Here is a 72,089-nt window from a genome sequence, read left to right on the forward strand (position 1 = left end):
CAGACATATAGCCTAAGGAAGCCACAGCTTCCAGTTGATGCCTCACCTAAGAAGAGTGGGTAATGCTTTTGGTTTAATATCCTGATAAAGCTCTTGTTTCTATCCCAACACCATGACATGGTTAGCTCATCTTACAGACACTTTCATACTTTGTCTAGCATTTTCTTGTCCTTGGTACCCATTATTTCTGCTTATGGATAATTCTTAGTACTTTTTCTTTCAGATTCATACCCTATTCTCTGACTTCTCAAGATCATTTCACATTCAATATGATCCTGCCCTTCAGAGTACTTGCAGCTCCCCTCCACCAAGATGTTGTGTCCAAATTGGGAAAGAATCGTGCAGTAAGTGCTTGCAATCAGCATTATTTCATTGTTCTTCAGTGCCATGCATGGCATGGCTTCGCTGGTTCTGTGTTCTTTCAAAGAAAAAAAGGAAAAAAGGAGAAAAGAACATTTTAAAATGCTGATCCATGTCTATTTGATTTCTCATTTTAAGCTGTATGTATTTTATTACTTCATGTTTCAGAGGGGCTTGAAGTTAAATAGTAATTTTAGCCATTATGTATATTATATAAATAGTTCACTTGCAAAGATTAGAGAAACAAAATGAGTTGAAAATTTGGCAGGATCATGCAATCTATTTAAAATAAGAAAAGGGAACACAACACACCATCAAATAACATGAAATTGCATCTGTGTGCTATCTAGCTTGAGAAGATCTTGCCAAATTCCAAAACGAGTGCTCAGTAACTATGAACATATTCTTGTTCAGTTGGAGTAAGATGTATTTTGTGGCACTGCTCACATCTTAGCAGCTAGTTAAGTCTTGAGGTTATATAGAAAAATTGTTTAAAAAGAAACTTAATAGAAAAATATTCTTAAATTATACAATCTCAAACTCTGTTTTGATAAGGATTCAACATTAAAGACTAACTTACATTGAGAGTATATATTTGTACCTACTATGATCACAACCATAAAAAATTACTGCTCTGAGACAAAGCTGTGCATCACACAAAAATTTAAAAAGAAAAAAAAATCCATAGGAACAGACTGGCATAATCCTTAGTGTCTTTGCTTTTCTTGATGGGAGTGAAGCCAGTGAAAAGCCCTTTTAGATGCATACAGATAGCCTTCAATTTGACATCACCCTTCACAGGGGGATGCCTTCCCTCATTCTGTCTTCATATCAACAGTTTCAGACCTACCTGTCCTATTATGCAAAATATTAAACCTGAAATAGTCACCTAGAGTGCAGTTACTGCTACCATGTCCTCAATTCATTTAGCTCCAACTGAAAGTTCTTTACAAAAAGGCATATATATATATGATGCTGACTATCATATCTACATTTTAATACCACACCTTAAAGTCAGAGGCTGTATTATCTGTATAATCTGAAAAGTATAATCTTGGTGAAGACAAGATGCAGTATTTCTAAAGTCATCACATAAAAGCAATGAGTTTTAAAGTCTCCAGTTTATTAAATCTCTCTCTCTTTATATATATATCATATGAAGACTAACTATATCTGCATTCTGTTGTCTTGGCAACATCTGGGTGACTGCTGAAATATCAGACACAAATGGTTCACAAATATCAAGGAATATTGTCCAGTTTCTGTGTACTGCTACTACGATGTCCATTTACATATCAAAAGGAAGAAAAAATTGTAGATATGTTATTGTAATTAAAAATATTTTTAGTAAACATATCCATCATGGCACAAATCAAATCTAGCAGCTATTGAGACAGCTGTTACAACATCATCTGGAAAGAATGGCAGTATAAGCTACACATCTTCCTTCATCCTTCTGATAGGCTCCATCAGGGGCATGGGCCAGTGCCACCATTAATCCCTTGTACTATGCTCTAGGTTCAACATTTGCAGCAAGTGTCACTGAACAAAGGAGCCTGTAAAACAGACACTGACTTCAGAGCCAGTTCTAACAATGGTGTCTTCAATGCCAGCTCCTCCTGGTAAATAGAGAAGCAACTTGAAAAGCAGTCAAAACTACACTTACCTCTCCAATAATGTTGCATTGTGGTAAATATCTCAAAATAAAAAAACCTTTTATAAAGAACAAAATTACAATCGTCAGTACTCAAGAAAACTGTGGGACAGAAGTTACCAGGAGAATGAATACTATATTCTGATATTTTATAGGCTTTGACATCACAATTTTAACCTTTGCCAAGAATGAAGAAAGGAGATAGGTAAAGGTGATTTTTAAAAACTGCATTTTTACTTTTCCAGGCTAAATTTGAGGCTTCAGATCTCCAAGCTGTTGCACATATTTCTCATATTTTGATTAATCACTTCTTATTTTGCAATACAGGTTTTGCTTTCTTCTGTGCTTTTCCAAGGGAAAAAAGTAACGACTCTTAAAGCAACAAAAGTCACTCTTTTGAGTCACAAATATATAAATACTTTCATCATTACTGTGTTTGATCTAGTGCAGTAGTTATTCGTCTTGGTAACCACTGTGAAACAAAGAGCGTGTTGTCTAATCTTCTGATCACTATAAAATAGTACTGTGGTCATCCTTAGTTTTAGATTTCTCAAACAAATTAAGAAGAAAAGTCATTTAGATAGCTGCCAGCTGATATTTTTGAAATTTTAGATGGTGTTAGTAAAAACTGGATTTATCCAGAATCTGAGTGTCTTTGTAGTTAGCTGCATAATTTATTAATAAATGGGAATACAGCTTCAAGAGTGTATTAATATATTCATTAATCTCATAAAAAGCATTATCTGATGCCTTTGTTTTCTTAGAATAGCATTAAGATTATTCTTGCAGTTAAACACTACAAGTTATGTTTTAAAAGTTCGTGAAAAGAAGCAGGACTGAACATAAAATATTTTAATCACGTACAGGTGTATTAAGGAACATTTTAAAATTTTGCAATTGTGGATTTATAAGCATATAAAAGAGTAAAAAAGAACACATGTAGATCCTCAGTTCCTAGTTAGCACATTATCAGCTAAGTATTTCCACTGAATGTCTCTTCAGACCTTTCTTATAACCTTTCACCCTCATTAAGGACTAAGACTTTTACAGAACTAAGAAAATCCTGAACATCTACTATATGTTGCTGTTCTGAGAAGTTTTGCAGATTTACCTTGTAGTCCAGAGAATGTAAAATGACACAATAGAGAATATTACAAAAGTACACCATATGCTAAAATATAGATTATTTTACTCCTCTGTAGGATTCTTCTGAACCTGTTTTTTCCCCCTTTGTTATTGACAGGAAAATACATGCTAGATCCGTCCATAAAGGAAGTGCAGATGGTCTGTACCGTGTGTGCTGCAGAATAGGAAAATCTGAAAATATGGGGCCAATTGTGCCTTTTTCCCAGCCTGCACAAAAAGCATACACTGCAAACAGAAAGCTCCAAGGAGCTGAGCTCGTAGCATTGAATGCTGAATTGTGATATTACAATTCAGGGTCTGCTTCTTTAATCTTCCTTTCTGCAACACAGGTGAAAAATTGGTATATGAATGACTAAAAAAAATTACAAAAACAAACATTCCATTATGTATCTTCTCGAATAATAAAGGAGAGGAAAGGCCAAATATTGGAGGGATGTTAAGCCACATCAGAAGCAGCTCCAGGCCAGGAACCATGGCAATATTTCTACACCTAGCTGCTAACTAGGAACTTAACTCAATGCTTTCACTTAGATTGAGGTACCTAAAATCATCTACAACTCAAAATTTCAGAACCTGAGTTTACACTTCTCCTGTGCCACCTCTCTGGTCTGGATCCCACAAAATGAAATAGAGCTGCCCAGTCTCAAGTAGCCTTGAACCAGAGTGTTGCTAAAATAATGCAGCTTTTATTCCCTTCCTTTTCATATTTCAGCACAAATAAATTATGACATGTCTAATAATAAATTATTAAATTATTAGATGTCTAATAATGTCTGATAGATTAAATTACATATATGGGAGTGTAACTGACTTAACACAAATTTTGCATAGCTGAAAACAATAAATAACACAAATTCTGGTAGTGTCTAAACTGCAAGAAATTCCTACTAACCCTGCAATGCTAGGTTTAACATATAAAGTTGACACCCTGACTCAATTGCTTATTAAATGTACTACAAAAGTTTCAGCAGATTCAAGGAGAAAATTTATTTGTTTAGCAGTGCACAATTTTCATTAAGTACATTTTCAGAACAAAACCATATCCCGAGGTTTCCTTTTAGAGAGTTTTTATATTTTCAGTCTTTATGCAGCATTTTGATAATCCAGTATTGTCTTGGAAAATAGAATGTGTGTCCTAGATTCACTTCATAATTTCTGCTTACTACATATCAAGTAGTGCAAAATTAATTGTATTTAGCATAATGATTTTCCCCTTCTGCAACTTTGAGAAATGCCTAGTTTGATGGAGGAAAGTTTCAGTTCTTCCTGTATCACTTTCAAAGCTCATCATGTAATATATAGGGTGGGAGAAAATTAAATGTACTGCAGGGTGTACTACTGCTGCCTCATCCCCAGTCTTTGCAATTACATTTCAGGGCAAAATGTGAATAGCCCTCCAAAGAAGCTGCATTATTGGAGAGAAAACTAAGCAACAAGACTGTTTTATAAAAGTTCATGGAAAAGCATGAGACAGAGATTTTGTTGGAGGATTTTTTTATTGCATCTTATAGAGTATTCAATGAAATGTATTTGCAAATTTTATAATGGTGTGATACAATTATTCAGATTGCATTCATAACTCAAAAAACCCAGTCAGATGCAGTCAAAATGAGCCACTTCAGATCAGTACTCTCGCAATGGATAAGAGCTTCATATGAAAACTGGAGGGAGAACATTTTCTGGCAAGTTATAGAACTCACTTCTTTATTATGGTGTCAACAATGCTGTGTTTGGCCTTGTTTAAACGGGGGGTAGGACCAGATGACCTTCAGAGATCTCTTTCAGCCTCAACTATTCTTTGATTCTGTGTGAAATGCTGAAGTATTTGAGTTAAATTTCGTGAGGCATAGCTTTAATCCCTCAAGGAATTGCACACATAAGTCAGAGAAGCAGTAGGTATTGGTTTCTTGCAACTGGGTTGGCTGCTTCATTACTGCATTTCTGAATGGGGGCGGTCAGAATGTGGATGTCTATAAGCTTTTCTTTTCTTTCAACTGCCAGAAAAAAAAATGTTACAGCACAAACAATATGTTTAATTTAGCATAATTCTTTCTCCTAGTGTAAAAAGCCACAAATTTGGTTCTTTATGACTCATTCCCACCACATACATTTTTCACTTTGGCTGAGAAGGCAAATACTCAATTATTCATGCAACTCTCTTTAGAACACGCTGCAGCTATGACAATGCTGGAAAGCCAAATATTATGCTTAAAAATGGTGTCTTGTCTGCCTAAACTAATATCCCTGTATATGATTTCTATCATGACCAGTCACAAAACTGCAACGTGTCATGTGTTAAAAGGCAAGTTCTGTGACCATCGGGTACTTCTTCCCAGGGTTTGCTTTTCTATGTATATAAACGCTGTCTCTGTTCCATTCTCTAACTGTAGCAGGGACTCTGGGTGATACTTATATAGCTCCTTTTAGGTAACCAATTTCTTTTTGATTCCTGTAAGTCTAAAAGAAACCACCACTAAAGCAATAGTTTCTCACTTGAGTCAAGTAGATTTGCACTGAACAGCTGATAAAGATCATATCTGGTATCAAAATACATGGTACAGGGAGACAGACATTGTCTTCCCACCATTACGAGGTGAGAGATGCAAATTTTTGTGACAGAGCTGTTGATAACCTAGAAGCTGTTGCCATGAATTTATAAAGAAAATTTCCCCACACACATCTGAGCAGGAAAACGAGGTGAAGCATATGAAGATAATGCACACAAAACACAGGCTACAGGCATAATACACACAAAGTAATTTAAAGTAGAGGGTAGCAACCAAGGCATTAATAATAGATATGGAATGTATCACTGTGTGGAAGGATATAATACTGTTATATTATTTACTGTTAGTAAAACTATGTTTGACTTTATATTCATTTAAAAGTAAGTTATAGATTGGAAAATTCTGAATCAAAGACTTAAGAATGACATAAGAATCAATCTTTGAAAACAAGCAAAAACAAAACATTGATTGAAACCAACTGAGCATTTCTTCCCATGAAATACATCTGTGTATATGAAATCATAAAATATGGATCTGTGTTTCTACATAATCCAGAACATGTACATTAATACATGAATGTCAGCACTCCTAACTAGAAATTGCCCATTAGGGAAACCACTACCTATTGCATTGATTCAGTGTCATTACTTCCCTTTTTAAAATTCTGACTTTGCAACAGTGTAGATCATTAATCTTTACCTGAAATAAATACAAAGTCCACCCTGGACAAAGACAAACCTTCCACAGGTTTTAGCTGAGAGTAATGTGTGAATTAACATATACACACCTCCAAACACAAAAGAATGCATATCCTGTAAACGAATTTTTAACCTAGAGGACCTCATCACAATTAATGCAGAAAAACATATGTATTGTTTAGCTTTTTCCCCCCCCTCCAGGATCCCTTCCTTAACTAAGCAATCCTATAAGATGATACTGAGCCAGGAAAGGCTCCTGAATATATCTTAGATTACCATAATTATACACAGCAAGTGGCTGTGTGGTACTTAGTTCCCAGCAGGGGTTAAACCACGACAATATTTATACACAATATAATAATAACAGCAGCAGAAGGCAGTGGTGCAAATTTGAGATGCTTTTCTATTTTTTTTTACATGAAATTTACAATACACTTAACAATGAGATAAACAGCAAATATAAATACCTCCCAAAGTGTGCTCCTGGCAACAAAAAGTGTTTATTCACTTGGAAGCTGCCTAGAAGCTGAAGTATTGCCAATAATTTTAATCTTATCTCTCACATATGGCAAATTATAATATTTTTCATTATTTATAATATAGCTTAAATGAAGCTTAAGGAAAATACTTTAAGATAGACAAAAAGAATAATTGTTGTCATAAAATTCTTCATTTTTTCAGACTGCAGCTGATACACTCAAATATGCACCTCCCCTGTCAGAACTGTCATTCAAAAGTTGTGTCACAGAAGCTCTTAGGTCTCAAAATTTCATAGTTTTGATTAGTTTTCAAGAAGAAAGCAGATTAAACAGCTTACACTTTGGTGAATTTTGAGAAAGCAATTGTCTTTTCTAACTATCAGCATGCTGCCTAGACAATGCAAATAATTAAATTACATGTACTGACAATAGTCCAGATATTCACAGCAGTGATGCTGTTAGACCTGTAATTACATTTTTTAGTTTGAATTCTTATTAAAATCTCCCTCATAGGAAAAGTCTTAAGGAGTCCAGTAATGAAAGAGACTGTTTTCTGAATTTTCAAAATCTACAGTGAATATAATGAATTTTTAATCCACTGAACATTTCAGATAAGTCTAAAATTCATGCTATCTGTTAATGTTTATTTTACTTGGAGAAAGTGGCATTCTTATTTCATATCGTTATCTTCACAGATATTACTGAATAATAAAATCATGTTTTGCTATTCATTTCTATTTTCATGGTGCATTATCTAGTGGGAGCACAAAACTAAATAATATATATGCATTGGATTTTGAGAAAGTATTCTAAAAGGTTTTGTTACATTGTGAACAAACAGCAGAAGAATTTTTTTTTTTTACTTTTATGGTCATGCATGCTCACAATCTAAATTGTCTAGAAGTATATGTAATAAAAGACCAAAAGAGAAAGTAAAAAATGGATCCCTTACTCACATTGGTTTGTCCAAATATGCAAACTATTAACCAGCTATCTTACTTTTAATACTTGTAAAATATGTTAGATTAATTCAGAAGTAAGAACGTATGTTTATTTCAAAAGCGAAAAGGACTCCATGCACACCTGCCAAGTAAAAGCTCATTACATGTTAAAGAAATGTTTAATTTCTTTATAGTAATTTAAATGTCCTCAGTAGTTCGAAAATACCATTGTTGTAGTTTCCCCATATTTCAAATAGAATTCCTTTTCTGGATTCTATTGCAAGATCCTCCAAGGACCTTTCATTTAAAAATACTGCAGCAGATACAGATTAATTAAAAGGTATCATAGAGTGAGTAAAATAGAATTATCTAACAAAAACTAGGAGTTTTCAGAAAGTGCTAATGTTACTTGGACTTTGACAGTGGAAATATGTTTCTAGAAGTTCTCTCGTGGTCTACCTAGAATTTTAATTCCATTAAGGAACATTCTTTTATTATCTGTAATTTTAACTACTTCGTTGAAGCACCAGTGAGAACTCAAAAGCCTCCTGAAGGGTCAGTCTACAGGAAGCATAGCAGAGTCTTGGGAAGAGGTGTTTGGCTATTGAAGGAGTTACCTGAAATAAAAAGGGAAACTAAATGCAGCTGGAATCTCAAATTTTCATTTCAAATAAAATGTAAATTGGGGAAGGTAAAGGAGGGAGAGAGAATGTCACTTTAAATCAGAATCTACAAATGTAGTGTTCATATTTCCAGCAAAATGTCATTTAAAAATACAAGTCAAATTGAAACATTTTCCTTTGATATAGTCAATTATATTCTGTTGATGATATAGACGTCCTTTGCTTCAACGCTAAAATGAAATTAAGTCCTCAAAATATTCAATTTCAAATTTATCTTTTCATTTCTCTGAACAGCTCTTCTGTAATGTTGTCACAGTCTACAAAAACAATATCTACACAAAGTAATGCTCTACTGGTTACATGAACATTCAGAAAGAAATGCATTACCTATCACATCTTCATTTATAGGTCTCACAACTTACTAGAAATATTTGTTCTGCAATTTGTTTCTAAAAAAGGCTGCTGTTAATAACACTGCCTGCTAATTTTTAGAGCTGTTATATACATGGAAGTAATCTAAAACATTCACTGGTACAGGAAATTTATGTATTTCCATATTTGATGCATGAAGTGCAGATATATTTCTGTACTGTCTATATTTCTGTTACGTTTAAATAATGATCATTGTCCCCTGTTGGAGAATCTCTTCTATGGTTTTCCTCAAGAAAAAGTTCTAGCCAGGAACAAAAAGAAATAGAAACAATTTCTAACACATAATTATGTTAAATACTCATAGTAAAATTAGTCAATATTCCCTATCCTGCCAGATTTAGTAAGACTTCTATTTATCAAATGGTATCTAGCTATGACAATAGTCTCTCATTCTTTAATATATGTCTTATCTGAGCTGAGGCTTTAATTAACAATCAGACACTGATTATTCTCTTAAATCTGTAAATAATCAGGTAACTGTAACAAGATACATTTTAATAATAGTCAAGGTTTTAAAATATTCTAATATTATTGGAATATTCTTGTTAATAACTGAAGGTAAGCCACTATTCACTTATGATGAAAGAAAATGAGTAGTACACAAAAACAAAAATGCCAGTCTTTATCTGCAAATGACCTGCACTTTAATGGTACCATTATGAAACAGTAATTTAATAATTAATACTTAATTTTCATAAGGAATTAGTTTAAATAAATTATTGATGGTCTCCTAAAGAAAATAGTCAATTTAAACAAAAGAGAGTCTGTTGATTACTCTCAATAAAACCAGCAGTGATATTTTAATTATATTTTCAGTTACTCTGTTCAGACAACATGACAAATCTGTTAGTTTCTAATGAAACTTTTAGGACTAGTTGTTTTCATTATGTGAATAGCCATGTCCCTGCTGATAGAACTCTGCTTTTAGATCATAATGAAACACAACACAAATGTAGGTTTATAGAATGTTACATGGGCTGACAAGTATTAGTTGTGCTTTTTACTTGTTAATATTGCTACCCTTGGAAATTCTAAGGCTTATGGAATGATGCCCATGAGCTATGCATTATGGAAACGTGAATTTCAATAAAATTTGTAAAATCGACATTCACAGGTTATATTGTGGGGCTGGAAAAAATCCTAATCTCATGAAGTCAATGGTAACATTCCTACCAGTTCTCTTCACCTGAGTGCAATGCCCCATTTTAAAATTTCCACTAACATCAGGTGAAAGTTGTCTGCGTTGTTATTTGAAATATTTTGTCTCTTTCAACATGACTGACACTTTTTAAAGATTAAAACACTTGCAAAATACAATCATATAGAGAATTATCACCACAAAAGGGGAAATAAATTTATATCTTTGTGTAGGTCTTTTAATTGAGAAAATTAAAATCTGAGAAAATTATAATAGGTAAGGCTAGATGTTTGTATAAAATTTGGCTAAGCTATTGAAGATTTAATTCCATATATGTACAAAGTTGCCTATCATTCACTTCCTAAAATAAAGCACTTCATGCATTTAACATGTGAATTCTTCAGAGGCTTAAACAGATTTAAATAATGATTCAGTACAAATTATCATTTGTGGTCTCATACGATAAGAACAAAGGGTAGAAATGCAGAGTTCCTTTATTACTAACTAAATGTCTACTGTAAAGGTCTCATGGAGAAAGTGAGCTCCAAACAGCTGTTTTACATTTTTAATGTATTTGTCTGGAACGAATTGCCTGTCTTTATTCAGTCTGTACAATACACATGAATTACAACAACATTGTCAAGATGTATTGGAGGAGGACAAATCAAAATGTAGGGAACAAATATTTCCCAAATATGGTCATAATTATTCCATAAATTACTAGAAGGCATGTCAACAGCACTATGAATAGTATTGACTTTCATTCCTGAGTGACAAAATGTAGTACATATTCTGAATTATTTATTTGGAAGAACAAAGTATCAGTTTCTAAACAAAATGTAAGGAAACTGTTTGAAGCATTGTATTGAGTTTGTGTGGCCAGATTTTGGTAGCAGGAGGCTGCAGGGATGGTTTCTGTGAGATGCTGCTAAAAGCTTTCCCCATGTCCCAGAGAGCCAATGCCACCTAGCTCCTGGACAGACCCACTGCTGGCCAAGGCCAAATCCATCAGTGATGGTGACAGCACCTCAGGGGTAGCGGAGTTAAGAATGGGGCAAAAAGCTGCTCATTTGCAGTCAGAGAGAGAGATATGAGATGAGAATATGTGAGAGCAACAACTCTGCAGACACCAAGGTCAGTGCTGAAGAAGGGACAGGAGGTGCTCCAGGCACTGGAGCTGAGATTCCCCTGCAGCCCATGGTGAGGCAGCTGTGTCCCTGCAGCTCATGGAGGATCTCAGACATGCAGAGATCCACCTGCAGCCCACAAAGGATCCTGTGCTTGGGCAAGTGGATGACGAAAGGAGGCTATGATCCCATGGGAAATCCATGCTGGAGCAAGTTCACTGGCAGGACTTGATTCCCTGTGGAGAAGGACTGTCCCCCATAGGAGGGATGCACATTAGAACAGGGGAAGAGTGTGAGGAGGGAAGGAGTGGCAGAGACAGTGTGTGCTGCACTGACTGTAGCCCCCATTCCCTGCTCCCCCTGTGCCCCTGCAGGGAAGGAGGTAAAGAAAATAATGAATGAAATTGAGCCTGCAGATAAGGGAGTGACCTAGGTTACAATGCAAAGATGTGCCCAAAATATATATTCTATCACCATCTGTTGAAACCAGGTGGGGCAGAGTTCTTTATCTTTTCCAGCACCCATCCTTCCTCCAGGGAGATAATCTTCTGTTAATGGCCCATTGAGTCCCCCTGCATGACTGATAAAATTACATCATCCCATTGTGAGATGCTCCACCCAGGGAGAGGAACCAAACATTCCTACCTAGACAAAAAACTGAGATTTGGAACACCAAAGCTCCCCTTACCCACTGGTTTCCAGAGGACAAGAGCTACCAGACCCTTGTACAGGATCACTACTTCAACAAGATCACTTCATCTGAACTGCTACCATCACCCTAACTAGCTGGGTGTCAGGTTGTATTCTGATTCTATCAGTGGTTTTCTTTTGTACTATTGCACGTCTTTTATTTTTTTCTCTTTTTTTCCTATTAAATTGTATTTCTGACTTGGAGTGTCTCACTCTAAACCAGCACAGGGAGGGAGGGTGGGAAAGTGTTTTAAGATTTGGTTTATTTCTTGTTTTCCTACTCTGATTTGATAGCTAATAAATTAAACTAATTCCTTTAAGTTGAGTACTGCCTGTGACAGTAACTGATGAGTGATCTCTCCCTGTTCTTTTCACAACCCACAAGCCTTTTGTTATATTTTCTTTCTCTTGTCTGGCTGAGGAGGTGAGGGATAGAGCAGCTTTGGTAGGTACCTGACACCCAGCCAGGGCCAATGCATCACAAATATAAATATCATAAGTACATAAATCCAAACTAGCTGCATGTCAATCTTTTTACATTTTTAATCAACCAATTATGGGACACACTGAGACTGTTTGTATGGAGCAAATATACTTTGTGGATTACTGAACTCCATAAAGCTACAGAAATCTGTCATTTAGCAATAAAGGTCAAAACCTGTAAGTTCCAGATGGAATAATATTCTGTAACTTGAAATCCCCTACTGTAGAAGATATAACACTACTGCCAGTGTTCAAAGAACATTGAGATTTTGCATTTTAAAAGAATAACAATCTGGAAAAAAAGTGTAGTGGTAGCTAAAAGAGTCAACTACATTTTACATATAATTATTTTTATGCCTTTCTGTTTGGTCACAAAAATATATTTAATCTGGAAAGTGTTTCTTACTTTTTCACACTCTCTGCTGATGAAAAAAACCCCCATCTCTTTGCATAGTAAAAGTGCATATATTTACTTGAGGACAAAACAAACGGCAGGAAGAGTGTTGTTGGAATCACATAAAAATAATATAGACATAATCATTACCACAGATTGTGCAATCTTAATACTGGAAAGCAAAGGCATAAGAGTTACAAAAGTAAGGCAAATCATGTTGACTCCACAGTTTCTGGTAGTGAAAGTATGACAATCCATGGTTGAATTTTTCTTCAGTAGATCATATTTTAAGTAGTAAAGAGTAATTTTTGAAGAGTAATTTTCTTCAGGTTAAACCTGACCAACTTCAAGTGAATTTAAACCTTTTGACAATGTTTTACAATGTTTCATATAGTGGTTGTCAGTCATGAAATTGCAAAACCTGAGGAGATTTGAATTTAAGGAACCCTTTGAAAGTGAACACAGGTATGACAATTTATCTCACCATTCTCAGAGTCTCAAACGCTTCAGAAAATGGAATTACTAGAAAAGTCCAGGCACACAATTAATATTTTTCACTCAAAAATAAACAGAGGAAGAGAATTATCCTTAGATGTTATGAACAGCCACTATATAATAATTTATTCTTATGTTAGCATCTGTGCTAAAAATGCCTTCGTACAGAATGGCCAAATTCATTCAGTTTTGCAGTCTGATAAAATTATTGCTGGTTCATATCTTTGTGATGTTCCATTTGCACAAAGCATCCAGAAAGCTGCTCTTATTGGCCAGCTGACAATTTCTCCCCCTCAGTCCACAGACTGGACTGCTCCCATGCGATATTTCAACATTTGACATTCCCTAGAAATCTTCATGGAAAAAAATTGAGCCAATAATTTTTCATTGGAAAATTTTATTTTTAAATATCATACAACTTACCTTAATATATAAATAAATATACTTAAATTCCTTCATATAGTAACCTAAGAGACCTAACCAAGATCAGGTTTCTTCTTTATTCCATGATGTATACATACCAAGAGATTTTCAGTGCCTGTTCAGACAAGCTTTCAATTTGAATAAGCAAGGAAGACAAATGGAGGAAAAAATTAAATATTAATATCTCTAGTTCGAGCTGGAGAACTGTGCTAGAGAAAAAGCAACTGACTTCCAGGGATTCAAAGAAAGAGCAGAGTCAGGATCCGAGTGCAGAATTTCTGCAACAGTGCAGCATCTCAATTTGAACATTTTCTTTTTTCTGTGCCTTGTAGGATTTCACATTTGATACTTTTTAAACCAAATCTGGTTTTCAGTCCTGACTACAGCAACCACAGTTTTGCTTGTTCAGACCAGAATAACCATCCTCCATTTATTCTGGAACCTGAAACTCTTGTTCCAGCCTCTTCCCCACAGAAGAAATGCCAAAGGAAAAGAATGTTTTAATAACGTATGGATAACCACAAAAGTAAAGCTAGAGTAATTTTATGTGAAATTTGATCTTATGAAAGAAAATCTATATATTTTAGCTAGCTTATTCACTCTTTTAAAAAGTATAACTATAGCATTGAAGTAAGCAAATAAGAGAATACCTCCCTATTTTTCAGAATCAGAGATGGAGTATTAGGTGCCTTACTAAATACTTTGATTACAAGTAGACTGTTTTCTTTCAGTAAATCATTAAATGCAACCAGATGCCCCATCACACACTGCTTGCTACCTTTAAGGTAGAATTTCAGGTGCCTTGCCTGGCTGCTCGCAGAAGACATGCACAGAAGCAGTCTGGTATCAAGCATGCATGGAATGGGCAGCTCAACAGGGAGGCTCCATGGGATATTGAATATTTCCAGGCAAAGAAAATCTAGGGGAAAAGTGTTGGGGTTTGTGACTTTGGATTTAGGTATTGGTGTCTGAGCCTAATTCAGGCATCTCAGCCTTTTCTTGGCTTGTGAGCATGAGAAATATTTCTTAGGATCACCTCATGGATGCATGAAATGAATCCTCCACATAAATGTTTACAGAACTGGTCTTCAAAACAATTAATTAGAAGAATAGCATTATATACATCTTAGTAACCTTAGACTAATCCTGATGTGGAAAATTAAAAATGAACAATTTTTCCTTGAAATTGCTAGGACACATTTAGTTATAAGCTAAATGGACCTGGGATAGGATGTGTTTGCAGTTCATGTAGTTGGGCTGCTTAGTGAGCACCGATCAGCTGCATAACAGCAGTGATCTCTGTCACGTGGAAGATTAAAAACACATCTCGGTATTTTCACTGTAGTATGCTCCTACATAACAGGTAGTGTAGGCTGTCATGCATCATGTAAATGATGTACAGGCTGTGAGCTGGCCCCTTCCTCAATGGCAAATTTGCATCTAAGAATTTAGCATATGTTGTCTAAGGAAGTTTTACAGTAGGCTAAAACACCATTATAACTGGACTGGTGTAAATGATGCTTTATTCCCACAATGCTTATTAATATACAACATTGTCATATGCTCTGAAAAACTGCTTGTAATGCACTCCTTGTACCAGTTACCTTGCTCGTTTATAAATAACGAATTTAGATCTTTTAAATCAAATAAAGGCAACTTCTTTCTTATAAAAAGTCTTAATTTTGATGCATGCAAATGACTGGCCTTTATAAAGGCAGGGTAAATGCTATGCATGAAGAATATTATTCTTTTTCAAACACTTTCAGTAATTATGCATAACTATTTTATTTCCTTTTTCATAAGTTATAGCAGGATGAATGCAGCAAATTATAAGGTTATTTTAATATTCTCTTAAATGCAAATTATGGAAATTGAGTCAGCTATAAAGGCAGTTATCAGAAATTATACTGTCCTGTTAAAAATATGTGTTAGAGTCTTTCATTTCCCCAAATAACTTCCTTACAGGTTTCCCCCCTTATAATTGTTGAGTATAACCCAAAAGGCAGCTATTTGAAGTGATTGATCTAAAAAGCTCACAGTGCACAAGCCTTCATTATTAATTGCACACACACTTATAATCCACCTTGTAACCTTTACTTCCTGCCCTAGCCTCAGGCTCTAACAAGAGTCATTTGCCATGCAAATCCTTACATTTTCCAAATTAGCTTTCCAGTAACTTATCATAATTTGTTGATAGGGTTTCCTGTCCACAAACTTCACAAGGGCCATGTAAAACCCAGTGTAGTTATGCAGTCAATGTCTGGTAATGACAATGAACATCCATAGGTGTTAATTCTTCTAGAAGAACATCCAAAATAATTTGTGTCTCTGTTTAATTAATTTTAAATGGTTACTTAAAATTAACTTTCTTAACTTCATAAACTCACATTTTTAAAAGGATGCTTAAAAAAAAAAACCTGGAAAATGGAGAATTAAAACACTAATTTCTGTAAGTTATCTCTATATCTTAGTACAAGATCTACTAGGGATAGTAGAAAAGTGCTACACTCGCTTTTGATTTTTTTAGGAATTTACAAAGAAACAGAGGATCCAGATATCATAGGTGTGTGTGTCTCTTCCATGTGCCCTCTGCAATCCAGCCAGGTAGCTTCCAGTGTGTATATTACACTCTGCCATGCTGGGAACCTGGTTCTACTAATGTTTCAATATTTCTTTAGCACAGCTAGTTGCATGAAATTCAGTGGGCTATTCACATACTTTCAATTGTAAAAGGTATAGAACCGGGAATAGAAAGGGATTCAGACTTCACCTCATCCTCCTTTAAACTTTGAAATAGCACTGGGTGGGCAAATACATGCCAACTAAACTGTGATGTGTCATACCCTCAGTATTGATATTACATTTTAATTTAATTTTGTAGCCTATAATGAACATGATGAACTGTATATATGAATAGAAATGAAAGTTTTACTTCTTAACTATAGTGGGAAATTCTTTCATACAAAAGGAAAAAGGTGGTATCAAATACTAATTTTCTTTATTTCTTTAAAGTCTAAGTGATCTCTGGTTGAATGGCTGGAATATAGAAAATGGATGGCTCAAAGGAATAGAATTTTCTAAGGATGGTCATAAGTTTCTCTGATATAGCAGAGATTAGCTGAGAACAAAAACAGAAAGAAGATTGAAGAAATCAAGCACTAAAAAACGACATTAAAAATTTTAACCTCATAGTTCTAACTAGCACGTTTGTAAGTCTTGGTTTCTTGCGTGATATTCTTAGAATACTTAAACTTATTGTTTATTAACAGTTTTAAAAGAGTGTATAAGTAAAATGTGCATAAGTTCAACTTATAGATATAGATATATATCTATATACTTTTGCTGTTATGATGCCTACAAACTAATATCTGATGCTGTTACCACATTACTTTCACACTCCCAAGGACCAGTCTTTGCCACACATTACAACACATACCTTTTTATCTTTAATAAAGAAAATATTGTCATTTTAATAACTATGTTATTTGGTCATTATTTGGCTTCTGTCACATTACACTTAAATAGCTAACAAAAGACAATATGTAAAATGGCTCTAGCGCTGCAGGTATTGGTGTGAATGGGGTGTCTTGCAGAGCTGGTGCCTCAACCAGCAGAATTACAGAATCACAGAATCATTAAGGTAGGAAAAGACTTTAAAGACCATTGAGTATAACCTTTGACCAAACACAACCATGCCAACTAAACCACAGCACCGAGTGCTATGTCCAGTCATTTCTCAAACACTGCCAGGGATGGTGACTTCCCACTTCCCTAAGCAGTGCTTTCCAATGCTTAACAACCCTTTCCATGAAGAAATTCTTCCTAATGTCTGACCTGAGCCTTCCCTAGTGCAGCTTGAGGCTATGTCCTCTTGTCTTGTCACTAGGTGATTGGGAGAAGAGACCAACCCCCGTATTGCTACAACCTCCTTTCAGGTGGTTGTAGAGAGTGGTAAGGCCACCCCAAGCTTCCTCTCCTTTTCTCTAGGTTAAACATCCCCAGCTCTCTCAGCCACTATTCATAGAACTTATTGTCCAGATCCTTCACAAACTTGGTTGCCCTTCCCTGGACATGCTCCAGCATCTCAATGCCTTTCTTTGTTCCAAGCACTCACAGCTTTGTCTGCTAACTTCAGGAGAGAAGATGTTGTTCTTCTTGCAGAACTGGCACAGCTCAAATAGAGAAATACAATATAATACATCTAGACCAGATTTGGTTATGAATCTGTGCTGAAGCATCATATGATATGTGGTGCAGCTGATGGTTTTTTCACAGCCATAAAGGAGCAGCAAAAGAGAAAACCCACCATCACTTATGCAGCAAGAGCTTCGACTAAACACAAAAAAAGGATTCCCCGAGAATGAAGTTGCTTTTTCATGTTAGTATACCGGAGAAATACCCTCTGCCAGCACTGCATCAACCCCATTCTTCTTCTTAAGAAGTCTGTGGTGTTAATAAACTAATATTTTATTTCTCTTCTATTTTTGTTATTGTCTAAAAGTTGCAGATGCATGTAGGTAGATACCTGCAAGCAGCAGAAGGCTGAGCAGACTGTGTTGTTCATTTATCTTGCAATGTAAAGAAGGTAAGGGAAAGCAATCCATTATGCACAAACAATTCAAAATATTTCCAAGTTGCCCTTGGCAAGCAGGTGCAAGCAGGTGTGTACTTATCCCAAAGACAGCTTGTATGTATGTAGTCCTTTTCTCCCAACAAGCTAGAGACTTAAATTCTGAATTCCTTTTTCACAGGATTCCTTTCACAACCCTTTCACAGGCGTTTGAACTAACAAGGACAAATTTGAATTGCATTTCTGCAGAGCAACTATGATCTTTATTACTTTTCATTATGTTGGACTGTGTGTTTTGTATCTGAATGTCAACACAGCAACGTTTAGTTCAATGTATGTAGGTCTCTAGGCACTAGTTTAGGAAATTATTTATATGATTACATGCATGGCATGTTACTCCTTAAATTTTTGATTAGTCCATTAAGAAGCTCTTAAAAGTTGGTTTGAATTTTTTGTTTTGTTTTGGGGTTGTTGGTTTGGTTTTTTTTTGGTGTTGGGGTTTTTGTTTGTTTGGTTGTTACTTTTTTATTTTGGTTTGGTTTGGTTTGGTTTGGTTTTTTTTTTTAGGTCATCTGTGTGTTCTCTTTTAAAACTCTAGTTCCTCATCATAGTTCCTTTACCATAACATAATGATGACATTTTATATATATTCCCAGAAAAAGAAAATTATTCATTGTAAAAAGTTAAATGGTACTGATTCTTACAACTTTCAATTGTGGGTGAAAACAGATCAGAAAGCAAGTGTAGCAGGAGCTGTCACACAATGTAAATGCTTTCTTGGGTCATTTTATGGTTGTCTATTACAGAAAGACAGCTAGATAGCTGGAATAATTGCAAAAAAATTATGCGATTGCCAAAATTGACTATAGTATCAGTCATTCACAAAAAAAATTGCAAGGGATAGGCTGTAAGGGTACTGCATGAGTCACTTGTCTTAATTTTGGTAAGTTAAGCTTCAGTACTTCATATCAGGTTCTGGATACCAGTGCTTGTCCTGCAATCATTGGTTTGTTGTGACAACTTGAGACTTACCATGAGCATGTTGCATAAATTTTGCCTATAATTCTTTTGGGACACCTTCACAATTCCTTGAAATTCTACATAACTTGAGGTGATATTTCATCACATGTCTATCTTGCAGGTGAAGTTCATTCTGTGGTATCATTCATATGGTATTAGAATAGCATCCATGCATCTGAAATTCTGGAATCTCTTTCCAGATATGAAGATATGTAATTTCTGTTAAATCAGACACTACAAGTAAACAGTCTTAGTTTTTTTCTCTTGTAATTGCATATTTATAATCCATGCAGCAACTTCCATATAATCAACTAGATAAGCATCTAAAAAAGAGCAGATGAGATAAACTATCAGCTACTCTGGTTTTGATTTGACTAAACTGCGTCATGTAAAAATGAAAGTAATCTTGTGAGCCATCTGCAGACATTTCCTGCTCCTCTGAGGTTTACAGAACTGCCAGGAGGTGTGATCTATATGCAGTTGGAGTGCAATGCCTCAGAGGCAGGTTCTCTACTCTTCTGTTGTGTATGTACAAAGAAACGTTTTCTTTCCAACATTTTTATGGCAACTTGTAAACTGTTCATTGTTCAAAGAGAACGGTCTTCTCATAGAAACTGTCCCAGTGGATTTGGGAAAGGGTGGTTCCATATCTGTAGTACGAGAAATGATGGCCAGCATGGCCAAGGGAAATGCTGCCTGGAGGTAGTTTGGAAAGTGACTGCTTGGGAAGCTCTCTGTGCTGGGTGTATCACTTCTCACATGTTGGGAGGGCAAAGTGGACCACAGCTAAGCTGCAACCATGTTCATTAGATCAGTTGCAGTGCCATAAGAAAGACCTGAGTGTTTATCTGCCTGCTGGAGAGCTATAGAAGGGAGAAGAGGAAATAACCTTACATTTATAGTATTTGCTTGTTCCTGGTCTGGGACTAAAATAATGACAATTGTGGTGAACTCTAAAGCCAACAGAATAAATCCTTGGTATTTACAGTCAAAGCTTTTATTATTTGAAAATTTGCTATGGTTGGATAGGTCTCAGGTAAACTTTAGATTTTACAGTGCACTGTTATTAATAGTTCCACACAGTTAGGAATAAATGTACATAATTTATATTACATAAATTACATAAATGCACATTCATAATATGAAAAATATGGCTGTGATTTTTTTTTCTTGGGGGGGAGGGGGGAAGAGTGAGCTCTTCCACATATTCTATGACCTCTACCAATCTCAAAGAAGAGATGGCATGCTCAAGAAAAGATTACTCTGTGCATATGAGTTAGTATTTAGCAAAATTTAACTTCCACCCTCCCATATCAAATACAGCCGATTGGATCTGTTTTTTTTCATCAACTTCAGGAGACTTTCCAAATACAGTAATATCATCCTGATAATACTAGATTCTTAGCTTGTTATTATGACTTAGCAACATATTTGAAAAACTTGAGATGTTGATTCAGGTCCATATGGCATATGATTAAAAAAGTTCCATTAACTGTAATAAATGCTGTGAAGCTCACACTGTCTGGATACTGGGAAATAAGAATTTTTAAAATCAATAGGATAAAGCACACTCTACAACTATGACACCAGGATCTGTAAATGGTTAACTGTCAATTGTCAATCCCAATGGCTTTGGTTTCCCCTAAGTCCACACAAACCCTCATTTTCTGGTTTGCTTTTTGTCACCACTGTGCTAACACTAATTTAGGAAATGCAGTGACTCCATTAGTATCTTCTGGGATATTTTCTTAATTATCTTGTAACTCAGCATCTCTTGTTCAATTGTAGAGAATATAATTTCCATTGTAGAAGAGGCACATTAGATTGAATTGTCATGCTGTGAATAAATCATTCTGCACACATATGGCATTTTCATGTAACAGCTGATACTAGCTCTTTTGTAAGAGCTGAAACTGGAATTTGTATTGAAACAGTGTTTCACTGTATTGAAGCGATGCATATTTATATATATATAAACACTCGCATAAGAAGTGGAGGTCACAGATTTTTGCTTAACAGGAGTCTTGCTGTACACAAGAATAAAAATTGGCAGTAGACATCAAAAGTAATTTTTTAATGCAGGAAACAAGAATAATGTTCTTCAGGTGGCCTACTACATAATGTCAAGCCTAAAACTTCTATAGCAGTTCAGGTAAATGCATTCACTGGGTACTGAAGCTCAGATATCAGCTCCCAATGTTATTTTAGTATCATTTGACCACTTTATGGGTGTAAGAATATGCAACTGGTTACAAATATACCCATAATAAACAACCGATTCCATCCATGGTCAAAGCAGCAACATCTGGTACTGTAACATCACATAAATATCGCTTAGGTAAAAATTCAGTATGTATTTAATATAACAGCTTTCTGCAGTATTTGCAGGGTATCCAACCTGGTTTACAATATGCTGTAAATATTTACACACCTGTGTATATATATACATTTATACATGTTATATATGTTGAGCTTTTAGGCATAATTCCAATGGTTGCAGTTTGAAGGCAGTTCACCATTTCTCAATTTTCCTGTTGCCAATTCAATTAGAGAAGCAACAGTTATGATCTCCTGTAGTGTCAGGTCCAATTCACGCAGTAAATAGTAGCTATAATCAATAGCAAATGCTTTCTTCCATAAGATGAACTTGACATTTTTCTGCTGTGCTTCTAGACTTACACATGATTTTTAACTCCCTTAAAGCAGAAGTGTATTGTTCTGTTGAGGCACTTGGTTTCTGTGTATGCTGGCAAACTTTATTGGATTCAGCTACATTTATTGCAGAAAAAAAAAATCTATTTCAGGAGTACAGTTTACTCATTTTTTTTTCCATCATGAAACATAGATGGTACCCCCCAGCTCTCTGCTCTGGTGGGTATTCTCCAGTGGGTCCTCCAATACAGCAAACAGCATAACAGATTTTCTTTCTCCAGCAAAGACAGCACCACTGTCACTATATGATTCCCAACCATTTTCATGTGAACAACAGGAGGAACTTTCAGGGACAGGTTGGATGGGGCATTGAGCAACTTGGTCTTATGGGAATGTCCCTGCTCATGGCAGAGTAGCTGGAGTTAGATGATCTTTAGAGCCTTTCCAATCCAACCCATTGTGTGACTTAGGAGCATCTGGACGGTGTAAGAATGATGAAAATAAATTAAATGACAGCATGACACTGTCATTTAACCATTGTAATAGAAAAGATGTAGAACTAGAAAGATCACTCTGGCATCCATGAAATACCAAAATGAAGTCTGACTGCAGACAATATTAGAAACCAACCAAACCAACCAAAAAATCCACAGTCAGATTAGCTTTAGGGGCTCACTGAACTTCTTTCCCTACAAATGTCCTTTTCTGTCCAACACCACCACTGCAACACCAGAGGTCTCATAACAGAAGTTCATGTTACATACGTGAAGCACCTACCTATGAAGAGATGGGAATTAGCGCAAAATATTTCCTTCTGTCTTGCAACAGCCAGTTATGATGGCAATGACTGATAAATGTCCTTACATTTTCTTATTTTGTTGTATTTTCAATACTGAAAACAATTAAGGTATTTAAAAGGCAGCTGTAATGAAATACTCAATTACTACAGACTTAGGCTTTTAGCATGGGGGATCAGATGTGAATAAAACCTGCATGATTTGGAATACAAAGTCACTAAAGGTAAGGTAAAAAAACTGAAGTAGGACAGAGACATAAAAAGGTGAAAATGAAGTCAAAACCACAAAACACAGAGAAGTGATAATAACAGCAAGCATTTTCTTTCTAAATGTTACTAAGGTGACAAAGACAGCATTCAGTAAATAACAAAGGAATAGGTACCTCTTTCGACAATTGGCTGATTGTAAAAATTTTTGCACAACCTCACTGTCAAGCCTGAAACATTGCAGTTGCAACAACATTTTTCTCAAGAACATTTCTGAGACATGCTTAAATCCTCTGCTTAATGCTATACAGACTAGAAGCAAAACTTAAATTTAGAAGTAGCTGTTTTAATAGAATTTTGTTTTGCTCATATTTATAATATTTTATAGATGTGGGAGTGAATCGTGGAATCTGGAAAGGTGCTATCTTCCATGCATTATTTCCCAATAAAATATAACTATGAGGAGGAAGAGGCAAAACACCAGACTACGTGAGTGCTCGTTTAGAGTCTTTGGGGGATGCTATAAGGTTCTTCTGTTTCCTTGAGGGGCTGAAGGTCCTCAGGGCTGCCCTGGTCCTTTTCTTGATAAAACAGGCTAAGTAAGCATTGTGGTAGTCGGGCGTGATTCTTCTTCCCCCACCAAGCTGGGTATTTACGGAGAAATAAGGTTTAACATTACCACAGGAATAAGGCAAGGCGTTACACGGGTGCTGTTGAGAGGACAAAGGAGGGGGAGCAGGCACTGAATTGATGGATACAGAAAACCCTGAATAATTTCTAACTCGTTTCAATCCGAACAAAAAATACCTAACGTATTTCGATAATATTCCTAATGCAGTTTAATATCTGAGCGAAGGGAGGAAACACGGGGGGAAAAAAACCCGCATAACAATATCCTGCAACTCAGGAAGGTGTGCCAAGTCCCTTCGCTCCGCATTTCGTGGGTATCTTAATCCTGGGTCATCCAATTAAAGAAAACCTCGTTCGGCGGTTTTACGAGCGCAGCACATCAACTCCCTTTGTTTACACACTGGAACAAGATGTTCTTTCCTGTTCCGACAAGAAAAGGAGCTGAAACGCTACCGCGGGGTCCCTACGCGCTGGCACCGGCCCGCCCGGGGCTGCCTTTGGTTCGGCAATCCCGCACCGCGTCCGGCCGAAGCGAGGAGGGCACGGGCGGCACCGCCGGGGCGGGGGGCTGCCCCAGCCGTAAGTAAGAGCCAGCGAGCAGCTCGCACTCCGGGGGAGGGCCGGGCGGTGTGCCGAGCCGGTTTTACGGAACGCGGCGCGGCGCGGGCAGAGGGCGGAGAGGGAGGAGAAGGGGCCGAGGGGGCCGCCCTCGCCACCACCTCCGACCGCCGCCCCCGCCCCGGCAGCGCCCCCAGCGCCGAGTCCCCGGGGAGCGGCCGCGGAGCACCACGGGAGTTGTAGTGCGGCGGCGCCGGCCGGCCCGCCATCCCGCTCCCCTCGCCGCCGCCCCCGGCCCGCGGCCCCGCTCTCGCGAGGCTTGGGGGGCGGGCGCGCTCTGGGGCGGGGGGCGCCGCCGCCGCCGCCGCCGCCGTGGGGATGTTGGGCGCGGGCGCGGTTCCCCCGCGTGACGTCACAGCGCATTGTTGTGAGCGCGGCGGAGCATCCCTCAAGCTGTCACAGCTGTGCCGCCGCCGCGGGGAGCCTCTGCCCCCACCCTCCTCCTCCTCCTTCTCCTCCTCTGCCCCCGCCCCTCCCGCCCCGGGGGCTCCAGAGCTCGGTGTCACCGTATCATTGTCCGTGCGGAACCCCTCCGGGCCCCCCCCCACTCCCGGTCCGCCCTCCCCCCGCTCCCCCCCCCCGAACCACCTCAATGAGATGCAAACATGAAAGACAAGAGGAAGAAGAAGGACCGCACCTGGGCCGAGGCTGCCCGCCTGGTAGGTGCCGCGGTGGCAGCGGCAGCATTGTGTGTGTGTGTGCGGGGTGAGTGCGTCCCGCCGCCGCCAGCCCGGCGCGCTGCCCGCCCGCCCGCCGCTTTGTTGCCGGCGATCGGGGCCACTGTAAGGCGGGACGGGAGGGGGAGAGACAGAGCGAGAAGCGTGTAAGCGAGTCTGGGGGAAAGAGTGTGCGAGGCACTCCGAGTGCGAGGGAGAACGAGGGGCAGAGAGCCGGGGCGTGCGTGCGAGGGAGCGGGAAGGAGCGCGGGAGTGCCCGTGCGGGAGCGTCGGGAGGGTGCGGGTGCGTGAGCCGGGCTGGCGGTCCGGGCAGCCCGCGGCTCTGCCGCCCGTCCACGCCTGCCTGGAGAGCAGAAATACCTACGTCCCTTCCGCGGTGTGTGCGTGAGGAAATTCTTTTCTTCTTTCTGCATGCGTGTGTGTGTGTGTGTGTAAATACGCAGGGATCGTGTCTGTCTCTGCGAAGTTCGTGCATCAGATATCCCGAGAAAATTCCTCCTTTTACTAGAGGAAAGTGAAATAGCCAGGATTTGCTCTTCCATCCCTTAAGTGTGGACAGGACAGGGGCGTTAGAGACAACTCTGACCTGGGATTTCGCTTCACCCTCTCTACTTCCAGCACGGAGCTGGGCAGTGTCCAGGGCAATGTAACCCGCTTCTGGAAAGCCTCCGTGGCTCCGGAGACCCGGTCCATTCCCACTTCATTAAGAAACTGTCTCCCTTACCCTACTGTATCTGTTCTCATGATTCTGTATTGCTGTTTGCTAAGTGTAACAGAGTACATTATTTATGTTGTTTTCCTGTTTCGGAGTACGTCTGGGTTCTCTCTATTCGAGGAATCTTACAACAAATAGTTACGCACGGTACAGCACGTATGGTTGTACACGTCCGTATGCGTGTCTTCTGCAAAGTTGGGTCTGGTTCAGCTCCAGCCGAGTGCGTAGAAAGATGACAAAGCTGGAAACATAGGCTGCTGGCTACGTTGCTTTTTTTGTATCTACACGAACTTTATCTTTTATTCATCTCCGATACAGACTGAATTGTTTAAGTAACATGCCATTACTAGTGTTGCATCTGTTTCTGGTAGTGGGTAATGCTATCTTATTACTATCATTTGTTTAGTGTATTTGTGAAGCATTTTCCTTGTAAAAAATGTTTTCGCCTCATTATATGAATTCCTAGATAGGAAGTTCAGCCTCTCTCTCCTACGTAAATAATTATGAGGTATTAGACAGACACTACCTATAGATGTCTCTGTAAGCTGTATTGAGGTCCTCTCGTAGGCTTGGGCAGTGCTAAATTCTGATGTAGCTCGTTATACATCCCCCAACATTTTGTAATAATGCAGCATTAGTGAAGACGTTCTGATATGGTGTCGCTACTGTACACTCTGATTTCTCGTGATTGTAACAGAAGTTTTACTGCAGTAAAATACTCACCTTTGCCAAAGTAGTTTTGGCAGCAAATGTTGCTACGGTACTTGTTTCTCTGTCTCTAAGCTGACGAACGTGCATTCAAAAGTCTATAAAATACATCAAATTGCTGTCCTAACTTTACTCTTTCAAGCTGCTGCTGCAGTTACCATTGTAAGCTGTATTTTGTTTGACAAATGTGCATAAAGGAGTTCATTGTGTATCGAGTAAAATCACTGTTCCCATGTGGTCTAATACAAGGAAAAGTTTAAAGCCTTTAGAGAACAAAGGCTGAGCCACTGCTGTGGAGAAGGGCTAAGAGTCTTAATTTTCATGATGTCCCATTGCTTCATATTTCCTCCCCAGAAGAGTAATGATTTGCTAAAATCAAGTAGCATGTAAGATGATACACTGCTGTATATAAATGGTGGCAATACACAAGGTCTACAGTGTGGTTTTGTCCAGCCTCCTGGGGTTGCCAAGTTCCTCAGAGCTTGTCCCAAGTCTGTTACATGAATGACATGTGCTGCTGCTCAGACCAACTACAGTCTTGCATTGGTCTTTGCTACTTGTATATAGTCACATATGTTTGCAAATCACAATGAAAGATTGAAGCCGAAATTGCTGCTTCTTACAGTGTTTTATGTTAGGACGCTGATGGTTCATTATGACTTTGTTTTCTTGGACTACATCAATAATGTATTACTGCAAGGTTTGATTAAATCAATTTCTTTCCACAGACAAGTAAACAATGAAGTGATTGATACGTACTCACAAAAAACGACTCATGACTTACCTAGATCAATATGTTGTAAAATTGTGTACTGCTGAATTATTTTTAGGAAAAAGAGGGTGGATTAATGCATAGAGCAACTCTATGGATATTTATGTTGTAGATTTTCCATAAAAGGCCTTACATCACAACAATATTAGTCTTTCAAAGTGAAGTGCTAAAAAGTATTAAATGATACAGATAACACTGCTGTCATTGCTTTATCACTCTGTTGTTCATGTCCATATATTACAATGTACACTTTAAATGATGTACTTGCATGCCAGTTTCCCAACTATTACAAGTTTACTCACTAGAGCTGCAGAATTGTAATTATCTTTTCTTTGTTTGTTGTGAGGTGCCGTGCTTATTTTCTTGTACGCCTTTCAAACAGTGCTGAAGCAGATTTTTATTTTATGTTTCAATTTCACATATACAGCTATTATTAGCAGTACACAGTAGCTTCCCAAATGCAAATGTTTCTATACTTGCAACATGCCTATGAGGTTAAGTATTTTGACCTCTGCTTTACTCATGCAGAGTTGAGACATGGAAAGATTAAGTACCTTACTCAAAGCTGTTCAGGAAATCTGTGGGAGAGGTAGTTATGATAGCAACAGCGTCTCTGTAGTAGTTCTGTTTCACAGTCGTAAAATCATCTTCCTTTCTGTGGCTACACTTTTGCCTCATTCATTCTCTGTTGCTACTTCTCTCACAGTAATTATGACAGAAAGTGATATGGTCACGTCTCTGTATTCAGTCTGTATTGAAACTCATAATGTACCATATAATAGTTATGGGTAAAAAGGAGCACAAAAACTGGACTTGAGCCTGGAATTGTTTCACAGCTCTCTGTTTCCCATATTCATAATGAAAAAAGCAGAAGTACTTCAGAAAAAATGTATTACATGGCAGTCTTAAAACACATTGTAATGTGTAAATGCTGAGACTCCAGACTAACTGTCAGTGTTGTATTTACTCATTTTCAGTATTTGATTAAGGGGTCTTTGAAAACCTCCTGCAATGCAGTGTTTTTTCAAGCTGTTCTCTTAATTTTTAAAACACAAGCAGGAAAGGTCTCCCATTATATTAATCTCTTACTGTAAATACCACGTATGTGATACAGGCAATAAAGCAGGAGCCACTGGCATGCCCTCTATCAGAACTTGCGTTTTATGGAAGAAGTCTCCTGCAGAGAGTCGAATCTACTTCTTTCCTCATGCAAGTCTGCTTATCTTAGGGCAAGGCATAGCCCAGCTTACAAGCATTCCTGAGAAATGAACGCATGTGCAGGATCAATAGAATGGTGGCATACCACTGACAGTTCATGTTACAGAGCCCATTTTGTAGAACACACATTTTTATGGACAAAATTGTAACTTGTCTTTACAACCTGCCAAAGGGCATGTCTTTTATGTAGACCCGATATGTCAACTCACTTTGTACTTTGCAGCAGACTACAGCAGTGCTTATGTATGACCTGGGCATTATCTCCATGCCAGTTTTCTGCTTTTTGTGCCTGATAGACTAAGACAGAACACTTAAAAGAATGAGAACAAAAGAAAACCTTTCACGGAAGGAGGAGAAACATCTCTTTCCTTTGTCTCTTAGTTGATCCTCATTTGATGTAGCCTTATTGTTGTTTTCTCATCATACACGGAACTCATTAAAATTGTATAGAAAGGTTAAACACTTGAGTAGTTAAAGCAATTTGTAGTGATTCCTTTCAGCTGAAAAATCTTCTGTTTAGCTTCACAAGGACTCTCGAGCTATTGCTGGAAGTCCTGAAATAGTGAATTCTGCCTCTTAAAAAATTAATGTCATAATTCTGCATAAAAATTATTGAAATGAAAAATACTGAGAACAAAACATGCCTAAGGATACTCTGCCACATAAGAACTGATGACAATTTTAAGTAGGCAACAGTGATCCAACTTTTATCATTTGGCTTCTAGACATGATCTCTTATTATTTGTAGAACTTTGAAGCAAAGGCCTGGACAGAATGAGTGGAGACTGGTCACTTTGGGAATGCAGAGCTCAGAAGCATGGACTATCTGCCTATGAAGGGTGATAGTTTATGGTAACATTTTAAAAATATTTTTTTTTATTAATAGCTTGCCCTTATTATTTTCCTTTCCTGTAAGTGGTATTTTGAAATATAGTTTAGTCTCTGCCACAAGCTCACAATAAACCAGAAGAAAATCCCAAGAATGAGAACAGTAGTCCTTGTTTGGTTATTTGTGTGTTGGATTGCCTCTCTAGTATTTTTGCTGTTTCTTCTCCAAATTTTGTTCTGAAAGAAAGGTTTTCTTGTGTTACTGAAGACTTATGTGCTTGACAGTTCTATGGAGAGTCCTTGTGGTTCAGGTGATGTGTGCATATTGGGTGAGTAATGTTCATGTCTTAATTCATGTGTTTCTTGCAGTAGTCTCCTGACAGGATCCAGCTCTTAAGTAAGAGCTGTTTGTTTCCTCTTGTAAACTTTAGGAACATTATGCTAATTAATTAGGGAAACCGATGCTGGAAAAAAAACATGAAAACCAACTATTGTAATTGTTAGCTTGCATGCTACTGTTTAATGTGGCTGGCTGTCCAAAAGCTGATTGTTACTTCATCTGGTGTGCTGAGATAATGTAGTTGAAACAGATCTGTTGTGGTATGGAAGTATTTTTGTATTGCATCTTCATATTTGAAGACCACAAATGAAACAGAAAAGTAGAAGAATAACTTCTGCATAGCTATACCATTGATGATAATCCCTTTGACTTTTATGTTAAGTCTCTGATTTTGTTACTATAAATAACATTTAAAAGCATCGTGCTAAAGGAGCTTTGTGTATCTTTAAAATGGAAAATTTGACATAACTTTGTTTTATGGTATTAAGGATTTCTTTGTTGTTGGCAGAGACCTGCTATTATTTCCATATTTGTTCTGACTTAATTCTTTTTCAGATATACAGAAACATTGTGGCTTGGGAAGTTTTGATGGCCTTTCCCTTTGATCCACAATCAATGCTGCTTTGAAGAGCTATATTTTAGTTTGGTTGGCTCTAGGGTTTCCTCCAGTCTGTTTTATTCAAAGTAATTTTTATAGTTGTTAGACAAGGTTGAACCTGCACTTGTTTTTTTTTTCTACCTTCTGTGGTTTTGGTTTTCAATATTTTATTTTGTTAGTGTGAAATACCATTAATAAGTGCAGGTTTGGTATTTTTTTATTTAAAAAAATAAATTAAAAATGTCTACAAACAATGTCATCTATTTCAGCTCACCTTTTGCATTTTCCTAGGGTAGATTGAGAGAAATGAGATTCTAACTCTTTATCTTGAGGCAGCACTTTAACCCTTGGCATCACAGACCTTTAGATAGACAAGAACCTCACGCAGGAATGGGACCTGTTCTCAGTAATGTCACATTATTTCTGTCAAACCAGGGCAACAGAGGAGAAAACCCTAACAACCTAAATATGAGAGCATTCCTCAGTCGTGTGAAGGTGTTTTCAGTGCCTTAAGGTATGATTAATGTTCCCTGTTACAGTGATTATTTCCAGTGTTTTCTGGCTTACCTTTCTCTGTAGAAAAGCCAATATTTTCCTGACATACTGAATTTTCTGTTGAAATAACTATTCTGTTTTTTCTTCCAAGAGTAGATTTGGTCAGTTGCATGTAACCACAGTGAAATAGTTTCCACTAACCACACTCAAGGCTCTTCACAGCCTTCACCACTCTTCACAGCTAGGTAGCTTTGGATTTGCTAGCTCAGTTCACCAATTCTCTGTATCCAAACCATGGCACTGCAGCATCTTTGTCTGGACCAGGTAACATGCTGTTCTCAAGGTGAAAAGCCAAACTTACTGTACTTCCTGCTGGAGTTTTTTTGTTCTTTATACTGTAATCAGCAAATTACAGTCATGTGGAGAATCGTGCTAAACTCGACCTCTTCACTTTGGAGTAATAGTTTTTCTTTGTTGGGTTTGTTTTTGGTGTTGTAAGCTTCAAAGTGTTTTCTGTTTTCCTGAGTGTGATGATGATGGTCTCAGTGTTCCCTGTAAATAGCAATAACTTAATCGAGGTCTCCTTTGTGCTATCAAGACTTGGGACAAGATGAGATTAGTGGAAATTATTTCATTATCTTTCCATGAGTTCCAGATGACACTGAGCAAATCCTCCTTTGAAGAAACCAAGTGTCTTAGCTTTTACTTTGGGTCAGCTTCCAATGCAAAGGCAGAACAATAAGCAGCATATCCTAGTACAGGCCATTTGCTCATCCCATGAGTTCAGGTAGCAAATCCTTGTGCTGCTCAAGCACAACAGATTGGTCATGAGTGGTCCATTTAATCACTTGCCAACTTTGAATGACAATTACTGTCCCCAAAGGACCCCAAATTGTTGACATACTGGCTGTCCGAGGCCGCTCTCTTTTTGAGAAGTCCTGCCGGATGGTTTTCTGTTGCTGGAGTTCCTGTCTTGGGAGGAGATATACTTGCTGGAAATGTAAAATAGTAGAGAAGTGCTTACTGATTATCTGCAGCTAATCTTGGTTTGAAAGCATGACCTACAACTTTCTGAATGGTGATAGGGCTCTAGCACAGACATCATATGAGTGTCAGGAGACAGGCAAGCCATCTGGCAGTACATGCTGTCTTCCTGTAGCTTCTTTGCTATCAGTGCACTGATTGTGGTTAGGGATAGCACTTAGCGTTGAAGGGGTCTAGAGAAGCTCCATTAACTTTGATTCAAGCAAGCTCTGGTGTTTCTGATGTTAGAACAAGAATGTCTGGGTGATCTGATGTTTTCATCCTTTGACTTAATAGTTCAGCTCTCTAATTTCTTGAGTTCAGCAGGACAAAATCTGTGGACCCTGGCATGTGACTTTCCACAATATTGGAGGACTTTTTACTGGAGTTTTTTAACGTATGGGATCCAACTTTTGCCTTGCAGCTTATGACTGATGTGGCCTCTTGTACCTCAGGTGTCTGAGATTTGCTTTGTAGTGTAGCATCAAGTTTTGTTTCTGACAGCATTTGCCAGGATCAGCAGCCATAGTTCAGTTTGTTGCTCTGGAATCATCAGACTCATGAGAGGATTGGGCTATAGTTCTGTGTAGAAGATATTCCAGGTCACATCCTAGATTATTGTTCACGGTTTTGGAGCATCAGAAAGTAATTTGTTTAGAAGGTACATATTACATGCTGTGTTTTGAAACTTGTTCTCCTGTATGCATTGATTAGTCTAGACAAGCCTGTGATGAGAATCTCCTCACTGCTTGTAGTGGGTCAGCTCTAGAGATCATTATTCTGTGGGTGAAAGTTGCATCCTGTAGAACATAGTCTGACTTACAGATAACAACATTTCCTAAACTTCTACAACTTCAGAAGTGTTCCTTGAGAGACAAGATCCTGAGCTACTAGGTTATTTGCTTAGGAAAACTCAAGGTTGTTTTCTTTATTTTTTGTGATTTTGCTTAGATCTTATAGTCAGAATTAGGAATTTAATGAATCAATGAGGGTTTATAATTGTTTTATCCTAGTTAGTTTCCTGTGTAACTTGACATCTAGGGAGGGAAGAGAGCCTTAGCCAAAGTATATATCAAACATTTGAAGGTCAAAGTTTGATTCCATTTCAGCTGGCTCTTAGCAGCTTGGTGAGATGCCTTGTGAAATGTCTAGAGTCCAGTAAATCACGGTCAAATTCATGTCCCATATTATTTGTTCCTACTTTTGTGACTTGAACCTTCTTTTTATATAAGATGAGGCTTTATCACTATCGTTGCGTTGCCAAAGTACTTAACTATTTTTCATTAAGTGATACCATCTGGTATCTGGTTTGATTATTTCTTTTTCTGTCCCATAAATTGAAACTGAATGTCTATTGATACCTATTTTTAGATAAATGTTAATTCTTTTTATACCTCAAAATTCCTAGTTATCCATCACCTGCTGGCATTGCTGTATCAGCAAAGCATGTGATATTCCATGTCATTATGCCTGCCTGCCAATATTACCTAGCAAGGGTAATGGGAAAAAATAGACCCTTATTGTCCATAGCCTGCTGTCATTCTTCTGGACCAACATTCTAGCAGCTACCTCAAAATCATTACATTCTCTGATCATACTAGCTTCTTTAATCTCATTTGGCATTTCTGTCATTTAGAAGTTACAGACTGGTAAGACCAATGAGAACCTCTTTGGAACTCAGTGTTTCAACTAAGAAAAGCATCTTAATTAGAGCATTACTTTGATAGAAGGTGGAGTTGGAAAGGGCCTCAAGGTCACCTTGTCTATTTATACTTGAAAAGAAGTAATACAACCCAAGTTAGTTTTAGTTTTGTTAAATCAGTGAAATTACTAACTTTATTACTGATAGGAGCTATGACTTGTCTGGCCTTTGCCGGAATCTGCTCTTTTAGTTAAAATTTACATTCTGCTTTAAAAAATGGAAGAACAAAATAAAATTATTAGGAAAACTTGATGCATGATTTAGATTTTAGATGCATCGTGTTTTTTCTGACAGTGACTGGACAGAAAACATCAATTTTCTATTACAGATTGAGAATTTTATATCCAGTTAGTGGTTCTCATTCATGTTCTAGGCTTTTTTTGGAGGCATTTTGGGCTTAGTATCTTGATTTTTTGGGGGGAATTTGATGCAGCAGTGCTGCAGCAGGTTTGTACATAGAATACCAGTGTTTAATGCATTCTAATCTATTCCATAATTTGTTTCATTCATAATGCAGATTTTTGAGACATTTTGCAACTACATGTCTTCTGTTTTAAAAGTGAAAATGTAGAATAATGCAGTGAGGTCATTGACTATGTGTAGAATAAGCTCAGAATTCACTGTAGAAGAAATCTTCAAATTATGTTCTATTAAAGAGATGTTAATACCTTTTTGTTACCGGTTTCAGGATGACCCATGGCTCCATAGTACCTTCCTGAAGGTGCCCTCCTGGGTAGCATCTAAAGTGCTTTTTGCTAGATATGCCAGGAGGAAATATTTGGTGGGAGGGAAGAGTAAGGAATTCCTGACTTGCAGTCCTAATCATATATATATATATATGTATATATATATATGTATGTACACATGTAGATTTTCAAGTATTGGATTACAGACCTGTGAAACTGACTGAGAGGATCACAGAAATGAGGCTACATGCCTGGGACATGCCTGTAATGAGCCTCAGCATCCTTTGCATAGATAATTTTCAATAGCAAGAAATGGATGCTGCTCTCAGCTCTCAGGTTGGTCCAGTTTTGTGATTGTTTCATCTTGCAGTCAGATTCTTCATGCTAAAATCCCGTTCCTCCAGTCAGTGTTCAGGGATCAGCTGACTCAGTGCCAACTTCCCCTGTTGCTTTTGGAATGAGAGCTACCCATCCGTGTGGAATGTCAAGGATAACCAACCCTATGAGTTTGTCTTGGACCAATGTCCCTTTTCTTTAGAAAAAGTCTATTGCTGAAATCTGTGGTTTTTAGAGCATGGGATTGGCTCTCAAGGAGCAAACATTGAAAGAAAATGGAATTACTGCTTGGAGCCATCTTGAATGCTGCAGTTGTCTTATGAGGAAGGATCTTTCCTGCTCTTTGTAATAACAGCGTTCCAATGGCTGAATGAGCCCCACTAAGTGGTTGTGATGTTAAAACATGCTCTGGCTTGGATTTCTAGAAGCACTTTAAAAGTAGGGGGCTGTGGCTTCACAAAGTAGGCTTGGAGATTTTTATCAGTCTGTCTGTGCAGGTTACTGCATGCCTTTGATACATGTATCAGTGACGATTGTTCCATTTACTAAGTACCTCCGCAGGAGCTTCTCAGTACCTGTGCTGCTGATCAGCCCCTGGCAGTAAATGTCTGATGTTCAGCGCAGCCACTGCGGGTTGTTAATTTGGCCTCCCGTCCCAGCAGCGTCTGCACCTGGGCAGGAGGCTTCGGGACTCCCATACGGCTGTCTGGGGAGTTCTCCAGTGCAAGGGAGTATAAATATGGGAGAAGTGTGGACAAAACGTTGCATGACTGACTGAAGGATGCAGGACACGATGCAAGAGAGGAACAATAATGTGAGTGAGCAGAGTGAAAGACCTTGGGAATAAAGTCAGTGGCGGAGCAGCGATTTTCGCTATTGTGTTTCATGGCCTCCAGAAAGGTAGTCTTTTAGGTGGTCTGTGAACTACACAGTGAAAAATTCAATAGGAGATGGGGAACTATAAAAAATTTGGAGTGAACACAGTTATCAAAAATGTTTTGTATGGAATTTGAAATTAGATCAGAAAAGCGTTGTCTTACTGATTTTTAATCTGTTTAATAAAATGGACCAACGAGAAAAACAACCAAAGATACCTTAGTAAAAATAAATTAAGTAGTAATAAAAATATTTTATTTTCTTCAGGGACCTGTTTTGTTGGGTTTTTTGGGGTTTTTTGTTTGTTTTGTTTGTGTTTTTTTGTAGATTAATATTTAATTAAGTAATTGTTATTTTGCATGATAGAACATTTTTGTCTCCAGCAATTCCTAGGGTTTGCTACTTTGTTTGGAAATAGACTGTTTGACACATTATGAAACCTTTCTAATCATACAAGAACAGATTGCCTGTAGAAGTTGAGAATGCCCCGTCCCTGGAAGTGTTCAGTGCCAGGTTGGATGGGGCTTTGAGCAGTGTGATCTAGTGAAAGGTGTCCCTGCCCAAGGCAGGTGCATTGAAACCAGATGATCTCTAAAATCCCTGCCAACCCAAACCATTCTATAGTTCTATAATTCTCAGAATCTGTAACACTTCCATTAAATAAAAAAAACCCATGAAAATAATATCTCTGTCATTGTTAGTCAATTTTAACTGTCCTTGATGAGGACACACTCAGTTTCATACTAATTTTCTTGTGCTAGTTCATTTCATTAGTGTCTGAGCTGTAGGAAAATGTTTCAAGCTATTTAAAGTAATGTTAAATAGAGTGAAATAATGCTCCTGCCTTCATTCTGAGCCAGATCCACGAAAGTGGCAGCTTGGATTAGTGAGGCTGGTATATATGCATGGTGGTTGGGAAATGCTTCTGAAAGAGCTGTGAAGAGAGTAAAAGGTTTAAGAAAATTTAAAAAGCACTGCACCTGTTCACTGTTATCTGCATTGTTGGAGCTGTTATGGCAAGAAGTTTCATGTGTGAGTTCAACTGTTGTTAAATGTTGAAGTTAATTTTGTAGAAAGATATGCGTGTGGAGGGAGAGGGAGGGGTTCTGGGAAAAGCATTCTGAGAATTAATGTTCTGAAAAAAAAATGAGGTTTTAAATACATTCATGATAATAATTATGAAGCTTACTACTTTTAGCTCTTGCATACATTTTCTGGGATTAGTAGGAGAGAATGAAACTGGGTTTATGTCTGTTGGCTTGTCATGTCACCACAAAAAGAGTGTGTGCCTGGGTGATACTGATGCAATCCTGAGTGAAAAAACAACAGTACTGCATTGGGGAGCAGTGGAGAAAATGGAGGTGCTCTTGTGCCAATGAGAAATAGAATAGTAAAGATAATGAAGGAAGTAAAAGATAAATCTGACTGACAATGAAAAAAAAAAGAGAAAAAAGCCTGACTCCATTCAGTGATAAAATTGCATATAATTTGTTTATTTTTTAATTTTTCTACCATTTCACTTAATTATATCATCAGCTTAAGTCCCTAAACTTTAATCTTTAAAATTGGAATTTTTCTCAGACTTTAAGAGTAAAGGGATTTCAAGATTAAAAAAAAAAAAGTCTGTATTCTCTCCTTTATAAAATACAAGGCCTTTGTCTTGGAGATAAAATACTGTATTTACAGGATGTTACATTCAGTTTAATTTTAGAACAAGTTGTACTATGGTCTATCTTGACTAAAGGATTGTTGTTGAAATTACAAGTAATGCCCTTGAAATAATTGAAAAAGAAAATCAATTTGTCATCTGAAATATTTTCTCATTCATTTGGTAGTAACATCTATTAGAATTTTCAGAATTGGTTTGGAATTATCTTGCCCATATTATTACTTGAGCAACAGCAATAAAAAAAAAGAAATCTAGATTCTCCTGTTGGAGAGGTTCTCCTAGAATCTCCCACTGGAGACTCCAGGTCCAAGGCCATCTTGGGCACTGCAACCATGATATGTGATGGAGTTTTCTGTTCTCGGTGCAGTAAGGCAGAGGTTCACCAAAACTATCTTGGACTTTTGAAGGACAGACTTCAGCCTGTCCAGGACAGTGGTTCCGAGATCACCTTGGGAAACAGCCAAAGGGGTCCAGGAAGGCTGGATATATTTAAAGAAGGAAATCTTATAGGCACAGGAGCAGGCTATCCCTAGGTGCCAAAAGATGAGCCATCAGGGAAGAAGACTGGCCTGGCTGAACAGGGAGCTTTTGCTGGAACTTGGGGAGAAAAAAAAGAGTTTATGACCTTGGGAAATAGGGGCAGACAACTCAAGAAGAGTCCAAGGATGTCATTAGGACTTGTAGAGAGAAAACTGGATTGGTGAAAGCTCAGCTAGAACTCCATGTGGTCATTGCTGTGAAAGATTATACAAAGTGTTTTTATAAATACATTAACAACAAAAAGAGGGCCAAGGAAAATCTCCATCCTTTATTGGATGCAGAGGGGAATGCTGTAAGCAAAGATGAGGAAAAGGCTGAGGTGCTTGGTGCCTTCTTTGCTCAGTCTTCAACAGAAAGACCTGACATCCTCCAGGCAGCCAGTCTGATGGGTCTGTGGGCAGGGACAGGGAGCAGAAGAGACTCCTGTGGTCCAGGAGGGAGCAGAAGAGACTCCTGTGGTTCAGGGGGGAGCAGAAGAGACTCCTGTGGTTCAGGGGGGAGCAGAAGAGACTCCTGTGGTCCGGGAGGGAGCAGTCAGTCCCTGCTGTGCCATTGACACCCACCAGGCTGTGGGACCAGGTGGGATCCACACCAGGATACTGAGGGAAGAGCCAGGTCACTCTCCAGCATTTGTCACCAGTCCTGGTTAACCATGGGGACCCAGAGAGCTGGAGGCTGGCCAGTGGGATGCCCACCTGCAAGAAGGGTTGGAAGGAGGATCTGGGGAGCTACAATCCTGTCAGCCTCAGTTCTGGGAAGGCACCATCTTGTAGCACATACAGGACAATCAAGGGATCAGGCTCAGACAGAATGGGCTTAGGAAAGTCATGTCCTGCTTTATCCCGCTGATTGCCTTTTTATGACCAGGTGACTGATCTGCTGGATGAAGGAAAGGCTGTGGCTTTGCCTACCCGGATTTCAGTATGGCTTTCAATACTGGTTCCCATAGCATTCTTGTGTAGAAGCTGTCTGCTCATGACTTTGATGGGTGCACTCTTCACTAGGTTAAAAACTGGCCGGATAGCTGAGCCCAGAGAGTGGTGGTGAGTGGTGTTAAATTCACATGGTGAGTGGTCACCAGTGGTGTTCCCCTCAGGGCTCAGTTTTAGGGCCAGTACTGGAGCCATCCAATTTAATATCTTTATAAATGGTTTGGACAAGGGGATTCAGTCCAATTTCAGTGAGTTTGCAGTTGACACCAAGTTGGGTGGGAGTGTTGATCTGCTGGAGGGCAGGGAGGCTCTGCAGAGGGATCTGGACAGGCTGGATCAATGGGCCAGTGATGTGAGGTTCAACAAGGCCGGGTGCTGGGTCCTGCACTTTGGTCACACCAACCCCAGGCAGCAGCACAGGCTGGGGAAGAGTGGCTGGAAAGTGACCCAATGGAAAAGGACCTGAGGGTGCTGCTTGACAGTGGCTGACATGAGCCAGTGTGTGCCCAGGTGGCCAAAAAGGCCAATGGCATCCTGGCCTGCATCAGAAATAGTGTGGCCAGCAGGATCAGGACAGTGATGGTCCCTCTGTACTCAGCACTGATGAGGTCACACCTTGAATCCCGTGTTCAGTGCTGGGCCCCTCACTACACTGAGGGGCTGGACCATGTCCAGAGAAGGGAAATGGAGCTGGGGAAGGGTCTGGAGCACAAGTGTGATGAGGAGCAGCTGAGGGAGCTGGGAGTGTTTATCCTGGAGAAAAGGAGGCTCAGGGGAAACCTTATCACTTTCTGCAACTGCCTGAAAGGAGGCTGTAGCCAGGTGGGGGATGGTCTCCCAGGAAACCAGCAACAGGACAAAGGGGAATGTCCTTATGCTGCACAAGGGGAGGTTCAGGTTGGACAATGGGAAGAAATTTTTCACTGAAATGCGTTTAAGCATTGGAATGGACTGCCCAGGGAAGTGGTGGAGTCACCATCCCTGGAAGTGTTAAAAAAATGCCTGGATGTGGCACTCAGTGCTGTGGTCTAGTTGACAAGGTGGTGTTTGGTCAAAGGTTGTACTAAATCATCTTGGAGGTCTTTTCCAACCTCGGTGATTCTGTGATTCTGATTGTTTCAAAGGTAGAGTATGAAGTCAGAAACCCAAGCTGAGGTGCTGTAATTTTTCCCTACAGCTGAAATAGATTATTCTTCCATAAATGTAGAATGTATTATTGTCAACTTCTAAAACATTAAATATAAATTTGAATTTATTTGCCAGTAGCATTTCCTAGAGCTGGCAATTTTTAGTCCTATGTTTGCTGAGGAGATGTGACTTTGGGAAAACTCACATCTTCATGTTGTTTCTCATAGAAAAAGCAAAGAACCCATGACAGAATATACTGTATAACAGCCATGTTTTCTTCCCACTTTGTTTGCTTTTTTAAGGTTATGGTTACTATCCTGTAAGGTAACAGTTCATCTGTTCATTGTATAGTGAGGGGTCTTAGGATAAGAAATGTACAATGATGTTAGAGACCCCTAAAAATAGAAGCTTGTCTTGAATAGGTAAGCCCAGCTTTATGAAAAGTTTCTGCATTTATATTCACTTTTAAAATCCTCTGTGATTCCCCTCTGTTGACCAATTACTTTGCTGTGATTCTGCTGTTTGGTGGTGGTAGTTGCATGATGTGTGTGGCTGATGGCCACTTCACACTGTAACCTGGTCAGTCCATTCCAGTTTGACTTGGACAGGTCAGCCAGTCTTGCAGTTTGAAATAATTTCTTTAGGCAGAGTCAGGAGTTTGGAACCTTCACAACAATTGCAAATTATACTGAACAGTTTCAAGTTGTACCCCCACAGGGAAAGACATGTTCTGTATTTTGTTTCGAGATCTGATTGCAAACTGTTGGTTTAACAATCAGCATTTTGTCTCTTCATGAACTCCAGCCTTGAATTCACTGTTCACTTTTCTCCTTTATAGACTGGAGGTCCTATTGAATTTGTTCACCTGTGCCAAGTGATTGCTCCTATTGGTTTTAATCTCTAAGGAAAATCAGCATCCAGCTGGTAGACAGTTGTACTGATGAGGACCCATTGATTTTTCTCTCCTACCCACTTACCATCAATAAGAAATGTCCTTAGCTTTCACAATACTTTTTCCCTGCCATAATGTTGCCCTGTTACCTGACTGTCAAGACTGGTCTCAGTTGCTGTTCGCGTTGAATGTGGATGTGATTAACAGCCTGATAAAAATGTTTAAGTCAATATTTGAGAAGCCTGGATAAAGATAACACTTTATCATGAGAGCTTTTTAATAATGTGTTCTGTTTGATGTACACCAATGGTAAGGAATTGCTTTTTTTAACAAAAAAAACCCTTTTTTTATCAAGGGATTTTTTTATTACGCAGTATTCAGAAAAGATTTAAGAAAATGCAGAATGTTGATGTTCTGGTTTGGGGGAAAAATAATTTTTCCTTTTTTAACAGAACTTTCGCTTAACATGTTGGTATTTTTTTTGGTTTGTTGTTTTGTTATTCTTTTTTCACTACAGTATTATTTTAAGTATTTTCTTCCATAAGAAGTGAGAAGCATGTAAACAAAACATTGTTTGCGTTTCTCCAAAGTGATAAGCTTTTGAAAAATTATTACCTTTGGTTTAGGATGGTCAGATAATTTTACAAGGACCCTGGGAAGAAGTGAGCACATAACTTCTCAAATCTTGAGGAAAGCTGTTTATACATCTTAAACAAACTCAGATACAGAGCCATTATATACTCTTACTAATCTGCCTGTGTTGTGACAAGTGTTTCTTGGTAATAGTTGTTAAATAGTGTATTTTTTAAACCTTTAAACAGATGCTACCAGAAATTGATATAAACCAGCAGTATGGACTTCAGTTTTACAATAAATTATGTGTTTAAGAGGACAAGTGTGGGTGGACTTAGGTGGTGAGTTGGGAGAAGGCACTGTGTGGAAACACTGCTAAGAAGGACTGAACAAATAAATGACACAAAGTGGATATGAGTTAGTGAGCTGCAAAATATTCTCCTATTTTTGAAAATCTTAGATGACTAATTGTCAACCGTGCCATATGTAAGTAATGTGGGCTTCCAAACTTGTGGCAATTAAAACTGCTTAGCATCCCACTCCAGCCCTGTATTATATTCTGTGTACAAGTCAGTACTGAAGACTAATCTCTTATGACATTAATCGTCTCATGAGGAGAGATGGAATAAATCACAGTAGCCCTTCCTCTCTTCGCTCATGAAGATAAATGCCATAACACGATGGCTGATCTTCGTTATGACACTAACCATTATATATTTAACAGAGATAGCAAAATCTCACTGACAGCTAACAAAAGAATTCTCTCTTTATACATTCTTTGAGAAGGCTGTATTTCTTTAGTTCAAAAACATGACTTATCATATCTATTCTCAGAGCAATTTAAGCAGTAGATCTGGATTGTGCCAGTGAACTGTACTCTGTACATAATGATGTCATGATTCAGACTAATAAAACCTGATGTGAAACAATTGTGAAGGCTTTGGAAGGAAAAAAAGGTGCATAACATGCAAGGACTCTTAACTCTGCTCTTTTCTATTGTTTGTTTGGACAAGAAGGAATACTCTCCTGTTTAAAACAAACAACACTTCTTCCTCCCCAAAACCGGGCCATTGGTTTTGGATGAAAATTTTTCCTTTTGTGAAAATTTTAGTTTTCATTTTGTGGAAATTTTGGTTTTCCCTTTTCCCTCAGTATTTGAACAGGTGGACTCAGAAATCCACTTTCAGTTCTTTAAGTTCCCTATTGTGTCTGTGATTGTAAGGGACTTCTATTTTTTTTTCAGCTTTATCACTTGCTGTACATCTGTCAGGAATTGAATTCTTTGTTTTCCATGCATTAGACACATTGTAGTCTTTCTTTCTGGGATACATTTATTAAGAAGAATTCTTAGTTATGTTCTGCATGTCCATTTACTTGTTGTTTTGAAGGATGTATCATCCTGTGAGTAAGGCACAGTCCAGACAAATGAGTAGTGAAATTTATGGACTTCCCTTCGGAGGTTAAGAGGATCAGTGTGACTTATCCTGGTTGCTCACCAAAACATCAAAATATGCTGTAAATTTCATGAGCTAGTTTCTTGCCATCTATCCCACACACTTAAAATGGAAGTATAATTTTTATAGTTTTATGTTTGCTGTCATTAGACATTCTATAAACATAAATATATTCATGGTGGATCAGTGGAATCTGTGTCAGTTGCAGCATTAAACTTCTCCTTTTAGTTAGTCAATTTTACCAGGATGAAATGCTTAAAATGGTCAAAACTATTATGTAAAAATATTTATGTGGAATGCATAGTTTAAAATATTTTATTTGTTTTCTATTTTCTCTTCTGTTTTCTCCTGTTTTCTTTTTCGCCTTCTAGAAATCTTAGGTCTGTAACTTTAGGACACTGTCTAACAAGATAAGCTCTGATAGTAAAGCAGTGGTAAGAAAATCAGCACAACTGTCACCTCCTGTTAAATTTGGTACATACAAAGAGTAGCCAGTAGGAATTTTATTTCTCACATTAAAAGTAACCCTTACACATTACGCTTGCCTGAGGAAAATAAAGCGATGAAAGCTTCTGAAACAAACATATATTCATTCTTTCTGTTGATTTTTCTGTAAAGTTTTGCTCTTTATAATTTTTTACCCTACTATGCTGAAACATAAGTTATGCAGCAAATCTTTCAGTGCCTCAGAAAAAAAAAGAAATCTGTATCATCTTCCAATAGAGAAAACAGTATATATGGAAACAAATGTGTTTAAGCTTTGGTGTTTCTTAGTTTTTTAGGGGGGTTCTTGTTCCTTTAGTAGTAATGAATATATTCAGACTGATAGTAGTTCTTTCCTCTGTTATCTGTAATGTAAAGGAAGCTGACAGGATACTGGTATCCATTCAGCTCCATTGGTTCCAGTCACCTAAGCAAGGTCTCTGTTTTGAACCAAGTAGGTGCCAAAAGAGAATTTTTATCCCTTCCACAATTATAGGTGTTTCAGGAAAATGGCCTATGTGATCACTGAATGAGTGCAAATTTCAGTAATGATTTTGGATGGCAGAGGGTTTTTTTTTTTTTATTCCTTGTCTCTTCTCTGAAATAATGATTTGTAGCTTTAAAAGCTTTGACCAAGTTTTCTAGCTGGGTCAGCAGTGGTGGAACTTCTACTCTAAACTAAATAGGCAAGATAATATGGTTCACAAGCCAGAGGAGATCTACATCACAGTTTGGCCTGTCAGCACCTAAGAGCTGCCAGCAAGGTACCAGTGCTGATTACCTGTGCAGCACTTGTGTGCAGTTTTGGGGAACTCATGGCGTGAACTGCAACTGTACCAATGAACTCATGTTGGAGGGGGTAGAGGACATAGGAATATCCTGTAGGCTTAGGTAAGGATTAGGGAAGAAAGATATTTGGATAGAGATGTGGGAGATATACAAATTAGGGTTATTGCAACACCTCAGAAGATGAGAGTGTCAGTTTGAGAGTAGGGTCAGGCTGGGCACAGTGAGAGGCAATGGATTATTGCACTAGGAAGCAAGGGGAAGTATAGCTTGCATGGCTAAGTACAACTGGCACTGAACGTGGCACTATCAGAACTGAGCAGTCATTCTGGGAATCTGGATGCTCCATTGCTTGAACTGAAATCATTGTTAGTAACCTGCTGCTAATAGTGGAACCCCTACTGAGATAGCAATTTTGGCAGCATGCTCACTGGGATATCTTTGATCCTGATCTTAGAAATATGATAGGATTCTGTGTGCTCACTAGGTTCATCCTGCTACAGTCACAGAGGAGTTTATGGCTCTGTCCTGACAGAGCCTGTAAGAGAAGGTTCCTGGTTGCTTGGACAGGCTGATTGTGTTAGTAAAGGGAGAAATAGAAAGGTTGCCATTTTTTTCAGTGTGCTAGACCAGATCAATAAGTTATTATAATAAAAGTCAGTTGTTTAGAGCTGAAAACTTTACCCTACATTTTCTGTTGTGATGTATGAGACCGCTAGCAATGACAGGATGTCACTTCTGTGAGAGCTTGTGCCTTTTAAAGGAATAGCCCAACTGTATGTTAATTTTAACTGAATTGTAATCCAATTTCTTTTGAATTCAAAATGTCAAGAGTACAGTTTATCTGGAATTTCCAAAGCTGCCTTTATATCCATTTGAAATATGACATTATAAATTTTGCAAAGAACAATAAAAGTTTCAGACATCTTAGGAAAAGCCTCAGATGATCCGGTTAAAGCAATGGCATGAACAAAGAAACTATTCAGCTTCTTTCTTGCTCTTTTCTTTCATTCAATATTTTAGGAGATGATGATAATGTCTTATGTATCTGGCAGGTTAGCAAAGCTAGATGATTTCAGACCAACTTGCAAATTCTGTAATAGAAATTCTTTTGTGGGAAACACTTGCCCATTTGTTTTCTATAGTTCACGCTAAAGGAACAGTAAAATGCTTTTCACTGAAAGAGAGCTGGGGAAAATTACTTTATGAGTGTGCTTTAAACCATTTGAGTTCTATTGGTCAGTAGCATTACCTCTGAACCTAAAAAAAGTGTGGACTAGCAAGTGTGGACAAAACCGATGTTAAAACTTAATGTATTTCATCATATTATGGTATTTTTTATGTGTTCTCTTGTTATTCATGTAACATTTTTGTCCCTTTCCTTGCTTGGTATTTCTTTTCTTGCTTATCTGTAGTATCAAGTGGATTACAAGGACAAATTCATAGTATGGAGCATACTGAAAGTGACATGTCTTATGGAATGCACCGTCTTCAACTTAGATCTTATTATTTCCTTATTGTAATTTCAACTGCTCAAAGAGAAAAGTCCTACCAGGAGAATTATTACTCCTGTTTCAAATTCTTTTTATATTTTTATACCTGGAAACCACTCTTTACCTTTCTCTTGATCACTATCAGTAAAAGTTCTGTGAATATTTGTTTGATAACTTGCATTATAATAGGTATAGTGCATCCACCGTCGTATTCATCCCATTTTTCATGTATCGGGTACCCCTCCTTGCTGTTTTCGTCTCTTCATCCATCTCTATGCACTTCCTTTCTTCCCCCATCTGTATCCTCCCCTCCTCTCCAAGCCATTTACCCATCTTTCTTCACACAAAGGGCTTTGAACTTTTACCAAGCTGCTGATAATTCCCCAATGACTGAAGCTGTTAATCAAAAATGAACACAAAAGATTTGAGTGGGGCATTTCCCACAATAGAAGTCAGTCCTCCTGTTAACCTCACATAAGCAGCTGTAGAAGACAATGCTGGACTTTTTCCAGGATACTGTTATTTCTTGTACCCTGTTTGATACTCCGTCTTTCAATTCATTAATTTAGTAATGGGTGGCTAGAAAATAATTTGTATTTTCTGCTTAGGAGAAAGAAAGTTTTTGGGGGCTTTTGTTTGGTGGTTGTGATTGCTTGTTTGTTTGGTTGGGTTTTTTTTGTTCTTTTATTCACCCTGCTGTCTTTGGGCAGTGAAGATTGTCCATTGTGTAGTTCAGCCTGATTGTCTTTTAGCTGATGAGTAGGAGCACTGGGAATAATTGTACTGTTCCTCTTTCTCCTCCTCCTCAGTTTTTAAAAATAATGTTTTAAGGAGAATTGCTTCAGTTTCTGACTAGTGGCTCAGCCTATTACGATAAAATGATCCTGATTTTTTTCAGCTACCTGACCTTTAAATCCCTGCCAGCAGCATCCAGAAGTGGAAGAAGCTCTGACTGGTTTCAGACTGTTTGGTCACACAATCAGCAGCATCAATCCCACTAGCCTGATCTTCTTGCTGCTTTTGGACCACAATGCAGTATCAGAACACACTTGGTTCTTGTTTAGACGAATTATTTTCTGTCAGTGCGATAACGGATAGCTGCAGGCAAAGCTTCCCACTTTCTGCAGGAATGTGTATGGGTGGCAAGAGGGTCAACTCTCTTCTTTGCCTTTCTTCACTTTGTTCCTCTGGTGCATTTTCTTCAGTGTCTAAAATGCAAATGATTGCGCAGATGTGATTCAGGTAGTCACAAGCTACTGTATATATGAATTAAACTAATAATTCCATCAATTACAGAGAAGTTCTCCTCTGATTTTGTAGGCAAGCTGAGCATTCAGGATTTTTCTCTTATGCAAAGCTGAGAGCCTTGACTGTGCACTGCAGTCTTCCTACTAACAGTTCACTGGAAAGTGTTTTTTCCTGGTGTGGCAACTGATATTTTTTGAGTAGTTGTCAACACACAGATGATGATAGATGCCATGGTGAGAAAAGGAATTTTTATTTCTTCTTGTCCCATATAACTGACATGACTTTTCCAATGAAACTGGGAATGCATGTGTTTGTGGCATCTGTGTGATTATTTAATATCTCTGAAGTTATGAGTTGATACCAGTAGGTGACACAAATACCACGATTTGTCAGGCTGCTACTGTTTGTTGGGAGGTTGGATTTCCACTGTGCTTGGTATGATCTGAGCCTTTTCCTTGAGCTGTTAACCAGGGTTTGAATGAGCACCAAGAATGTGTTCTGTGCAGTGACTACTTCTGTTCTCTCTCCGATTGTCCTGATGGGTTTCACATTATTTGTCCCAGTTATTTAGCGGCTGTCTCTTTTTAAGGCTATGGTTGAATGGCAGGAATAAATAGAGCATATCTGATCCTCTTTGATAGAGGTTGCAGTCAGAGCAAACCATTCTTCTGCCATTGTCCTTTTTAACAAAATATATTGAAATAGTCATGTTCTTCACAACAGAGTACTTTGGCGTGCTTTAATTTCAGCATTATTAGTCACTGCCCATACATGATACGAGTGTTGGTGGGTGGAGTGGGAGGAAGAAGAAAGATATTTAAGACAAATTAGAGCTTCCTCCCCTGATGTGCATTACTATGTCTGACCAAGAAGCCTATGACTTAACTATTCCTTTGCATTTTAGTATGTTGTTTGCCTTAAGGCACAGTTAGTTATTCAGTTTGAATTTCTAATACTATTTTTAAAAGTCTCAGAAATGCAAAAGGAATTGCAGGCTTTTAGCAGTGTTAGTGGTGAGATACAGAGGCAAGAGATACCAGTGTAATTAACAGTTCAATGTATTAATTAACTCACAGAATCTTAAATAATACTCTGATGCTGTTTTCCATAATTGAGGGAAGAAAATTATATTATCATTGAAAGCTTTCTTCAATAATTATTTTTATTTTCTTATTGTGATAGATGGTTAGGCTAAAACTGGGGGGAGGGGAGGAGCAGTGATGAGGATGAAGAGCATGGTGGGAGGGGCAGAAAAAACCCATCCTTACTAAGGTTCTCTGCTAATTAATCTTTGTTATGATAAAGAAAATTTAATCATGTACATAATAACAGGATTTTCAACTTAAGCAATGTTTAAATCAGAGAATTTATGCTTTTCAGTTAGGGTATGAACAGTTCTTTAAATAACAGGATTTAAAGGGTTAGATGAACAGAATTAAATTTGTGAGGTATGTGAACTGCAGCCCACACTACATGTCCAGTGTAAAGCAAATCCACACAATGAGCAATTATTTACTCCAGCACTTTCAGCCCTGTCTAACAGTCTGCATTTCAATTTGTCATTATACCCTGAATGTGTTCACTTCATACTGTGGTATTTGAAATCTGCCCTGTGGTTTTCATTAAACTTTCTGTAGTGGTGTTATGCATCCTACTTGTTGGTTTCGTTGTAAGGTGAAGATGATCTTCCATATCCGTATGTGTGGCCATTGTTTCCACGACCAGTTCAGTGCAGCTTCCTCAGCACAAACTGCTCTCCCTTCTCCCATTGTCCAGGACAGGGTGACTTCTGATGTTTGCTTAGCTTTATTGTTTCTTTCCCGTTATTGTCAAACTCTCACGGTAATACTTGGCACTTTTACTGACTTTATAGAGTAGGATGTGATGTCGTAGAGGAGGGGACAGGGCTACCCAAATTTTCTCAATTGCAGGGAGGAGCTGCCCAGGTGTGCTGAGGGGCCTGTACTCAGGAAGAGAAACAGGGAATCCTCCACAGTGAGTAACCCCACTTTCAAGTGCACACAGTTTCCTTCATAGCCGTGTCCAGTACAGTGTAGTATCCTCTCCTGTCCTTTCCAGTTTGCCCTCTGGAATGTTCCCAGATTGGTTCTCTTTTCCCTTTATTTTGGTGTATTCTCATTTTACTTTGTACTTTATCTTCTTTCTGAAGGTTAAAGTTTCCGTTTTTGCCTCTTCACACCATTAATCTTTTCTCATCCTAGTCTTAATCTTTATACGCATTGTCATTTTTCCAATGTGTCATTGTTGTTCTGTCACTAATATATCCTATAATTTCTCTTCCCATGTGTGCAGTGGCCCTTTTCCCAGCCCTGTGCAGTTTCTTCTTACTCATTGCTGTACTTTTTCCAACCTTCTCTTCTTTCTCCTTTCAAATCACCTTTTGGTTTTCCTTTCCTGATGGGTCCTTTTTGAATCTTGCCTATTGATGTACATGAGACAAGCTCAGTTCAGCTCCCTGACCTTTCTAGTGCTACTTTCACCTATACCTTTTCCTTTGTGGAACTGAAAGTTAAAGGATACAAAGCACATCTGTAACAAAGAATTGAAGGATTTGGTAAACTGCATTTTGGCTGTGAAAGAGAACAGGAAGGAAATCAAAGCAGTAAAATGGCAGAAAAGGGCTGAGCTGGTCAAGCTGTAGTGAGTAGGCAGTCTTTGGCTTTAGGTGAGCTGCTAAATTACAGCCCTGGCCAGCACCCTTCACAGCTGGACTTGTGTGATATGATGTGGTGGTGTCTCTAGTTCCTAGTGGGCAGGTATCCACATAGTAGTAGCTGCTTTCACAATTGCCATTATTTGGTAACTACTAGAGAGAAGCTCAGGATGATTTGAATTAGACCAAACTGATTTCATCGTTACAGAGGGTAGAAATGCAAGTTTTGGCTGAGATATGTTGGCGAGGTGCTCTGGGAAGCTTGATTGCTGTGGCCTGTGCTGCACCTTTTGCTGCTGATGGAAGGGTTTCGTTTTCCAGGGCTATCAGTCTGGCATTGTACATGAGCAAAAGAGTGGCTGTTTGTTTAACAGCATAAAACTGATGGGGACAAAAAGGAAGTGGAAAATCAGAAAAAATCTTACAAGATGGTTCTATCTGGAAAGAGGACTGAGTAACTTTGGGCTCAATTGGAAAAGGCAAAGGAGCGGAAAACTGAGCTGAACTGGAAAAATATACTGCACTCTATCATGTAGCATCTTGTGTGCTGTGACTGTTCTGACTGCTTCATTTTTCATTGTTTTTAGAATAAAAAGACATTTTAAAATTGAAACCCCACTGTGTCAATGCTTACAGTAGCTCCTGGTCTACAAATGGAAGGTTTCAGTCAGTTTTTTTTCTGAGGTCGTGACAAAGCTAAGTGTAGAATAGTCAAATGGCCTCAAAGAATTCTAAAGTAATAAAAATCAAAGAAAGTGCTAGTGGGTTTGTTTTTTTTTTTTTTTCTCTTTGGCTCTTGTGTTTTATGTATTTCCCCTCATGCCTGAAAGAAAATCTGTTGCTGTGTCATAAAACCATTGCGTATTCCAACTCTTTTATTTGTAACCTGGTAAGAGTTTTCCCAGGCAGATGTAGCAGATGATGTACAAAAGCAGCAAGTATATCTTTTTCTTGCTGCAGTTTCCTGGGTTGTATCTGGCCTTCCAACAGACAGAGGACTCCAGTCACAACACTGTCATCCCCTGCCTTTTACAAATGACTACATAAAAACCTGCATGATCACATAACCTTTCGGATTCACAGGACAGCTGTGTCTTGTCACTTACATTTATTATTTCTTTTTAGGCATTGGAAAAGTATCCCAATTCACCAATGACTGCAAAACAAATACTGGAAGTCATTCAGAAAGAAGGGTTAAAAGAAACAAGGTCAGTGTTTATATGTTTTGTATTTCTGCTATCTCTGTGAAAATGATCTAGGAATGGTGTATAATCTTTACAAAACTTCAAGTGTTGGCTTAATTGATTTCCTGTGTTAAAGTGGAAATACAGTTGATGGGTTTTGATTGTTAGTTCAGGGCTTTTAAAAGGGTTGGTAACTGTCCTAACTTTGTCTCTTACAAAAGGAGTCTGTAGGCCAGCTCCAGTCCAGTTGCCTGTCTTTAGAAAGACAGTGTCATTTGCTCAGACAGCCCAGTGCCATATTTCATTTTTGCTTAAGGACTGAAGCTCATCAGCTGGGTTACGTCTGCCACTGTGTGCATGTAGAAAGTGCAAGATGAAGCTTGGTGCACTTCTCACTCGGGTTTATGGTCTGGCAGTTAAATCACTGTTAAGACTTGTTGAATTTGTCTGTGGTGACAAGAGATTGTGCTGATAAAGAACTGGGAATGGAAAGAGAGGGAGGTTGGGGCACTGGGAGCTAGTTTGTGTCTGCAGAGCATGGATACAGTAACTGATAGAGCAACTCAACTTGCTTGATAACAGCATATTTTGAGTGTAGATCCAAGTGATAACAATTACCATTTTAGAGAATAGATGTGTTATCCAGAGACTGTGCAAATCAATCAGTTGTCTTCCATTGCTGCCTAGTTCAGATGTACATGCAGCTTTTTTTTCCTCAAAGGTGTCTATGTACTTGCTAGGTCCTCTAGTGACCTTCCAGTGGAAACTTGGTCAGGAAATGAAAATAAGGAAGAACTGGTTGGCTAGTGGGGGTCTCCTATAAGATGCAATTGCCTCATCTTCAAATATTATAGTAAAATTTTCTGGTTTAATAAATTAATACTTGTTGCTGTCTCAAAGCAGAGGGAGACATGTGCTGTTATTTTAATTATGTTCTTCCAGTGTGGAACCTAAGGTTCAGAGCAAGAAAACTTCAAACTCCATGTAAAGGTGAACCAGAAGTAACCATGGGACATATTTTTACTGAATTCACTGTTGTTCCTAGGAAACAGAACAGTATACAATCTGTGTGATTGTTTGCACAGCATAACCATGCACTTCTTTGTTGGCAGCCTCATAACAAGCTCATAATAGCTATATTTTGATAAAAATCGCAAAAGAGATGGTATGGAAAGTGAAATTGAATTTGCCACCTTTTGCAGATTTAAAGTGCTTTAGTTCCTGTCGAGAAATTGCTTTGAGTGTATTTGGCAATGATTCCAAGGAAGCAAGGGGATGAAAACTTCTGAAAATGAATGTCCAAACATGTGTTATACCGCAATGATTTGCATACAAAAACAACAAAAATGCAAGAAAACACAGTTTTGAAAATCTGTTCTATTAAGATACTGCTTCTCACAGCAGTGAATGAATTGCTTTCTTCTTATGTCTTTCGATATGAGAATTGCCTGGGAGGGGCTCTAATGCCTGCTAATAGCATTTCTTTGTAATTTTAAAAATTCTTGTTTCTGTGATCAGTGTATGAATAAAATTTTGAGTGGAAAACCTATGGAAAGGAATGAAGGCAGTGTTTTATATTTTAAATATAGAAAAAGTCAAAGCCCTTTTTAATTGCTGCAGAATGAATAGTAAGAGAAGGATTCCTTTAAAGAGGTTCCAAACAAGATGATCTTTCATTTCTTCAGTTACTAAGAAACTGAGAATTGCAGAGAAATAGGAAAGAAATTCAGATTTGTTCTGGTCTTTATTCATGGTACATGCAGGTATATGTGACAGTGTAGTAGATTGCAGGATGCTGTATGTGCTCATGAGTTCTAGAAAACTTAGAAGGATAAAATTCAGTGTGCTTTATACTTGAAATATTTTCATTCTAAGCTTCTTGGCCTAAGCATTCTAAATCCTGCAATTGTAAAAAGAGAAAATGTTGATTCTGTATTGATTTCTAAATATTTGGATTTTCATTTAACTTTTGATTTGATGTAAAAGTTGTGGTTTTGCTGCATTTTAATATTGATTAGGGACAAACTTCCAGAGTTACCTGAGTGCCTAGCTCATAATAGGAGCCAATAAGGGGTTTGACTTCATAAACAGATTTGTTGATTGGGTCTCAGTATGTCAGCAATGTTTGGTTTTCACAGTACTTGAATTTGGAGTTTCCTGTTTGTTTCACCCAGCTCTGCAATTTCTGTCAGTACCTTCCTGCCAGTTGATGCCTTTGCTGTGACTAAAGATGGTCTTTCCTGGTCCCTCTGCTGCAGCCAGCTAAGATGAGCAAGGGGTGTAAATTTATGATGTGCAGTCACCTGGCCATAAGCAGTAGAATGGCACTAGCATATTTTATTCTGTATTGATTTGTGTATTCTTCCAAGTCTGAACTTGTGCCAAGAATATGTTACTACTCTAATACACTTTACTTATTCCTTTTTACTGATTATCATTGTCAGTAGAACCTTGGCGATTTCTACATTAAGTTCTTAAAAAACTCTCCTCTTTACTCTTCCATTTATCGATAAATGAGGTTAATTGTCTTAGTCATTTTTCATATATATTGTAGCATTAATTAATCTAAAGCTTTTTGCTGTGATAATAAATCTGAAAGAATAATGTATGATTTTCAGCCATCTCATTGTCATTATGTGTAATCATAAAAAAAACACTGTTAGACTGTTCAGCCTCTTTTTCTTTATTAGCTATAAAGGCATCAAGTTGCACATTTATTTTTGTATTACTCATATAATTAAATACAAAAGGATTAAATTCCAAATTTACAAAGCAGATATATGTTAGAAAATAAACCAAAAAACTCTACTGATATACCCTGTGAGAGGTTATTCACCTACCTCGTTTTTTACATCTTGGGGAAGAAACAACTCATTTTTGTTTGTTAAATATTTTTCCTGTTATGCTGGTTGGTTGTAAAATGGTCAGCAGGCAGGCAGTTCTTCTGCTACCTAGAAGGTGCAAAAACTTTTAAGGCAAACCTTTCAGGGATGTAGAAAACATATGGCTTTCTTCTGTGGGTGGTGGTGGGGAGGGAGAAGTATTTACTTAACATTCATGCCTGTGCTGATGGTGAACAGTGTCAGGCCAACAGACCTGGACACTGAAATTTCTTTACAAGGAAAACGGACAGCAGCTCTCTTTAGAGCACAGTACTCTGGATTTTCTGTCCTGAAAACATTTCCTTGTCCTGCTGTAAATTTCTAGGCTCACCACCTGCTGTCTGTACACCCTAGCATGAGCTTTTGCTGATTCTGCTAGTGTGGCACAGTCGGAGTATGGTCCACTCTGGCCTCCGTGCTCCTTTTCCCCCGTGCCCCTGCCTCACTAGTTGTTCTCCATCTTGCATTTCTTTTGTTCCTTATTCTTGTTAAGCTCTAAAATTTCCCTTACTGAATTGTATTTAGGTTTTCTGCAGACTGTTTCTCAAATTCAGTAAAATTGCTTTAACAATGTACTCTTGTCATCCAGCATGCATGCAGCTTTTCCAAGCTTTAGTGTCATCTACTTAGTAGAACTTGTTTTCTTTTGTAGTATTTTATTTCTCTTTGCTGAGGGAAGTCTGTGGGAAACAGTGACCAAAATCTTATTAAGTTGGGCTGTATGATACCTCCTGCTATTTCTCTAGTTACAGGGTCTGCTGCTGTGTCACAAAGAATATTTTGATAGATTTGAAGTAACTTGTTCTTGACAGGCCTATATATTACTCAACTTCTTATCTGTTAAATACTTCCAAATAATTTTAATTACCTATTTTGGGGGAATTGAAATTCAGTTGCTGCATCTCTACTTCTTTGGACCTGTAATTTTTCATTTTTTTAAAAAGCTAATCACTGAGTGTTTTCCATTCTTTTGGAATCACTGATATCTTCTACAAATTCTCAAAAATTACTATTGTTAATTCTGAGGCTGATCCAGTCAACTTGAATTACCTATGGTGAATTTCAGCATATTTAACTGATGTGAGAATACCTAATTTATTTAATTATCATCTAATCAATTTTCCCATGTTTGTTCTGGTGTTGGTTTTAGCAGCTGTCTAATCATAGATATATTTCTGATTAGACATTAGAACTCCTGTGCTTTGAGTGTAAGTACTCAGTGCCAGCCCCTTCTTGGAAGAGCAAGTCGGTTTCCTTTCTGCTGGTGTGCTTACAGAAATTTCTTTGTTCATGTTGTGTGGGTGAGTTTGCTGAAATTTAATTTCCTGAAGCCCTTTTGCTTCTTTTTGTGTTCTGTCTTGTTTTCCTAAAAATGAAGAATCATCCTTTCATGAATGCTCAGTATTCTAGCTGCTTCCTCCCCACAGGTTCAAGTCAACCTAGTACAGTTCCAGATGCTTTTTTCCCTGTCTTTCTTTTCTCTCTTGGTTTTGTCCTTTTCCGTTCATTGCCTGGAAATTGCCTGTAGAACCAGCAGAAGTAAGCTGTCTGTTCTATTCTGTTTGGAGCACTGCATCTTTGTGAGGAATAGGACCAATTGAAGACCACTAAAATTATCAGGGAGATAAAAATAAGACAGAAGCTGGTATGAATTAGTTGTTTGGATTAAGGAAGAGAAGACTGAATATAGGCATAGTAAATATTCAACTGCACAAAAGATAGGAAAAGAGTGAAGGACTAAGTTATCCTGAATGTCTGTTATGGACAGAACAAGAAATAAGGCCTTTAAATTGTAGGAGAATATGCCAATTAGAAAGTACAAAGTTTGTTATTTTTAAACAGGAATCATGAATTCCTGTCACGAGCTGTGGAAGAGCTGTGAAAGGTTGGTAAGTCTCATCACAACCCAGTGTAGCGATGTGTCTGTCAGGAATTATGTAGATTTGGTTGATCCTGCCTTGAACTAGGGAAATTAACTAGTATATCCCTTGATCCATGTTTTTCTATGAATTTTTCCAGAACAGTTTTCAGTACTTGGGCCATACACATTGTTTGAGTCCTAGGGGAGAATATCCAGCCAAACTCTGATAAGTGTTTAATGCTAATAGCCCTACATTATGTCTTGGCTTTCTATAGTTCCCTTTCTCCTTTGCATGGTGAGGCTGGGAAATTGACTTGTCTGGATAAGATTAAAGCCAAAGATTCTCAGTGCAAGTTAAAAGCCAATAAACTTTCAAAATGGGACAAGCTGCTTAATTTCTTGGAGTACAACTTTAGCCCACAGCTATGATAGCTATTTGCTTTTCTTCTCCACTAGATTCGGGACTGTGAATGCTGGAATGGGATAATTTCATAGTGTTTTTGCTATTCAGCTGGAGTAATTGACTTCTGTATGGTCAACTAACATGACCATGACCTTATTCTTTTCAGATAATTCATAGAAGCGTTTTTTAGAAGTTACTTTGTTTCAGTCTGTTTTCCATTTTCCAGTAGGAATTTTAAACTTCTTTCTCTGGTTGTTTCTTTGTTGATCTTAATTTCAACTATGGGAATCAGAGAACCAGTCGTATCTTCTCCTTTTCCTCTGTTTTTTCCTCTGCATATTTTGCCTTTTGCTTTGCAAGACTAAGCTATTTGTTGATGTATTGTTGTGACAATAGTCTTTCAGAAGACTAAGAGATGCTTGCCACTGGCACTGGCAATAGTGCTGTTTTCTTCTGCACTCCACAGTGTTGATAATACTTATCATGAATGATATCATACCATATTAAGTCTTCTGAGCCTAGGAAAGCAGTGCAAAGTATGACCCTAATAAATTTCAAAGACACTCTTGCTGGATTTACAGCCTTTGTGCAGAAATATGAAACTAGTGGGTTAGCTAGAATTAAACCCGCTTTGAACTGCAGAGTAGAGTCATCAATGGAATAAAACACATGATCCGTGCAGGGTCTGTCTTTGGCTTTGAAGTTAGAGGGGTCTCCTGAAAATGTTACCATCACTTGTGAATCCTTTGATCTTTTTGACAGTGTCTCTTTAAGCCTTTGCATACTTCTTCCTTAGAGCTATTGACTTAAAAAAAAGCCCTTCTGAATGCTGCTGTTTCTGTAAATAAGCTAAATGAGCTGGCAACTGTCTTCTGTTGTTTATCATTTTCAGGTTCCTTGTTTTATTGTGTGCATATAGACAGAATTTTTTACTTTCTTGCTCTGTAAAGTCATTCCAAGATGTCATTGTAATTCATAATTATTAAGTCACAGTTTTTATCTTTCACTTTAAAAAGACAAAAAACAAATGCCCTGCAATTACCAAAACCACTTAAAAATTTAATTGAAAGAACCACAGTTTTTGTCTTAAGGCTGTGGTTGCCAGCGGAAGAGCACAGACAGTTAGGAGGCTTCTGTGGTTGCATATGTCTGATAGAATTTATTTGGGAGCCTCTTCAGCTGAAGGGAGTGTATTGTTTTGTCTGAAGGTAGTTATTCCCTGCAATGGACTGAAAGGAAGCCATGATGGAAAGAGAGGGAGAAAGCTATTCAGATTCTTTTGCCTGGCATTATTAGGTTGATTTTCATGCTTCTACAGATGTGGCTTTTGGCTGTAAAGCAGTGAAAGAAACAAACTTCAGTACAACCTGTCTTTCTGCATAAATTCACTTCAGACATGTCTTTGAAATGCTGTTCTTTCCAGTATAACAACAGACCACCTAATTTGGTAGGCAGTTCTGATAGCAGCAATTTGCCAGCTGAAAATCTCAGGCTTGCTCCTTCTTGCCTAGACAATTCCCAGCATTGTTATGTGTGGTGTAGTTTAACCTGGTAAAAACCGGTGGGTTTTCTATATTGCATTCCAGCATTGGAACTGTAACCTGCATAATCACACCTCTGTCATCTCTGTAATAATTATTTCAGTTTTTGTAAGATTGCATATTGCTATATTGTGATTACCCTACTGTTTAAAGCTTGCCTATATCTGGATAGCAGTAATCCCACCTTTGTATTGATTTGGAAAACTGGTTTTGAGTGAGACGTAGAACACATGTAAAATAATAAAACCTCAAATGTTTTCCCTCAGGGAATTGCAAAGATGAAGAATCTTTTAGTGATGGTGAGTCTTCCATTGTGTATACCTATATAAGATGTTTTTCAGTATTAGACATTTAGCTGCCTGAAATGTTGGGGATTTTTTTGCCTAAGCCACCATTATCCTAGTTTTTTTTTCTCTATATTTTAGTATTATAGAAATTATCTGGAGTGTTTTATTTGTTTTAATGCTGCTCTTCTTTCCTTCACAGGACAGTGGAGTCTCTATCTAGGGACTTTAATAAACAGTCCAGTAAAATCAGTCTACATGCAGTGGTTCTTATAAAATTATCTTTATAATTAAGGTGTGAATTTAATTTTGAGTTTTAGATGATAAATGATCTAGCTTAAATTGTAAGTACCTTTTGAATATGACACAGAATACTTTGGAGGATACTGTTCTTATTGCTAAGAGTATTAATTGAGCCTATGTAAAAACAAAGTGGAGACAAAAGCAAAGTAATATTTATCAAAGCTAAATGTAGAGCTAAGAATATAGCCTGGTCCTTGTCTCTTCCATTCCCAGTGTCTTGTCCATTAAATTGGTGTTGCCTGTGCAGTATCTATAGTTCCTACCTACATGCAGTCCTGTGTCCCATGAGTTTCTGCAAGATTAATCTTCCTGTTTTCTCATACAGGGTCACCCACCCCATGGTCTCCAGTTACCCTGATCTGCTGTCATTCTTTTTCCCTCCCTTTGTGGACTCAAACTCCATTCCCTGTGCCTGAAATTTTCTCAAGTGTTACATTGTAAACAACCCAGTATTTATTTCATGTTATGACTTGGGGCCAGTCAAGCGTTTTTCCTTAGTTTGGTTCCAGGACCAATTATGAGAAAATAAAGCAATTCCATTATTTTGCCCTGTCTGGGACCTTCAACTGATGGTTTAGAAAAATTCATATGGTTTACTCTTTTGTACTTAGCCCTTGATTTGTCATTATGTTGAAGTTTGTTCCTCCATTCTTGAGTCAACTGAGATTTTAGAACAGTCTAAATTCTCTTTTCTTTAAGATTAGTGTGTTGCTGTTAGTTTTCCATATGCACTTTTGCCCATTTAGTGTTCAGGACTTTAGTGTTCCAATTGGTACAATATTTCTCTGTATTTGGGTACTAAAACATGTATGGTAACCAGCATTCCTTCTTTCATGTAAATTATAGGAAATAGTCTTGCTTAGTTTTTTGTTTTTTGGGTTTTTTTTTTGTTTGTTTGTTTGGTTGGTTTTTTGTTTTGTTTTGGTTTGGTGGTTTTTTTGTTGTTGTTGTTTGGGGGTTTTTTTGTTTGTTTGTTTTGTTTGATTTTCTTACCTGTAAGGTAAAAAATAAGGAAAACTTATGATACTTAGATTTTGTGATGTGGTAAGCTTTTCAAGTTCTAAAGATCTATATTGCAAATTTTTTTATGTTTAAGTGCACCCAAGTCCTTTCTCCATATCACAGCCTGTAATTGTGAAATTAAGATCACAATTAATTTAGTGTTAAAGATACTCCTTTTTTTAATACAAGTGGAAATCCAACAACTTAAATGTAACAAATAATGTGTAGAAGCGCAGATCTTAAAAGATTTATTAGTTTTGTGCAGTCATGATGTCACTTCCTCTTAAAGGCTGTTTTATTTTGAAGTGTGAGGTGGACATCAGTTGTGACTAGATAATGTAAATTTGTCAACAATTCCAGTGTTGCTTTTCATAGCACAGTGATTCCTTTATCAATGTTATGTTTAATGTAAAAATTGAAGTTGTGTTGACTTTTTCCTATGTTGTGTCTCTCTCACTCTAGACTACTATGGAAAGAGACTGAAGAGTAACAATGTAGTTAAGGCTGATGAAAAGAGAAACCTTCTACATTATAAATTGGTGTTACTGAAAGAGTATATTGTGTCCTATCTGTCTTCCTATATTTCTCCTAGACAGTATAACTACACTGTATGCTACAATGTTTTGTCTTTAATGTTTCAGTATTTTGAAAAGTAATTCTGCATTAAAAATAGTGTCCCTTTTTCAAAAAGAGAAATTAAATAAAAATATCTAAGAGACCTAAATCCATTCAAAATAATCAGATACTCTCTGAAGTTACATCAGGAAAATTTCACCATATCTTCAATCCATCCTCCCAGAAGGGAAAGTTTTAGGGTTGGTTTATTTGTTTGGGGTGGAGGTTTTGGGTGGTTTGGTGGCTATTTTGTTTTGTATATGTGTAGTATGTTTCCTATAATGTAGTGCATTAAACTTCAATTAAAAAAAAATAAAAATTACTGAAGAGGTGAGTTTTCCAGTCTACAGACTTTTTTTCCTTTTTTCCAAAGTCTGGCTGCAGTTGTATAAGCATGACTATGTGAAAGGTAGGTAGATTAAATGCGATCTCTGATTCTACTGCCTTAATCAAATTCTTTTGCCAGCATCACTTTAAGAGAAGCAAGGACATAGAAGAGCTTTCCAAAAATAGTTGTCCATTGTTGTCCAGACCCAAAATTTTCAAAAATATTCTAGGGAAACTGGAAGTTGACAGAATGTGTTTTTCTTTCCATCATAAACCAGTGGTTTTGAAATAAAAATCAGAAGGAAAAGAGCTTAATATCAGCGCAATTGATAAAACTAATAGATGTAACTGATGCTGGTTAGGGTCAAAATGTAAGAATCCTGTGGAATAGCCAGTAACCTTGCTCAGCTCTCTTGTGCTTGGAAAAGGCAAGACTAATCTACTGGATTTACTTCTGATAGTATTTGGACAAATGCAATTCAGCACATAAGCCTGACCGGACCAGCCATGTATATAAAAATTTCAAACACAGAAGGATACAGACACTTCAGCTAGAAGGAGTCACCTTTTGAATGTATACTCTGGTAAAATATACTTAGGAAAAGAGTTTAATCGGTTGAAGGCTTAAAACCTACAGTGAAAATTGAAGTCTGGCTGAGAACTTGAAGACATGCCTGCGTTTAATGGATTTACGAGCTTTTGTTGCACCATACAAGTAACCTAAGAAGCTGCTTTTCCTTGCAGGTGTAAAATGAATTACTCTAGGTTTCAACTTGCCATTTCTGATTGAGATTTATTTGTTGGGCTTGAATTTTTTTGGCATTTGTTTTGTTCTCTGTATTTCCCTTTCACATTGAAAAGTTAGTATTTAAGCCTTTTATTTATTACTGCTTTGAATTTCATTTATCCCACAGCTGACTTTTGTCTTTATTTCTAAGCATTCTGTCTTAAGGGACATGCACAACATCCCACAAAACAGTATAATCTTCTTTATGCTATTTCTAGTATTCCATAGCAACTGAGAGGAAAAAAAAGAGACTAAACTGAGCACTACAACACAGGCAATTCATTACAGATTTTCCGCTTAGTATTCAGTAAATTGTCAAGTCCTTATTTTCCTCATTAGCATATTTTTCACAGAGCAGAAGCATAGCCATTTCTGGCAGACTGAATTAAATCTGTTTTACTTGAATGTGAAAGAAGAAAACATTGTCAGGCTTTCTATGAAAGCATCATTTTCTAGTAATAATTTATTTCTCTGGAAGAGTTGCTGTGGATGTCTTTATGTTTCTATAAAGATATTGGTGTGTATGTTTCAGTCTACCTGTAATTAAACCATTCCTTAGCTGTAGGGGGAAAACCACAGAAAAATCGATGAGGATTTTTTTTTGTTGTTTTTGTGGGCTTTTTTGGGGTTGTTTTTTGGTTGGTTGGTTGGTTTTTTGCTGTTCAAATTGCATGAGCTGAGAAATTTACTAGTTCTCTTTTAGAGATTGATGGCTATGCACTGCCACATGTAATTTAAAATTTTGTAGTACATTTTTATAGAATCAAGCCCCCAAAAAAGCCTCAGAATTTCACTGTCTGAGGACAATGAAAAACATCAGGTATAACTATCCAGAAAATTTTTTACATATATGAATTTCTTTTCTTTGTAAGACTAGCTGATAGCAATTCCATTTTATTCGAGTCTTTTAGGTAGTCTTAATTACTGTGAAATTAAATTACGTGCATCCTTGTCATTTCAAAACAGAATTTTAAAAGTGCCTGAACATATTTTGCTTGCTTATGTACTGTCATGTGAAGTAAAAATGTTTTATTCAAGATCTGATTTTTCTTTCAGCAGTTTAGAAAGCTGTCTTCCGTTTGTAATCCCAATATACTCTGCATTGGTCACCAAGTCCGTTTGATGAATCAGTCATTGTGTGGCTACAGACACAAAGTCATCACCTTACATGTACAGATGCCCTTATATGCGTATAAATTGTAAATCACAAAATTATAGTCAAATACATCCTTTGCTGAGTTATTCCAAGAGCTGAGTATGGGAAAGAGCTCAAATGATCTTCAAGAACTGTTTTGCTGTTTGCCCTCAATAGCTAAAAGAGGACAAATTGATTTCTCCCTCATTTCCTTTGGTTTTCATTGTATTTGTAATATGAGGAAAGGAAAATGGATTCTAGTAGCTCTTTTCAGTAAGTACTACCTCCTAGCAAGAAAAAAACAAGTGCACATGGCTGAGTCACCCTATTTAGGATCTTGCAGCATCCATAGCTACTGCTGCATCATTAATGTTTCAATAAGCTTGCTTAAGATACAGTTATTTGCTATCAGAATCCATGGAGATACACCATTCAGAGATTCACTGGCATGCTTTTATATTTAATTAGCAAATAAAATAAGTGTGGGATCCAGACACCTATTCTCTCTTGCAAATGACCCTTAAAACTTGCTATTCCTTCCTTTCTTTTTTTTATGTTACCAGTATACCTGGAGTTTTTGTTTTCTAGACTGCTAAATATTTTAGGTAAGCATTATCAAACATGAAATCATAGTGTAAAAATGTGTCCTCTTCAGTGATAGCCAGGAAGTTTTTGAGAAGTTACATTAAAGAATATTTGACAAGCAGGAAGTTGTTGTTTTGCTTTTGTTACTTTTTATTTGTTAAAGACTGCTTGTTTTCTATCAGGGAATTTTTCCTTGGGCAGCAAAAATTCAGCAGTTTCAAAGTGTATTTGTATTCCTAGTTCTGTCCCCTTCATCCAAAGCCAGCATCACTAAACTCAGTCCAGTCATTGATCTTTCCCTGTTCATAGTAGTAGCAGATATAAACTATTGCATCAAAATATCACTCAGTCAAATGATATACTGAACTATATAAACTGGTGTTGGTACAGGATTATTAGTGACCAAGCTACAATCCAGGAACTAATGACATGATTGGTACTGTTAATCAATTTATTATTCTACTTCTTATTCAATTTTTATTGAAAACAGAAAGCAGTTTTGGGCTATGACTGAAAATTTTTTTGTGATCCACGTTATTTTAAGTTTCTTTGTCATGTGTATCTCAGCTCCTTCATTCAAAGGGACTTCATTAACGACTTCAGCAAGCTTCCTTTCAGGTGGAATGATGTTGCTATCAAAACTTACTAGTCTGAAACTTCTATTTTTGTTATCAATGCCATATTTTCACAAAATATTTGATGGTTTCTTTTGTTATAATTTGAAAACATTGTACGTAACATTTTGAAATTAGATCTACTTCTATTTATAAGTTAAATAGAAACTTAAGTTTCCCAGTTCCAGACTTAAGGAGCTGTCTTAAGTCAAAGAAGAATAAGGAGATCTACTAATAGACTAATTTGCAACAGCTGGAGTAAGTTAAAACACAAAAATAAAAGTATCTGCTTGGTCCTTTGAGGGAAGGAAAAAAAGTTTTACTGTGCTGTTTTGCCAAGTTAAACTCCCTGACGTACTACAAGTATAAATTAAACATTGCACATCAATGCAAATATTTTAATTTGACACATTACAATAAATCATACATTGCTATATTTTTAAAGGTACAGAGTGTACTGTGGTTGCCCATACTGTGTTTATCTTCAGGCTTTTCTTACAGGAAAGGGCTCTTAACAAAAATACTTTATGCACGTAATTAGCAAGTATTAGTCAGCAAAGTTGTAGTAGTTACATTTATATTAATGTTCAGAGTGAAACTGTGGCCTTGCTTATACAACTGTTTTTCTAGGAATAAGTATTTCTAGAAAACAATTTGCTTCAAGTCTAATTTTATTCATGATTACTCCCAGCTTCCTTATTCTTTGTATCAGTTTCATTTTTCTGCCTGTTTTGGTGATTGAGTAAAACATTCTCAAGTTCTGATTGACTCTTCAAGTACAAGAATAATGAGAAAAATCTTCTGTAAGGGAAGGAATTATTCTTTTTATTCATTTATTCTTTCACATGATATGACAGACTTTAGAATTTATTTTATTTCAATTGAATGTGAATTGAAGGTGTAGAAATAGATTGTTCTTTTATGTCCTAGCTTTCTCTTTTTGGATTGGTTGCAGTGTTTTGGATGTTAAAAATAAACGTGGCTTCTGCATAATTATGCCAGAATTTGACATTTAGTTTCAAAATTCTAAATTCCTTCACTTAGAAGTTATGTCCTAATTGGAAACTGGAGAGAAGGAACAAAGAAGCTGTGGAGATTTTCCTGAGCTTTGGTGAATAAGAAGGCATAAGATATGGTGCATTTTTTTGGTTTTGAATAGAAATGGACAAAACTAAATTAAATTTAGGGATTTCAATTGTTCTTGTTTCATAAAAAAAGGTTTAGTATTCTTTTAGATTTCTGCTTTAAAATAAGTATTCTTTTATCAGAACAGGAAGTTATAGGATGAAGGTGGGGAGGGCAGGAGAAAGTGAGAAGATACTGGAAGAAGAATGAGGAGGAAAGAAGAGAAAGGAAGTAAAGACAAAAGATGAGAAAGTAGAAAGATAAAGGAGAGAGGAAAGGGAAATGAAAGAAAATGAAAAGCCAGAATGAAGAGGTGTTCATGACAATGCTCTGGCAGTGTGGGACTGCAGGGCAGACACAGCCTTGTGACTGAGATAGTGGTGCCTCTGGGGTAACATATTGAAGAAAAGGCAAAACCAGCGCTCAGGCAGAAGAGGAGGGTGAAAAATAGAGTGTGGAGCAGTGCTGTGAGCACCGAGGCCAGTGAAGAAGGAAGGAGGCACTGTGGGCACCAGGGCAGAGGATCCCTTGCAGGCTCTGGGGGTCACACCAGAGCCCGTGTCTGCACTGCAGCCAGTGCAGGATGTGGCACTGGGACATTTGGCTATTTCCTGAAGGAGCTGTTGTTCACAGAGTCCAGGCTGGAACAGACAAAAACTGCGAGGAGGAAGCAGCAGCAGAGAGGAGCAGTTGTGGACTGAGTGTAGCCCCTATCCCTGAGTGTGAGAAAGGTAGAGGGATTTGGAATGTAGGAGGAAGGTTGACCCTGTAAGGGAAAAGCTGTTTTAATTTTTATTTTTTTTTTTGGTCTTCTCTCTTCCCAAATCTTTTAAAATTTGCAATAAATATATTTTCATCAAGTCGAGTCTGTTTTGTCTCTTACTGTAATTTGTAAGCAATCTCCATGTCTTTATCTCAACCCACAGGTTTTTCATCCCCTCTTCTCACTGTTTCCTGTTGGGGAGGGGGAGGGAAAGGCAGGGTGGGCATTTGGCTAAGGGCCAGGACAAACCCACCACAGGAGGAAAGAAAGGAAAAGTAACAGAGAAAAAGAGGGGAACAAATAGGGTAAAGAAAGGAATGAAGGTAGAAGGAAAATAGTAAAGAAAGGAGGAGGAAGAGAGAAGTGAAAAAGAAGAAAGAAAAATTAACTGAGAAAAAAGATAATAAGAAAGGAAGGAGAAAAGAGGGACAAAAAAAAAAACAAGAGAGGAAAGGAAGAAAGAAAATTATAGAAAACAAATACAGGAAAAGCAAAGAGAAAGCAGTGAAAGGTAAGAAAGCAAGCAGAAAAAGAACAGAACATAGAAGAAGAAGGGAGGGAGGGAAGATAACAAGGAAAGAAGAGAGAAGTTAAAGGAGAAAGAAAAATATACAGTGGGAGAGAGAAGAGAGAAAAAAGGAAGGAAGAAAAATAGAAGATTGAGAAGAAAAAGAAAGAACTGAAGAAAAGCAGACAGAAGAGAAAATAAGAGCAAAAATAATGAAAAGAAATGAAGTCCAAGAAAGTTCACTGTGGTTGAAGAATCTGTAGCTGAATGCTTTTAGCAGCAAAGTTAAAATTTTTAACTGGCAGAAAGAGCTCATATGTGGTAACCAAGACCCTGGAAATTGCTTTCCAAAAGTGGTAAAATGCCTATATTAAAACAACTCAACTTAGGATTCAGCATTGCCATTCAATGAATAGATGCATTATTTCCAGGTAAAAATTTCCAAAGAAATTGTAATAAGCATTAACAAGTCTCTTACTGATTTGGACTGGTTGCTTAGGTGGGTGGGTGGTGTGGCTGAAATGACACAGTAAACTCTGGCAGGCCAGCATGTTGGCATGCATCAGTTATTAAGAAGAGGCAAAGTTACTGAGCCAGTTTAATTGGGATAACTGAGAAGGATTTTTGATAGTAAAAAAGCAATCAGTTGAAGTTCAGCATAGCAATTTACTTTCACTCTGTTGTTTGTATCAGCAAGAAATACTGTTTAATAAAGTCATGTCATATTACAGCTGGTAGCTCAACATTCAGTAACATATTAAAGATTTAAAGATTTCTGATATGGAAAAATAAATCCATAATCCTCATAAAACACAAAGAATAGTTTTAAACTGTGTAGTACTTAGTAAAGTTCTTTATATAGTACTTTCCTTGGCAGCACTCTTTTATTATTTCCGTAAGTGGTTAAATCTTGCCATAATTTAAGTGTTTTCACTGACATACATCACATGCCTTTAGAATTCAATTCAGAGAGGTCTTAACAGCATGTTGTGCTTTGCTTTTGTGTTTTGTTTTCATTACTGGGGGAAAGTAGAAGGAGACGTATGTTCATAAGCCCATCTTCAAGTTTTATAAATTTAGTTGCAATTGGTTTTAGTGGCAGCAACTGGGAATTTGCATCGGAATCACGTGAGAGACCCAGGAACATGACAAAAGGCTCCAGCAGAGGAAAGTGTGGGCGTGTGGGGCTCCATCAAGCTTGGTAACTCTGCTCTCCCTCAGCAGGGTGGTACCCCCGCCTCTCCCCTCCTCTGCGTCCTCTGGCGCCAGATGCAGAACCCAAGGGGTTACGGCTGAGGCGAGCCAGCTGCATCTGGCACGGAGGTTCGGGAGCGGCTGGAGGGAGCGCAGAGCCGTAGCTGACAAAAGGTGAAATGCAGGCCTTGCTCTGAGGAGTCTGAAATGGGAACCAGTTGTGTCAGTCGGAGGCCATCCTTCTCCAGTTACTGTAAACCAATATTGTAGCCGAAAGAATAATCCTGTTCTCTCCAAGCTGCTTTTCCTGTTCTGGGCTGCCCACCTCCCTGGATGCTAGCACAAGCATTCACATGGCTGTTTGGGGAGATAAAGTTTTAAATAAAGGAAAAAGGGGTGTGGGGGGGAGAACATATCATGGAGACAGAAACACATGGTCTGTCTTAGAGGGAAGCCACTCAAGCTGCTGTTTTGAGTAGCAGAGCTGATAGAAAGTGACATGAGTCCAGTATTAGTCCTGGTGTAAACCTTGCTGGTGAAAGCAGAAACTGCTCTGTGGCCTTGCAAAAAGGTACAGAAATGCACTATTGCTGGCATAACTGCAGGGTGCTGTCCTGTAACCATTACAGCTGATGTAACAGAAGTCCCTGCTGTGGATGATAAGAAATGCTGGAATTCTTCTAATCAATCAGGGGAGGAGTGTGGCTAGAAGCTGTGATTTACATCAGGATTATGGTCCTGGTGCAGCATGATAAAGTAGGAATCCTACTTAGTCTTCTGAACTAGGCCTGGCTCACAGTGGTTTTCTGGCAACACTTTGTTCTTCCTTTTTCCCCCCTTTTTCATTGTGCAACAGAGTTAACGAAGCCACTGTCAGATGCTGCATGGGCTTCCTCTGTGGGTGGTGCAGCAGCTCAGTAGTCTTGTTGTTCTTTTGCAGTATATTTTGTCACTTTGTTGCAGATCTCCAGCAGAGGCAGCTAATCGGAGAAGGAACAGTTGCAGCAGTTTCCGGGCTTCTTGAGCAAGCTTCAGGGCCAATCTCCTGGGAGCTCCTGTTTCTGGGAACTTTGGTGGTACGCTGCAGCATGTCAGGACCAGCCTATGGAGGCATTTGACTCTGTCGGTTCTGACAGGCAGCTTTTGTTGGCTACTTACTGATTGTGGACTGCCTATGTAATAGTCATAAGCTCGCTGTGGATAGAGACTGCTAGGATTGGGAGGATGGAAAGTTAGGACTTCAGGCAATAGAAGAAAGCTCTGCCTACAGAGAAGGAGAGGTGTAGTGCACTGGAGGGAGGTCAGAGGAGGATTGTCAGAGGAGCCAATCCAAGCCAACTGAGGCTCAGCCATATTGTGTACATGAAGAGGAAAATGAGGGTGGCAGTTATTTGAGATCATATCAGGACAGTCACCCATCTTCCAACAAGTGTACTTGCTATAGCTGGAGGTTTACTTTGTATGGGGTCACACTTCACTTAAATCACAGATGGTGTGGATGGACATGTCTGAGGGTTGTTCAGCCCTCAGACTTTACCCCTTGGTGTTCATCCATGTGGTTTCCATGATACTACTGGGGTGAGCCCAAGTGTGTTAAAAGGGACTGCACGGCTCTGGTGGCAAGGGTGAAGAGCACAAATGCTCAGGTGTTGTTTTTCTCAATTCTGACAGCGAGGTGAAAGTGCTCAGGTGGCAGAGGACACATCCATCAAGTCCAAGTCTGGCTGCATGATTGGTGTCACAGGCAAAGCCATAGCACCCCCTTTGAGGAATAAAGACTACTGAATAAGGACAGGATGCATAAGATGGAATATGGAAAAGACATTATTTGCTGCCAATCTCAGTCTTCTTTTCTGGAGGGCTTTGAAACAGCTACTTAATGTGAAGGTTGCTGGAATTTGAAGAGAAGTAAAGGCATGGGAAGCATCATGGAAGTGTCTGGGGAACAGCATAATTGGAGAAACGTACTTTCTTTATGTAGTATCTGCACGCTTTCTGAGCATCTTAGCATTACAAACACATGGGATAATGCAGACAATAGGATACTACTGTGCATGGATGGAGGGATTCAGGCTGGCAAAGGGGCAGTGCATGTAAAGGAGGGCTGGGAGTGCACAGTGCTTTGCCCTGGAATGTGTACTGAGCCTGAGGCAGAACAACATGAGTAGTGCTGGGGTAAACATCTGCTGCTGACCATCTGGCCAAACAGTAGGTGAGGCCTTAAAGTAACTGCTGGGTGCCTTGCAATTATTGCAGACCATAGTAGATGTGGGGGATGCAAGCAAGCCAGGACGTTCCTGAAAGACAGTTTCTTGATGCAGGTGATGTGCTTCCTGAACTTGTTAAAAGGAAGGTCTTTCTGAATGTATGAAGGTTGGTGACAGTCTTGGTCAAACTATGGACAAAAGGATCCAGGAAGGCTGTTTTATCTTTCTTGGTGAATGAGAATGGCTCATTATAATGCAGAAAAAATCTAGCAAGTGTGGCAGAAATCCAGTATGAGTAAGAAAAGGCAAATCATACCTGGCCAGCCTCTTCACCTTCTATGTTCAGATGACTGGTTCTGTGCATGAGATGACAGCAGTGGATATCTTCTACCTTGACTTCAGCAAGATATTTGGCATTATTTCCCATAGTATCTTCCCAGCAAATCAATGATACAGGAACTCAATAAATGGACAGTAAGGTAGATGGAAATTTGCTTTGACTTCAGGACCCAGTGTTTTGATCAAAGGTGCTAAGTCCAGATGGTGGCTTGTTACTAAGTGATGTTGCTCACGCATTGATAGTGACGGTGTTACTGGAAATGTTGCTTTTAAACACCTAGAATATGGGGCAAAGTGCACATTCAGCAGGTTTAGAGGAAGCAGCTGATACACTGAAGACTGGGCTGTAGTTCAGAGGGATCTGAACAGCAGAGAACTGTGCAAACAGGAGCCTTGTGAAATTCAACACAGACAAGAGCAAACTTCTTCATCTGGAACACAGTAATCTGTGGTAGTGAAGGCTGGGGGCTAACAGGGCAGGATTCAGCTTTGCAGAAAATTACCTGGGAGTCTTGGTGGTTAACAATCAGCTATTAGTCCATCAATGCGCCCTTGCAGCAAAGAAGGGCAAGCCTATGTTGGGCTGTTAGCAGGACTGTGGCCAGCAGGGCCAAGTGAACTGATCCTTCCCCTCTGTTCAGCACTTGTGAGACCACATTTGGAGAACCATGTCCAGTTTTGGGCCCACTATTCCAGGAAGGAGATTGATATATCAAGTCCAGTGAAGGTTCACCAAGATGGCTGGAGCATATGGTATATGAGAAGAGGCTGAGAGCTGGGCTTGTTCACACAGCAGAAGAGAAGGCTCAGGGCACTCCACCGCTATCCAATGGGAGTGTGTAGGGAAGACAGAGCCAGGCTTTTCTTGGAGGTTGCATAGTGACAGCATGAGAAGCAAAGAAGGAGAAGCAGCAGACACAAATTGGAACATGAAACATTCTGATTTGATACAAAGAAAAATACTTTCCCAGTTGGAGCAGTTAAGCACGGGAGGAAGGTTGTCCAGGGAGGCTGTGAAGTCTCCGTTCTTGGAGATTGTGCAAAACTTGAGTGGACAAGGCTGAGATCCAAGTGCCCTGCTTTGAGCAGAAGGTTGGACTAGATAACTTCTGGAAGTTCCTAGCAGTGTAAATTATATGAGGGCATGAAACTTGGTAGAGCTGAATGTTTTTAAGAATAGCTGTAACTTTTTTGGGGGGAGGAGGGGCGGGTGGGTTGGCATGTATTTTTTATTTTGAGTTTGACTAACCAGTTGCGTATCAATAATACATACACTCACACACACACACAAGATATTCTTAAACACTAAAGGGAAAGTTGTGGAGACTGGCCAATTAAAAAGCCAAATTAAACAAGAGAACTTGGGATAATTTCATAGAGATCCCTTGTGTAGAGTGATTAAGTTTTAGAGGCCAAAAGGCATTCAGTGATTATTGACTGTGACTTGTTCAGCATAGTCACTTTAGTTTCCACCTTAACAACTTTTTTTTTCCTCGAGGAGTAAGCTTCACCCACCTTGAAGCCAAGAATATTTGGAAGGGTGGGGTGTGTTTTTTCATTTTATACATTGCACATTTTATGGCAATGTTTTTCTTGGGTTTAGTACATTTTTGACTGTAGCACAGTCATTACTTCATTTTTCTAAACATATGTATTTAAAGCCCACAAGGGTCTGTGAAATCTGATACTAAAATAAGACATCATATATATATAAACCATAGTTACTTTAAGAAAGCCATTTTTTAACGTCTACTCCAGAATGCCTTTAATGTGGTAGGAATTAATTTTTTTCCTTTATTTATAGTTTTGTCCTTTGTGGTGATTATTGGTATTGGAGTAGAAAATGAAAAATGTACTACTGTATTTTAATGAAATCAGTTAAAATTATTAAAAGGAAATATTTTATTAAAAGAGAAAAAGACAAAAAAGTACATTATTGAAGAGGAAGTAGATGTCAGAGAGAACTGTGTTATTTAACCAGTATAAGAATTTGTTACATAAAAAAAAAAATCAAATAACTTCTTTTAAGTGGTGTTGAATGAGGAGGGTATTTTCAGTCCAGGGGACACCTTAGCTGATGTGACTCTCTCTGATGCATGCTGATTTCTTGTTCTTTTGGGATGATTTTCTTTCTGAAACACTTTTCTTACAGGATGATTTCAAGAGGTACTCTTTAATATTTGCAACAACATGTTCAAAGGGCCCCTTTTTGTTAGCATGGCTTTTTTTCTTGTATTATTTGTACTACATCTTATGAAATTGTAAGGATTTAACGTGCAGAGATGCGTTTACATATATCCTTTCTTTGTGATTTTTCTTCACAGAGAAGAAAAACCTGGGGTTTTCCCAGGTGTTAGGGAGCACAGAGGAGTGTAAACATTTCTCTATAAAACTTGTATTCTCATTTCCTTTCTGGTTGAGGAATGCTTGTTGCCATATGTGAATATCATTTAAAGAGGTGTCATGGTGTTTCAAACATACTTTACAGAACATTCAAAGTATTCAAGGAGAACTACTCAGAGGCATGGCTGGCAAAGGGTAATCAGAAAAACTAATGGCTAGGGGTATTTGAATTTCAGGAAAATTGTTAACATCTTTCAACCTGTAGTATATAATGGGGTATTGGTACAATGGGTTTGTGTGCTTTTAATTTTCTCTTCTCAAATTTACCTGCTATTCTGAGAGCATCTTGTTTTCAGATACATTGCAAATATTTTTGAGGGAAAATCCATAGCAGTAGCTCTATAAAATTCTGTTCAGGAACCCTCAAATTTTATACAGGTTCTGGAACTTTTATAAATAAAGGTTTTCTTGTGGCAGAAAATGGTTTAAATAAAAAAAATAAAAAAAGGGGAAGAAGCCTGTCTGGCTTAAGGAGTACTGAGATTTGCAGTGAATTTTAGTTCACGAGGCTTTTCATTTTATTATTTTAGGAGAGTCATAATAAAGCTCCACTCACAGTGTGGATGAACTCCAATTGCTGTTTTTTTCTGAATCATTTCTGTGGCTACTGTCACCATGTTTGACACCATCAGAAGTTTTCTCAGGGTGCCAGCACCATGAGATAAAATAGATTTTGTCTAGATAGCAAAAAGATTCATTACCAGTGTTGTACATTATAGAACTTCATCTACCTTGGCCTTAGACCACAGAGCTCTTAAAAAGTAAGGGTGGAAATGCCAAATCTGATTGAAATTTCTATGAAAGGCCATTGCACAGAGCAGAGGGCAGGATCAGATGTGTTTTCAGTAATCTTTACCCCTGAGGGAAAAAAGAAACATTAGATACATGATAGTGTATACCTAAAAGGTGAAAAAAATGCTTAAGTCTATGCCATCATTTGCAAAAGTCAGCCAAACTCTTAGCTACTGAGAGGGAATTAGAATTAAAATTTATGTGTAGCTATGCATGAGAGCTTTGCTTTCCAAGAAACATCTTTGACTATGGTGGTCAGTTAGTCACTTGTAATTGACTGTGGGTGAATGCAGCCAATTTGGCAAA

At 38.1% G+C, this 72,089-nt stretch overlaps 1 protein-coding gene across 1 annotated transcript; it reads left to right on the forward strand.

Annotated features, from left to right (window-relative positions):
* The first annotated feature begins 24,658 nt into the window (after positions 1 to 24,658).
* Positions 24,659 to 59,338, forward strand: LOC148225419 (putative Polycomb group protein ASXL3). The gene is made up of 3 exons (XM_088174542.1): positions 24,659 to 24,742; positions 50,055 to 50,137; positions 57,713 to 59,338. Exons 1-3 carry the CDS (start codon positions 24,689 to 24,691, stop codon positions 57,801 to 57,803), a joined length of 228 nt encoding a protein of 75 aa, XP_088030668.1. The 5' UTR covers positions 24,659 to 24,688; the 3' UTR covers positions 57,804 to 59,338.
* The last annotated feature ends 12,751 nt before the right edge of the window (positions 59,339 to 72,089 follow it).

This window comes from Sturnus vulgaris, chromosome 1 (genome assembly GCF_052056855.1).
Source record: "Sturnus vulgaris isolate bStuVul1 chromosome 1, bStuVul1.hap1, whole genome shotgun sequence".
In the NCBI taxonomy this organism is placed as follows: domain Eukaryota; kingdom Metazoa; phylum Chordata; class Aves; order Passeriformes; family Sturnidae; genus Sturnus; species Sturnus vulgaris.

What these genes read in the sequence shown, in the direction of transcription:
- LOC148225419 (XM_088174542.1), top strand. Translation starts at nt 24,689, where the DNA reads ATGAAAGACAAGAGGAAGAAGAAGGACCGCACCTGGGCCGAGGCTGCC. An exon ending in GGGCCGAGGCTGCCCGCCTG is followed by an intron (nt 24,743 to 50,054) that starts GTAGGTGCCGCG and finishes ATTTCTTTTTAG; the next exon opens with GCATTGGAAAAGTATCCCAA. An exon ending in GAAGGGTTAAAAGAAACAAG is followed by an intron (nt 50,138 to 57,712) that starts GTCAGTGTTTAT and finishes TTTCTCATACAG; the next exon opens with GGTCACCCACCCCATGGTCT.